This window comes from Acipenser ruthenus, chromosome 54, assembly GCF_902713425.1.
Source record: "Acipenser ruthenus chromosome 54, fAciRut3.2 maternal haplotype, whole genome shotgun sequence".
In the NCBI taxonomy this organism is placed as follows: Eukaryota; Metazoa; Chordata; class Actinopteri; order Acipenseriformes; family Acipenseridae; genus Acipenser; species Acipenser ruthenus.
Window position 1 is genome coordinate 4371567 of NC_081242.1, and position 72089 is coordinate 4443655.

Here is a 72089-nt window from a genome sequence, read left to right on the forward strand (position 1 = left end):
CTACAATTACTGCATGGTACTACTATGATCGTTCCACTGTTGAGAACCATTGTTTTAAAACTGAATACAAATGCTTATCGTAAACTGTTTTTTGTGAACGTGCTGTGCAAAAATCCCCCAAGGTAGCAAATCTGCCGTGGGGGTGCATCAAGTACCACAGACAAGAAGGGGGGTGCAGCCCAAAAAGTTTGAGAACCACTGCTCTAATGCACTTGCAAGTTCAGAGGCATGAAACATTTTAAAAAGTAATTGCTCGAACTTACCGGATGAATTTCCGGATCAAAAATGATCTGCAAAATTACCGGTACCATACAGAAAAGACAAAGATCAGATGAAGTGGTGTATTGTTAATTGTCTTTATTTGAGAACATTTACACAAAATAGGTAGCAAAGGCATTCTTTATTAATATAATGTTTATGTATGTGTTATATTGTATGCATACAATACTGTATTACAAAATGAAAGCAATTAAAAATAGAATTCATATAATTATATAGGTATAAAAATCAAACAATAATTTAAATACATCAAACGTAGTCAAGGTATTTAGGAGAAAGAGAGAGTTTTTGCTGGTATAGTTAAGCTCTAACTAGCTTCCACTTGTAAAATAAGTATTTGGCTTGTATATAAGAGTCAGAGTTTGGCTGCTTTCATTCAAAGCTTTAAAATCCATCTGCTTTCCATTTTAGAGAAACTCAGTAAAATCGACACATGTTTTTCAGCTAGTCCCTAATTAAAGTTTACCCCATGACTGGTTATGCTATGCATTTAGTATAGATTACTATGGTTTGCCATGTTTAACAAGCATTACCATACCTTTACAGTGCTTACCTATGCTTTAACCCACATTTTTCTGCTGCAATTCACTGAAAGCGGCAATAGCCAAAACCACTGTCAGAAAAAGTAACTAGACAAAAGAATTGTCAACTTGACTCAGTTTCTGCCCCAAACAGTTTCCTTTAGTTTGGTCTTCCTCCAAGGGTTGTTTCAGGAAATTGTGTCAGATTTTCTCCAATAAATTCATTCACTGTGAAAAACAAATGAAAACCAGTAAATCTACTGCAGTACTAACAATGTTCAGTGCTTGTATCTTTTTTCACTTCTCCCGTGTCTTACTGGTTCTGTTGCATTATTAAATTTGAATCATTTTTTTCTGGATCTAGTTGACTTTATCTGACCACTTACTCAAACGCATTCAATCACAGGGGTCCCTGAGTGTCTCCCCTGGTAAAGGTACTATGGTGTGGTGTGCAGGGGGAGTCATACAGTCAGGGGATCGCAGGGGTCCCAGAGGGTCTTCCCTGGTAAAGGCATGGCTACGTGGTGTGCAGCGGGAGTCATACAATCAGGGGAGCGCAGGGGTCCCCGAGTGTCTCCCCTGGTAAAGGCACTATGGTGTGGTGTGCAGGGGGAGTCACACAGTCAGGGGAGCACAGGGGTCCCCGAGGGTCTCCCCTGGTAAAGGCACGGCCGCGTGGTGTGCAGAGGGAGTCACACAGTTAGGGGAGCGCAGGTTCTTGGCTGTGTGAAGTTATTCACATGGATTCCACAGGGAGGAATGACTCTGGCGCTAGGTTCGGGAGTCATAAACTAGTTAGTGCTACGGCGCTAGATAATAAGGTCCCCACAACAAAATGAGATGGCAACTTGGATTCTGACCCTGAATAGATACTTCTCACCCCAACCCTAACCTTGAACAGAGACTTCTCACCCTAACCCTAACCTGAACAGAGACTTCTCACCCTAACCCTGAACAGATACTTCTCACCCTAACCTTGAACATAGACTTCTCACCCTAACCCTAACCTGAACAGAGACTTCTTTTTTTTTTTATTTATAAATTAGTCGTTGCCAATTATTTTTATTATTTTCTCCCAATTTGGAATCAGCAATTATTTTACTATGCTCAGCTCACCGCTACCACCCCTGCGCTGACTCGGGAGGGCGAAGACGAACACACGCTGTCCTCCGAAGCGTGTGCCATCAGCCGACCGCTTTTTTTCACTGTGGACTCACCATGCAGCCACCGAAGAGCTACAGCGTCGGAGGACAACGCAGCTCTCGGGCAGCATACAGGCAAGCCCGCAGCCGCCCGGCCAGACTACAGGGGTCGCTGGTGCGCGGTGAGCCGAGGACACCCTGGCCGACCTAACCCTCCCTCCCCCCGGGCCAATTGAGCGCCGCCCCTTGGAAGCTCCTGTCCTCGGTCGGCTGTGGAATAGCCTGGACCCGAACTCGCGACGTCCAGACTATAGAGCGCATCCTGCACTCCATGTGGAGCGCCTTTACTGGATGCGCCACTCGGGAGCCCCGAACAGAGACTTCTAACCCTAACCTTGAACAGAGACTTCTCACCCTAACCTTGAACAGAGACTTCTCACCCTGACCCTGAACAGAGACTTCTCAGAACAAAGAAAAATAGAATATTGTAAAAAGAGCCATCATCCAGAAGTAAGGGGACAGTAAAACAAAAACAAAAAAGAAAATGATGTTTGAAGAGACTCAGTTATACTGAGTCTGTTTTTAAATAAAGTTTGTTACAACTTGAAGGATTGAAAATTTGGCAGGGATGGGTTAGAAAGGTGTGTGGGGTGTAGGCAGGTGCTACTGGCTTTATTGCTGCTCTATTAGCTCTGGCCACACACTATATAAAGGAGCTGGAAAGCCGGTTCCTTTGCACTCTACAAGCTGGAGCTGAAGGTCTATGGCTCGACTGGGGTCCTTGTTTTAACCAGGGTGAGCTGCATGTTATCATGGTGTGAGACCAGGATCAATTTCAATAGATTTATTTTAGATGATTCTTAACCAGAGTGAGCTAGCTGAGCCAACTGTGTTTTATTCCGCATTTTAGTTTTTCTTTTTGTCACACTTCTGTTTGTATTCCTGCTTGTGTTCTAGACACGTGGTTCCACCAGCTTAACCCTGCCCTAGGATTTACCACTGCTGGTACCGTCATGGCAGCTAAATGGCACTGTCTGTGAACAGCAAACTGTAAAGCTTGTAAATAAACTTGGACTCCTGTGTGGCGTTTTGACCCCAATCCCTTTCTCTCTCTCGGAGCGGATTCCCTCACCCCTGTCACACAGCTGTATCCCACTGTGTATCAGCTCTTACCTTCTTCCAGCGTGATCCCTTGAATGGGAACATTCCTAAAGGGAGGTCCGTATCCTTCGAATCCAGACTTCATCTCCTCTCTCTCCACACTGTATTGCGACCCATCGCCTCCATCCTTACCCTGGTACACGGGAGCCGGGTGAGACTCTGTGTTGAAGCGTGTCTGTTTGGGCAGAGACAGGTCGTCCGAGGGCTTTTCTGAGGGACTGGCTAACCCTGCGGAGGAATATGAGGGATATGGCGGGAGGTGTGGTTCCTGAGCCTCGGAGCGATACTCGGGAAACGAATCGTTGATCCGGAAATTCATCCGATGCAGAGCACATGGCGGCACCTGATCCATGGCATATCCCATCTGCAGGGGGAGTCCTTCGAAGCTCTCCGACGGGTAACCGAGATTGGGCCCGCAGAGCATCGATTGGGGAGAGCTGGAGACGGGACTGTTCTGCGCATAGGGGCTCAGGGAGGAGGGAGACGATGATTGATAGGGGGAGTCCAGCCACGCAAGGTTCGGAGTCGAGTCAGGCTTCTGCAAGTGAGGCAGCAGAAGCCCGTTGACCCCTGGCTCTGCCTCGTAGTCGAGATGATCCAGAAAATTGGCCGCCATGTTTTCTAATTCTTCCCGGAACGGGAAATGCCTGGGAGCAGGGCTCAGGAAGCTGTGGGGATAGTCAGGCTGGTTCGAGGTCTTCTCTCTTCTTTGGTAGCAAGGATGGTGGTCCGCTGGGTACTGTCCACCTCCTGGGTCGAGTGACTGGCAAGGCCGTGCCACTCTGGAATTACTGGGATCTGCCACTAGAGAGCACTGCAGATTACTCATTAGGATTGGTGGAGGTTCTTCTTTGAACATCACTGGGAAATAAAAGAGAATTGGACAAACTGAACTCTGCTACCTACGACGGGGTCCTATAGACCCATGTATGCTTGAGTTTTCATCTCAAATTAAAGGTAAAGAAAGGTACATTGCTATACAAGAGTGCAAGTTAAAATGGACCTCTGCTGCTGATGGAAATGAACGCGTCTGATGTCAAACCGCTTTCCAGTCAATCCCAGTGGCTGATGGGAAAGGGGCTTGTGAGAAATAGTTTTTAAAGTCTTGGCTGTCCTGCCTTTGAATGTCATTTTGAAGCAATTATAACATTTCTCCACCATTCATATTCAATGATTACATTGGTCTCAAAAATTCAGTTTGATAAGAAATGCATGTTTTAGTAAACATCCGGCTTTACACTAGGTTAAATAAATCACTGTTTGCAAGTCATGCTTTTAGTCTTGCACTTCCTGGGTCACCTGGAGGGTGAAATTGTCCCACCCCTTCACTAGTTTCTTTTCTGTCATTAACCAATCAGCTGCTTCCCCTATTGACTGACTCGCTTTCAGCCAGTCACGCAGAAGATACTGCTGAGGTGAAAGGACCTAAGTGTGTGGGACCAATGTGTGCTACAGCATTGTTTCTTTGAAAACTGCACATTTGAGACCTATGTGCAAAATGGAATTATTGTGTTCGCTAGAATCCCTTTCACAGATTCTCGTACTATTGTATGGTATTTAAAATCATTCTCAGTGGTTCTGGGTTCTCTTTGAATTATTTAAAAGAATGTCTCTAAATCTACCTGGCTTTAAGCTTGTCTGGAGAATCCTAAATACTGGAACTGAAAGCCTCCCTCATTCCACTCACTTTCAAATCTGCCAGGCAAATGTATAAATTGGATTTAAATTCCATTAGAATCTGGTAAGACTTGAGTTGGGAATGTGGTTACCTGGCAGGTATTTGAAGCACTGTGTTGAACTGCGCTTCCTCTTCCCATTGGAAACGTAGAAATAAACCTGGACTGGCCGGCTTGCAGTCTCATTGCAGTACCCAGGGACCTCCACACACAGCTCACACTGCAGGGAGAGACAACAGGCAGGGAACCTTACTGTGAAACCCAGTGTCATCAAATGCAAAGTGGTACACGCATACTAACATGGGAGATCCAGGCACCCAATGGGTGGTACAGAACTAGAACAGATTCACTAAGAGAAAGACCTTAGCTTCACACAGCTGCCAGACTGCTTTCTCACACTCGTCTTTCTCAACATATTACTCCAGTGCTAGGGTCCTTACATTGGTTACCAGTGAGTTACCATATTGATTTTAAAGTTGCTGTAATAACTTATAAGTAGGGATCTACCTAAATCGCGATTTCGCGGAAATCGTGAAATTGAGGGGTCACTGCGAAATTCAGCTCTTAGGGGCCAATGCATACAAACAAGTACGGAGAGGAAAAAAAAAGAAAACTTGTTTAAATGAACTACTGCACAACGCAAGTGATGCAAACTACGTATCTTCCTTCTGTAGATAGCCCTTTTTATTCCTTCGTCGTCCTGTGTGCATTGCACTTAAGCAAAAAACAAACAAACAAAAAATGTCCACAAGTAACATTTACAAAATAAATTCTCCAAAGCAGTTAATGTTCTCGTTTACTATTCAAATGACAAAGTTTTAATCAGCCTATCAGTGCGTCTTTACTGCTTTTATGTGACCTGTACTGTGCAGGAGGGGGCGGGACAAAGTTGGTGCTGCATTGTTTTGATTTAGGTTGATAAAATCAAGTTTTCAGCATTGGAGGTAAAATAGTAGAAATGGACGACAAAGAAAGCAAAGTATATTTCGGCTGATGATCTTTTCAAGATATTTCCCAAAGAAACTAGACTGGGGTAATTGTTTTCCATATCTTAATGTGTATTTGGAGAAAATACGATCGATCGCTATTTAGCTTCAGAATCATACATTAAACAAAAGGCTACTACAGAGGCTACTGAACAGAATGTAAAATAAACAGCTTTCAGAAACCAAACTGGAAAGTCAGCCCAGACAAAAAGTATTCCTGTCTGCAAGTTAAATCAGTACTAAAACGATCCAGCACAGCCACCTCGCTTCAGCCTGCTGCTACAGTTGGAATTTTAGACCCGAATAGCCACGTCTTCTTTGTTTTGACTCGGTACTAATAAAATAAATTATTGGATGGGATAAATAACATGACAACGAACATGCTGCATACATTGGCTTTATTAAAGTATGCCAGATGCCCTTGTGTAACCGAGATTTTGGGCTGTTTCTAATCAATTTCCACATTTGTATAACTTGGCAAAGCTTTGCCTTAACTTCCAACCAATTCAGTGGATGCAGAACGTGCAGTCTCAATGTATGGACAAGTCAACTGCAGGGGGATGCTGCATGCTCACCTTTAACAAACCACAGCACTCTGTTTTAGTAAGGAAGCTAGTACCACTATTTTTAGGCTTTATAGTGTTCTGAAATACTGTCTACTTAGGTTTATTTAATGTTTAAACAGGTCAGCGAAATCCTAATTTTATTCCGCAACATACCCGTGAAAAATACGTAAATTTACTGCGATTTAAGTAGACCCCTACTTATAAGGTCCTTCATGGATTGTGCCACCCTATCTCTAAGAACTACTAACTCTGTATATTCTTATTCATTCCTCGAGATCAGAAAATGCAGAATGTTTAGTTTTTCAACTGGAGATTGTTGCTGTTGTGTTCCTCGTTTGTGGAACTCTATTCTGGTTGGCATTAGGCATGCTGAAACATTGGATTCTTTTAAGTCTAAATTGGAAACATACTTTAATGTGCATTTATATAATTGGTTGTAGTTGGAGTGTATTGTACATACATATAACCAAAAGTGTAGAGAACAAATCCAAGGAGGTTATGATGAGGTTGTATAATGCACTGGTGAGACCTCACTGGGAATACTGTGTCCAGTTCTGGTCACCACAGCATCAAAGGGACATTGTGGCCCTGGAGACAGTACAACAAAGAGCAACCAGACTAATCCCAGGACTTAAAGGACTGAACTACGAAGACTGGCTGAAAGAACTGAATTTATTTAGCCTTGAACAAAGAAGAATCAGGGGGGACTGAAGTCTTTATAATCATAAGTTAATATAGTTAACCCGAACCAATATTTTAAGCACAGACAAGCTTAGATGGGCCAAATGGCCTCCTCTCGTTTGTAAATGTTCAAATATGATCATTTAATTGGGGGGGAGAGAATTATTTACAACCATCAAAAAGCCTCAGACATTAATTTCAGCAAGAGGAGGCTGTTCAGGCCAGCATTGATCGTCCGGTTCCTATTAACTGTTTGATCTCAAAATGTTGTTAGATCTTAAAATATCCCAGTGATTCAGCATCAGCAGCATGGCTTAGTAACTCTAGGTAACCCATTCCATACTCCCACTACTCTCTGTGTGAAGTAATCTCCTTCCCTCTGTACTAAGTCCGTCTCCTTTATTTTTTGTGTCTGTTAGTAACATCTATTATGGCTGGGACGATGGTGTTTTTTTTGGGGCACAAAGTGAATAAACTGGGCAGCAGTGTGGAGTAGTGGTTAGGGCTCTGGACTCTTGACCGGAGGGTTGTGGGTTCAATCCCAGGTGGGGACACTGCTGCTGTATCCTTGAGCAAGGTACTTTACCTAGATTGCTCCAGTAAAAACCCAACTGTATAAATGGGTAATTGTATGTAAAAAGAAAAAATGTAATTGTATGTAAAAATAATGTGATATCTTGTATTAATTGTAAGTCGCCCTGGATAAGGGCGTCTGCTACGAAATAAATAATAATAATGCATTGTTTTCATAAAGACCCGCTGCATCGTTTTTTCATAACGCAAAAGAAACGTGTAAATAATAAGTACATATATTTACATCAAATCTAATCATGAAAATTAAATGTTTCTCCAGTTGAACTTGAAACTACACATTTCTAATTATTTAGAAATAATAATAAATTCTACTGTCGGCGAGGTTCCCCACAAAATGTTAATAAAACATTAAAAATATTACTGTCTTACCTTAAGATGACAGCAACCGGATTAGAGGGAAAAAAACTCCAACTGGGAACACAAGAATAACTATTTACAAGTCTAACGTAACAGTCTGCACTCTCTCCAGAGCTTATTTTCTGTTTTTATTCCGAAATATTATGGCATCCACATTCTCCGGTTTCAAAGAAGAATGGAGTTTGTTCACAAGCATCCTTGCTTTGCTGAACACATGCTCGCTTGGGACCGATGTTACAGGGATACTTAACATGCTCTTTGCCAAGGCTGCTAGGTTGGGAAATCGTGTCTGGTTATTTTTCCACCAAATCAGGGGATCTTCGCTGATGTTTAATGGAGTTTCAGAAGCATAAATCGTTATCTCTTGTTGGATTAAGGTTTCCTTGGAAGTAGTGTGTGTTTGTTGCCGTCCACAAAGTAACAATTCCATTTCTTGTTCGGTCTTTGTTTTCTTTTTAACAGGCAAGTCCTCTGTGCTGCACTCACTTGTACAAGCACAATTTCCATCATTTTCGAGGTTGTCCTCCACCAGCCTCACAGTGCTTCAGACATGCGGGCTTTGGCCTGAAATCGTGAGGTCAAGAAATGACACAAAAAGCAGCGACATAACCTCATTACTTGGGTCATTCAGCTGATGTAAACAAAATCGCTATGCCAAATTATGCACTAGTTTATTTCTCAAACTCTGTTTAACTGGAATTAGCAAATCAGTTGAATTTGAAGAAGACGGTGTCTCCTCTTTCAGGAACTTCAGTCCGACTATGTGTTTATCTGATTGATTGATCGCTTCTGCTAAATTCACAGCTGTGTGTCTCTCGTGTAATTTTCGCGTCGCTAATACTTTTGACTCGAGTTCCCAGTTTTGCTTAATGTAATGTTCGTGACTGTTCGTGACCCAGAGTAATGAATTTGGAGCAAGATTCGCAATCAGATTTTTAAACGCAGCTCCCTCTACTATACTAATAGGTCTGATATCTTGTGTGACAACATCCACTATCAGGCCTGTTATTTCTTTTGCTCTGACACTTTTTGAATCAACTTTCTTTCCAAAATAAGCTGTCACTGAAGCTGTTGCTTCCTTCAGTTTTTTTCTTGCGTTCCCGCTGTCGTATTTTGTCGGGTGCTGTCTTACTAAATGATCCCGAAGGGGGGTGGTATTGCCACAGAAGCTCATTAAAACTCCACAAACAGCGCATTTTACCTTTCCATTTTGTCCTTTTGTAAAAAACTGACGGCATTATTTAAAATTACATTAAATTGACAATTTAACTAGCAAAATCTGATCCTGAAATGCAGCATACCTCTAGTCTTTTCTCTAAGTTTTTTTTTTTTTTGCCACACTTACTCTGAAAACGTACGTGCTGCGTAGCTGGTGGGGAGGTTATTTTATTATTATTATTTAAAAGAACCAAAGGAAAATCAAGTAATAAGAGTGTAGATTTACATTTTGCCGGTCCTAATAAAAAACGGTTCTATTAATTAACTGATAGATGCGTTTTTTTTTTCAACCATCGATGGTTATTACAACGATTCGATGCATCGATGCATTGTACCAGCCCTAATTATATATATATATATATATATATATATATATATATATATATATATATATATATATATATATATATACACAAATACTACAAGAAACGTAATACATTCAATAAGAACATAAGAAAGTTTACAAACGCGAGGAGGCCATTCGGCCCATTTTGCTCGTTTGCTTCTTAGTAGCTTATTGATCCCAGAATCTCATCAAGCAGCTTCTTGAAGGACCCCAGGGTGTCAGCTTCAACAACATTACTGGAGAGTTGGTTCCAGACCCTCACAATTCTCTGTCTAAAAAAGTGCATCCTATTTTCTGTTCTGAATGCCCCTTTATCAATTCTCCATTTGTGACCTCTGGTCCTTGTTTATTTTTTCAGGTCGAAAAAGTCAACACCTTTCAGAATTTTGAATGTTTGAATCAGATCGCCGCGTAGTCTTCGTTGTTCAAGACTGAATAGATTCAATTCTTTGAGCCTGTCACATATGATATTTATAATGCACATTTTTATTGCCTGCGTGCAGTACCTATGAAAGTGTTTTCAATGCTGACTTCTAGTCAAAACGTTAGTCATTGAATTTATTATGTTTTTCTTAGTATTTCAATTTAAGACATTTAGAAAGACTTCTAATCAAAATGTTTGTCATTGAATTGAAGACGCTGAGAAAGACTTCTAGTGGAAACATTTGTCATTGAATTTCAGAAGTTTCCTTTGTTCATAAAAAGGCTTTATGTAAACCACGAATAAGACGACTGTTCTTCTCATCTGTCCACCTGTGTCAACAGTGTGGTGAGGATGTCATGATGATGCCCATGCCATGGGCAGCAGTGTGGAGTAGTGGTTAGGGCTCTGGACTCTTGACCGGAGGGTCGTGGGTGTACCCTTGAGCAAGGTACTTTACCTAGATTGCTCCTGTAAAAACTCAACTGTATAAATGGGTAATTGTATGTAAAAATAATGTGTAAAAAATAATGTAATTTTATGTAAAAAATAATGTGAAATCTTGTAACAATTGTAAGTCGCCCTGGATAAGGGTGTCTGCTAAGAAATAAATAATAATAATGATTACCTCACTGCTTTTGTCCCGGTCCACCTGGGCCTCACTCTCCCATTGGAGTTTACCATCTGTCAATCAAACAGAAGAAACAGTGAGTACATGGAGCTATCACAACATCACACTTTCCTCTATGAAAGATACACTCATTATGGTGAAGCAGTGTTACATTCTTAATGGTATTTTTTCCAATGCTATTTAATACCTTTTCAACCACCAAGGCTGCTTCTGAAAAGACAGACAGACAGACAGACAGACAGACAGACAGCTCTTTACCTGGCCCCTTCTCAATGAAGATGACCTTTGACTCTGGCAGGAAGTTGGAGCCGGTCAGCACAAGCTCCTCCCCCCCCTCCATGGAGCAGGAAGTGATGTTACAACTCTCCACAGAGGGCAACTCCTGAGCCGAGCGCTGAGCTGGAACCAATCGATCAATAATCAATAGTCAATAAACCATAGGAGCAAACATCAACAACTGCAGATCAATAAACAGTGTTGGGAAGTAACGCATTAAATGTTTGAAGACACAGAAAGAATTTGAGTGGAAACTTGTGTCATTGAATTGAAGACACTGAGAAAGACTTCTAGTGGAAACGTACGTCATTGAATGGAAAACCACTTCTAATAGTTTGTTACTGGATTTTCTTTTAGCATTTCTGGATTCAGCCCATACTCACAGCACTCTATAGGCACGGATGCAGTCTGTATGGACACCACTTTGCCCCCTCCCTGTGGGATTTGCACCCTGAAGACCAGCCTCACTCTGGTGTTCTTACGCCCGATGTCTGTCTCTCCCTTTCGAAGCTCGATGTCAGAATTCCGCAGCTTTAGAATCCCGGCACAGTCAATACTGCATCCGAACAGAAAGGAGGACAACAGATTCATAATAAACTCTGAAACTTCACTCCAGTTCATCTTATTCTGTGTTGTGCACAGTAGACTCCAAACTCCAAAAAGCCTCACATTATATTGGTTTATTTTTTTAAAAAGAATACAGTACCCCTTTAAAGGTTTACCACAGTATTTTTTCCAGTTTTCCCCCATGGCTATACTCTGCATTTACCATAGTATACCATGGTTTGTTTTTTTAAATATGCTTTACCATACCTCTGGCCTTACAATGCTTACCTATGCTTTACTGTGTTTTCACTATGCTTTATTAGACTTCATCATGCTTTTACTTAGGGTAACTTTTTTAAGCTTTGCGGTCTTATACCAAAGTGTGAATTTTAAATGTGAATCTTGTTTTAATTAAAAAAAGAATGGTTTAAGAGACAGGATGAACTGCACATATTATCTCATATCACACACACACACAGACACACACAGACACACACATCTGTGGCGTAGTCAGAAATTATTTTTGGTGGAGATATATGCAGCGACTTTGAATTGACACAGATAATATGATGGAAATTTAAATTGCACAGAATTTTTATGTTTTCTTCACACAGAGTGTGAGGGTATGGAATGGGATCCTTTAAGACCCGACCTGACAAAGATTTTGGATCAATCAGCTACTAGGAACCGGACAAGCACTGATGGGATGATTGGCCTCCTCTCATTTGTAAATGTTCTGAAGGTCTTAATATAATGTTTGATATCGAGTGTGTACAAATTGAGTGTGCACACATTCGAGTCCTGGAACCCAAACCATACCGATAGAGACAGCTCCACAGACAGACTCACCTGGCGCTCATGCCGTTCTCGGGGTTCAGTGGGATCTCCAGGATCTTGGTCCCTCCCAGTACGAGCTCCTGACTGGCTGTGCTCACCATTTTGCCAGTGATGCGGTGGACCTGGTAGAAGGCGTGAGGGCGCAAGGATCGCTCGTCAGCCGTGCCGATGAACATCTGGAGGGACAGCGGCTTCTCGCTGAACCCCAATAGCTGGAAAGAACATTCGCAATCGTCAAACCAGAGGGTCCTCAAATTAACAATCGCAAAGTACCTGAAAGGTTAAAAATATCCGTATACAATCGAGGCTAGTGTCTGATAAGTTTGGGCAGAATCCATTTATGGTTTTCAACACACATAACAGACCAGTGATCAGTGCATGAGCCTATTTCTCGAATGACAACCCCAAAAAAGCTGCTTGAAGTATTAAACATCTTTGGAATTTGTACAATATCATAGAAAATACAGTCAATTGTCCTTAAAATGAACGCTGATTAAACTCATTTCCTGTATAGTAATTATTTGGAATTATTGTATTATTGTACAGTGCACTGTCCCGGATGATTTGAATCTTATAACCAGTTGATTCTTAAAAGCAGACCGATATGATTACTGTGGTGAAGTGCTGCAGAATCAGTATCTTAGTTTGAGAATGAAAGCTTTGTTCCTTGCAGTGTAATGGGTTGACCACTAGATGTCATGAGTTCCCACATGTATGCACAAGGACCACACAAAGTATTTAGTTAGTGCTCCAACTGAAAGCAAGGTTTATTTTGTTTGTTTGTTTTATTAGCGGTTTTAAACACCGGTTTTAAACTGTAAATCAAGACTCCAGCCTGATTATTTACACTGCCCTTGGCCACGTCACTTTAGCAAAAGCTCCTCCAAGCGACAGCAGTTTAAATACAGTTTACAAATGTCAATGGTGTTCAATCACTGAGGACAATACATCCTCGTGGGTAAGCAACATGTTACATGATCACGATTAAGTTTACTCAAGGCTGCAGAATCCTACTTCATTATAGTATACTTGAGAAGCAATCATCTTGTGAAGGTGCCTAGTTTAACTGCCCCGCGGTGTTACGTGTAATGGCCTTTGAATTAAAATTACATTACAGTATAGTATTTTACTGTCAGGACTATTACTGCATTTAAACATCTGTGGCTTACTTATTTTCTGTTTCGATGCAAAGCTCTACAATCCCCCCCACCCTGCCTCCTCCTCTTCCTCACCAGTCCGCAATCCCCCTTCCTCTACATTCATATTACACAATAACACAGCTGTACTCAGTATATATTCAATGAATGTGTATTCACTTTATTGAAACATATTTTCACTATCAATCAACACAAAAAAACATGTGTGGTCCCTTGGGTCGACATTGTCAATACCTTTTAGAATTTTGAATACTTGAATCAGATCACCACGTAGTCTTCTTTGTTCAAGACTGAATAGATTCAATTCTTTAAGCCTGTCTGCATATGACATGCCTTTTAAACCCGGAATAATTCTGGTCGCTCTTCTTTGCACTCTTTCTACAGCAGCAATATCCTTTTTGTAGCGAGGTGAGCAGAACTGAACACAATATGCTAGGTGAGGTCTTACTAATGCATTGTAAAGTTTTAACATTACTTCCCTTGATTTAAACACAACACTTTTCACTATATATCTGAGCATATTGTTGGCCTTTTTTATAGCTTCCCCACATTGTCTAGATGAAGACATTTCTGAGACAACATAAACTCCTAGGTCTTTGCCATGTGTCTGCCCAGTTCTGAATGCTGTCTAGATCATTTTGAATGACCTTTGCTGCAGCAACAGTGTTTGCCACTCCTGCTATTTTTGTGTCGTCTGCAAATTTAACAAGTTTGCTTACTATACCAGAATTTAAGTCATTAATGTAGATTAGGAATAGCAGAGGACCTAATAATGATCCCTGTGGTACACCACTGGTTACCTCGCTCCATTTTGAGGTTTCTCCTCTAATCAGTACTTTCTGTTTTCTAAATGTTAACCACTCCCTAATCCATGTGCATGCATTTCCTTGAATCCCTACTGTGTTCAGTTTGAGAATTAATCTTTTATGTGGAACTTTGTCAAAAGCTTTCTGGAAATCTAATTAAACCATGTCATATGCTTTGCAGTTATCCATTGTCGATGTGGACGAGGCTTTACAAGAGACAGGGTCAACTGGACATCCTTATACAACAGAAGCTAAATGAACTAGCAGAGTATTTGCCTCACTGAACATTACTAATGAGCCAGGCTCATGCCTTTAGAATTGGCTTGCTAAAAAGGCATAGCAGACAGTGTCCTGTGCTACCACTGTGCAGAACGGGGTTCATGTCTGTGTCAGGAATATGTTATTTTGAAATGTATTTATTTAATGATTAGAAGTTACATTTGATCTTTTTTTGCTAACTTCGTTAGATTAAAAGCAGAGCTAAAGCAACAGCAGTATTTATATTTGGTTTACTGTATCACAGAACACCCTGCAAAGTTTACAAAAAACACATTAAGTTCCCTTTGCTGTGTCCTGTGTTGTCTGTATCACAGCGTTATATTTTTAAACTCATCGATGACTCTTGAAATTTGTAATTGCACATAAATCAACCGGGAGAATTTCTCTTCTAAGGATTGCAGTGTATCCAGATCATGCTCCCTCCTCCAACACTACTGTTTTTTTTGTTCCCATGACACCCCACTCATTTCAATCACCAGCACTGTTGCAGGAGGGAGAGTGATCTGGATACACTGTGATGTTTTAGAAGAAAAAAAATCTTTTTCTCCTGCTAATCATTCTTGAATAAAAGCATGACATGTAAATATAAAACAATCAGGATTATGTTGAAAACAAATTGCTGCGTTATAGAAAAAGATACAGAACTATTTTTTTTGTAAACACTACAGGGGGTTCTGGAACACTTTAAAACGAACCAAAATTGGGTCTACATGGGATTTGATACACATGGAAATAATAACAACAGACAAGCTCTGCAAATTCACACCCAAGGTAGTTACAGTAAAGCTGAAACAGCTTCCATAGTAAATAGTTCATTTTTTGACTGTTACTTGCAGATATAAGTCCCCTCTTTTTGACCCTTGGACTCGTAACATTTGTAGTTGTTTCACCCACTACCACTGCTCCTCTGCTTCCTTGTTTTCACTCTCTAAATATCTTGGGATCCCTGAGTAGCTATTTGACTCACACAGACACACGCTCTGACCCACATCCTGTCATCTCAACCCTAGAATAGCTCAGTGTATGTGGGGGCAGGGAGGGGGTAGTGTGGGAAAAAGAAGATCCCTCCCTCCCTCTCTCTCTCTGCCTCCCTCCTGCACTCCGTCACTTCATTCCTCTCTCAACTCCAATCCCCTCCTCCTCTCATTCTCTTAAGTAATCACTGTTTATAGTTGGTATTCTGACTGGTACTGGGTTCTGTTGCTCCTGTATCGATTTCTTACCATTTGAATTCTGCCTTCACCTGGCTGCTTTGATCTTGTCTGCAGAATCCTACATGCCAGGCACTGAACAGCCTTCCACATTCGTTTCAAATCAGAGTTGAAAGGTTGTCACATTATTTTAATAGAATGAGGAAGGCAGCAGTGCCTGGATTCTCCAGCCAAGCTCAAAGCAGCTCAAAACCAGGTAGGCAGATTTAGAGAAACTCTCATTGGAGAAACAGAACCCAGAAACACTCAGAATGAATGCCAACACCATACAGTAGTATGGGGGAAGCAATGTAAAGTTATATTTGAAGTTACTTGCAAATGGTGCACATGGTGCAGCTATTTTTTAAAAATATTTGAACGTGTTTGAATATATTAAATGACACATCTTGAGGTGCTCTAATAAATTTGTACACTACTGTATATTTTTGCATATATCTGGACAACTGTCATGAAACTTGCTAATTCTTATTCTATTCTGTACATACTGTTAATATGAGCCATGGTCATAAACTTTTTGGATGTTACTAAAAAAATATATACTGTATATTTAGTGTGTCCAATTATTATTTTACCCCCGGTTTTCTCCCAATTTGGAATGTCCAATTATTTTTTTCCCCTCACCGCAGCGAGTCCCCACACAACTCTGGAGAACTGAAGGTTCAGTAGGTGTCCTCCGATTCCACGAACGAGCCAGCTTCCTCTTTTACACCCAGGAACTCGACTGCAGATGTCAGCGAGCCACTAGCCTGCCCTAGAGGTGTCTGCTCTGAGCTCACTAGGCGCCTGTCCAGCAGGGTCTGCTGTAGCGTGATGAGGAGAAACAGTCCCTGCCGGTTTTACCTCCCTAACCCAGAGAAGCGCCAGAGCCAATGCGACGCTCTCTTCGGAATCCCCAGCGCAGACCGATGACTTGGCACAGCCAGGAGCGAACCTGCGCTGTATGACTCATGCTGCGCACCACGCATCAGTGCTTCTACCATGGGAGACTCTCTGCAACCCCCGACAGGCTTTTTTAAACAATATATTAAAAATCAGTTGTCCATATTGGCTCAATGCCAGTGACAATGCAGGTTATGATACGATATCAGGATGCTTGAGATGGTCCAGATGGGCTACTTGTATGATGCATAACAAGATCAAATGATCATTTAATGAAGGACTGTTTTAAAAGACAAAAATGAAACAACAGGGAGGGTATGTGTTCATAACAACTACACAACACACTTCCAGAAAAACTTGGTGTACTGCAGTGAGCAATGCTGTGGTCTTGTATCACAATACAGACGATACAGACCTCTATTACACTATATTATGTAAAGAAAGCAACACGATTCATCAATACACAATTGTTTCACCCCTCCTTTATAACTAGGATTAAATCCTAATTCAGCCTCAGGTACATTATTTATTCTTAATCAAATGTGTACAATAATATTTACACAGTAACAGTGATTCATAATTCTGCAGCATCGTGAAAACTGGAGGGTACGTGGAGGATGACACGCAAAGGAAGAATGTCTGTGAGAGACACTGTGACGCTCCGTTGGGCCACCAGAGGGCTGTTCAATAATGGTGAGTAGTAACAATACAAAGTAACAATATTGCGAGAATTATTAATCACTCTGTATATGGGGTACAGTATTCGGTTTATACCGTACAACAAGTACAATGTATGGAGAGTATGTTTAAACATAAATAGGGAGAGAGAAAAGGAGAGGGAAAGGAAGATGGAGAGGGGACAGGTGAGAGAGAAGGAGGGGATAGAGAGGAGGGGAGGAGAAAAAAAAGAGAAAAATACAATGACAGGGAAAAAAGAGGAGAAAGGGAGAGAGTACGAAAGAGAGGAAGAGGGATAGAGAGACAGAGAAAGTGGTGGGAAAGAGAATAAAGAGAGAGAAAAAGAGAATGGGAGCGGGAGGGAGAGAGGGAGTGGGAGGGAGAGAGGGAGAGGGAGAGAGAGGGATAGAGGGAGGGAGAGGGTGGGATAGAGGGAGGAAGAGGGAGAAGAAGAGAGGGAGAGGGAGAGGGAGAAGGAGAGAGGGAGAGGGAGGGGGATAGAGAGAGGGAGAGGGAGGGGGAGAGACTGTACAGCTGGTAGTAATCTTAAACAGCTAACAGACAGACACGCAAACCCAGTCTCTAGTGAGATTCAGCGTTTTAAACAGCTGCCGGCTCTGAGCCAAACTCCTTGTAAACACTGAAACACACAGGAGCAAGACGTGTCTTTCCAGAACAACCCTGACAACGCTTTCACAATCCCAAACAACTCAGAGGGAAGGTATGGAAACAAACTGGACAGCCATCCGCTCGCCTTTCTGTCTGAAATGATGAAGAAGGCAGTAAACTAAGAGCCCAAGAGGGAATTATACTGTCAAACTGAACAGGACTGTAAGACACTGTCTGTGTGTCTGTCTGTCTGCAGCTTTAATGAAACTCTAATCTGGAAGACTGTAGAAAACTAGCACCAAGAAGAAATTATATTGTATAGTCAAACTGAACAGGACTGTGGGGTGCTGTCTGTCTGTCTGTACCTAAACTCTGGAAGAATGTATAAAACTAACACAGACACCAAGAAGAAGGAATTGTGTCTTCCTCAGAAGAGTCAGAGCCACCTAGTGATCTGCTAATTTGGATCAAGTTTGTTTTGCTGGCAATACACTAGCTGTGCACTAGATGGCACTGTCACTTACTAATATAAAGACACTTTGGCTGACATATATGTTAGTCTATGGCAGGTAACCAGAACTGAAGAGCACCTCCTGAACTCAAAGTCAAAGCACAATCACAGACTTAACATAAAACACTGTATTTGAGTAATTGCTATAAGAAACCCTTACTGAAACCTCATGAAAGCTGTTCATTGTGCACTGGGTTGCAGGGACTTTGCTACTCAATGCCATCATTTTCAGTTTATTCTTTGCTTCTGACCAGAGGTTTCCAAGCTGAGGAAAATCCAATGAAACCTTGTGGGGTCTGAGCCATATCAGGCTGTGATCAGGGCCCTCACAGTGACCCCACCCGATATTAGGGACAGGTCCTAATAAGGTGGCCAAGCAACCTAACTAATAAATGCTTATGTATAACTGAAAGTGAGCCCAGTTTTTTGGTGCAGTTCTGACACAGTGTAACAGTAGAAATGTTTGCACGTGCATGTCAGTGAGTGTGTGTGTGTCACAGTGTACAAAGAAGACTACGTGGCGATCTGATTCAAGCATTCAAAATTCTAAAAGTTATTGACTATGTCGACCCAAGGGACTTTTTCGACCTGAAAAAAGAAACAAGGTCCAGGGGTCACAAATAGAGATAAGATAAGGGGGCATTCAGAACAGAAAATAGGAGGCACTTTTTTACGCAGAGAATTGTGAGGGTCTGGAACCAACTCCCCAGTAATGTTGTTGAAGCTGACACCCTGGGATCCTTCAAGAAGCTGCTTGATGAGATTCTGGGATCAATAAGCTACTAACAACCAAACGAGCAAGATGGGCTGAATGGCCTCCTCTCATTTGTAAACTTTCTTATGTTCTTATGTTCTTAAATGTTTGCACGTGCTTGTCAGTGTGAGTGTGTCACAGTGTAACAGTAGAAATGTTTGCACGTGCGTGTCAGTGACTGTGTGTCACAGTGTAAACAGCAGAAATGTTTGCACGTGCATGTCAGTGACTGTGTGTCACAGTGTAAATAGCACAATCTTTGCATGTGCGTGTCAGTGACTGTGCGTCACAGTGTAAATAGCAGAAATGTTTGCACGTGCGTGTCAGTGAGTGTGTGTTGACCACAGTACTGCTACACTCCAATGCACACTTGGAATCTGTCCGGTTTCCTGTCTTAATTAACAGCATGCTTGACTTCATCATAGACTGGAAACACAGAACAAACCCACAATCTACTTATTGTCAACAAAGGGTTTTTTTTGGTTTTATTTTGCCTGACTGGAAGCTGGTCTAAAACAGATCTTTTAAATTTCTCATTATAATTACCATCAATTTATTATTTATGTCTCCTTTGACTTTAATTCTGAGTAATTATTTAACATGTTTAAGTTGTTCGGTATTGATTACATGGAATAAAACATGTTAATTACTCCACACAAAACAAAGCTTTCCCTTGTTTGCCCTCATCTACACAATCATTCAGCACCGATCAATAACATTCACAGTGTGATTGAATACAGAACATGATCTAACAAACTAAAACCACTTTACTCTGAGATTATTTGTCTTTCTTTTATACGGTTTTATATAAAACCATTTTAATTTTGCTAGTTTCCTAAGAAAGTAGTCATCCCTGCAGTGCATTGTGGGATTGTAACTATGGACAACAGTACATTTGCATGGAGCTTCCCCATACATGCTTTCCATAGCTTACCATGTTTTTAAAGTCCTTTGCCACTCTGGGCTTTACAAGGCTTTTTTTGCCTGTCAAGCAGGTTCAAGTTTGTGACTGCTACTATTTTCCCTGTTTTAGATTATCGTGATTATATTTACCAGTTTGCTTGTAAGCAGTCTCTATATAAATGAGATGATAAATTCATGCTTCAGATTTTTTTCCAGAGTGCTCCCCTATGACACATCATTGTCACGTGAACTAGGCTGGCTCTCACTTATGAACCAGAGGCTTTTTCATTGGTATTGTTTTGTGTTTAAGGTTTTTAAAGGCTTGGTACCTTCACATTTGAGTGCTCTGGTAGAAAGGACCAGCATTGGTTATAGTTTACACTCCCAGGATTCTGTTTATTTGGCTGTTCCAAGGTTTCGAACACGTATGGGAGAATTATCTTTTGCAGATCAACTCCATCATAGTATGAAGATGGACTCTGATAATCTTTCCATCTCTAGTTTTAAAGGTCACATTTGGGAGTTGCTTGAACCAACTGCCACTTCTTCCTCAGTCCACATTAACAAATAGATGCATGTCCTATTTATTCTGTTCTTAGATCTGTGTGCTGCTGATTAAGTTTGAACCACACATGTTTTTATTGTGTTGCTTGTACATTGTAATTGGTTTTTTTTTATACATTGCAATTGTCTCTTTATTGCTTTCCAGGAGCTCCTTGTAAATGAGACCTTGTCTCAGTGGGTAAATCTCCTGGTTAAATCAATGCGCTTTAATATAGTTTGCTATGCTGTGTGAATCAAAGCTTACTGGTACAGAATAATTTTACGAAATCCTTTTCCATGTCGAAGGTGACACTGCTGGTGGTCTCGTTACCTTGACGATAGGGTGCCCCCCTGGCGATGCCTTGACTGCTCCCCGGCTGCCCTCGGTCTCATAGTGGGCACGGTGGTGTGACCGGGGCTGCACCTCCACCCTCAGCTCATAGGGGTCAAACTGAGAGGGGAGGGGCCAGTCCAGAGGAGGGAGGGCGGTGGACCTGCAGGAGATAATGACACTGTGATCCAGTCTGCCATGGGTCAGCTTCAATAAAACGGCAAATAACTAAATAGATCCATACATCTTCTCTGCCACACACATCCATTCAAATCTCTGTTTGCACAAGCCATGCGTTCAGACTGTTTCACTTCCTGGGTCACCTGGAGGGTAAAACTGTCCCCACCCCTTCACTGTAAAAAAAATAACACCTGTTTCTTTAAATTTCCACTTACTCTAGAAGAAGAGACTTTTGAGGTCCTGAAAGCCAGCGTTTGTATATCATACATTATCAACTCTTCAAATTTATTATTTACCAGACAGCGTCCCACAGTCCTGTTCAGTTTGACACTACAATATAATTCCTTCTTGGTGGCAGAAGTAGATAGTAAAATGATGGATCGCGCTGAGGACAGAGGTAGCATTAAAAATATTTAAATATAAAAATGCAAACACACCCACCCCTCATTATATGGCCCCTCGCTATACTGCGGGTTCGGATATATTGTGGTCCTGGAGTTAGCTCCCCATTTTCTAACTGCTTAGAAAAAGTCTAACTGCGTATGCCTTAGCTGCAATATGCAAAGGCAATTTCACTTAGAATTACTGTTTTGTTTTATTTCGTACTGCACACCACAAACAAAAATATACAAAAATTAAAAACAAAGCATTAATATCGTACTGTTATCATATACACACGCATTGCACAATAACACAAAGCAAATTAAATTAAATATCTACTTGCTGAAGCGGTTTTTATTTTAGTCAACGAGGTGTTCACTTGTGGCAGCAGCAATGCACTAGCAAAAGTCACAAGGCAGTGACGTCAGCTCCCTAGCAACAAGCCTCCTATGTTGGGACTGGGATTCTTTCAATACAGTGGGTTTCTGCATTTGAGAAAGGAGAGGAAGACTAATTAAATTAATTGGAGACTTCTGTTGATGAGAAGCAATTACCAGCCACAGTACCAATTAAAATGGTGTGCTGCTTTTTATACGAAAAATCAGAAAAAGCGGGTTGCGTAGAGGATTTATCCTGGACCCTGACGCCCCCGATAAAACGAGGGAGTGGCTGTACAGTATTTGTTAGCCTATTTGTTTTTCTATGGGTCTCTCGCTATATCGTGGCCCTCGATATATAGTGGATTTATACTGGACCCCGACACCCGCGATCTATCGAGTGGGTGGTGTGTACAAAAAACACGACAAAGGTCTCACCTTGCAAACATATCAGCAAAACATTTTCCTGGACAGGTATTTGAAGAGGGAGGAAAACGTGTAATATTGTGTATGGAATCGCCAGTATTTGTGTGTCTATTTATTCTTTTGTCTCAGGTTGGGTTCAGCATTTAGTTTTATAACAAAGGAATGTCTGGTTCTGTCTTGAGAAAGTGTTGAAAAATTGCTTTCTAATTTCTGTGCTTCATTTATTTAAAATATTTTTATTCTGCTATTCTGTTTTGATATCCGTTATGAAGGAAAGACACTGTATACCTGCACAGTGATTTAAGTATCTTGTTGCATATATTTCTACAGAGATATTGCAAGGACTTATTTTTAAATTGTCATTTTAATTGTTCTATTTCTATAAAACTGTTTTTTCATCTAGACTTTCAAAGTTTACAATTAAAAGCACATTTTGTATATCTTTTTTTAGATTTCAGTTTTATCAAATTCTGTGTTATGATTGTTTTCCATTGAATGGTTTAATTTGTGTGTGTGTGTATGTGTCAAGTGCTTTGGGATCATTGTGATGAAAGGCGCTATAGAAATGTGAATTGTTGTTGAATTGGTCACTTATTGATGTTACCTTGTGAAAGCAATAACACATTAAGCCAATCCCCCTCCACAGACATAACTTACCTAAAAATGGGGCTGTGTCCACTCATCCTAGCTTTAGACCAAGTGAGAGGAGAAGGGACTGATAGATAATCCATGCCGGAGGGTAGACCGAGAGCACTGCGATAGCTATCCTTCCCCTGCACGTATCCCTCCTCGGCATCAATAACCTGATAACCATTATTACTACTCTCAGCCGGATCTTCTTTCCTGGCACCCTGTTCCAAAGAAGTTTTCCGGGCCTTTTGCGGGATGTTATCCGGCTCTAGAGGGACGCTTAATCCTGAGAAAGTTGGGAAACCAAATTCCGGGACTTCGGATGAGGAATCCGGAGATAAGGGGTCCTCTGAAAAACTGCCTCTTCTTGAAATGGAGGGTGAGGGGAGAGGGGAATACGAGTCCAGGCATCCCGAATGTCTTCTCTTGCCTCCTGGAGAAGCAGGTCTGGAACTGGGGGAGGCAGGCGACGAGAGGAGAGGGCCCAGTCTGGGGGACGTTGGCCTCGTTCCCAGGTTGAATCGAGAAGTTGCTTCATTTAGTTCTTCTTCATCACCGAGTAGTAAAGAATCACTTGACGCATCCGATACCCAACTTCTAGAAGAGAGGCTGCTGGCAGAGCTGGGGCTTAAAGAACCTCCGTCTCGGTAGCTGAAAGGATCCAGGGGAAGGTACAAATGATCCCTAGAAGTTCTCTCCCAAGGACAATAGTAGGTCTCTTCCTGGCTATCCTGAGGCGATATGGTGGTGATCTGGATGCTGGGACATTCTAAAATCCGAGAGCTGTCTAGTTGAATGTACCGAGCCGGCTGGCTTTCATACGTCCCAAAGAAATCTTTGTCGACTGTCGGTCTGGGGGGAGGAGAATGCATTCCGGCACGGTTATTGGTGGAGGGAAGCAAAGGTCCACCTCCCGGTCGATTTTGGGAGATCCGGATTGGCTGGTTGGCGGACAGTGAGGGGCGTTGTGTTGAAGGGGTGGGGCTTCCCTCTTGGTCGGCATCTGAGAGGGGCAGAGATTTAGAACAAAATTAATGATGGAGACCATTCAGTCAGTTCTAAGTAGCTGATTGATCACAAAACAGGTCCTCAAGGATCCCAATGATTGAGTATCAATAACATGGGACCCATTCCACACCCTTACAACTCTCTGTGTTAAGAAATCCAAAATCTATCTCCACTTAATTTCCAACTGTGTTGTCTGCTATTGGTTTCTGTATTGCACTTAGAAAGTATTTGTTAGGTTTAGCCCCCACTCCTCCCCTCTCCCTCCCAATCTTCACTCTCCTTTCTTCTCTTTTTCTCCCCCACTCTCTGCCCTTCATATCCCTTTCCACCCTCTCCCTCAATATCACCCTTCTCCCCTCCCTCTATCCCCTTCCCTCTCCCCACTCCCTTTACTTCCCTCCCATCCTCTCCATTTTCCCTCATCCTCACTCCGTCTGCCCCCTCCATTTTCCTGCTACCCCCTCCCTCTCCTCACTCCCTCCCCCACTCCCTCTCACCCATGTATGTTCCTCTCCCTCACTGTCTCCACTACCTCTCATCTGCCCTCCCCATCTCTTGCTCCCGCTTCCCTTTGTCCTCTCACCCCCTCTCCCTAGCTCTCTCCATCTCCCTTCTCCCCAGTTCCCAGTGTTTAGAGATGTTTGGATGGAGTGATCCCAGCTGGGCTGTCCATTCTCACAGAATACAGTGTTTGACGAGACACAGACACACATACACACATCTTAACAAGGACATTGCATTGCCTACCATTAGTAATAACTTATTATTCCAACCTTTTGCTCCTCTGCACTTCTTATAAGTGAATACATAAAGAAAGAGAGAACACAATGTGATATTTATCCAAGGAAATTATATAGTAGTGTAAAATTGACCATGATTGTGGAAACATTCTGCAGCAAGAACCAATGTTTCTATTTAGTGTGAGAAAGACATAAATCATTTTAACAAGCATCCTTAAAGGATGCTTGTTAAAATGATAATTTTGACTGAAAGTCCTGTGGCAAAACCAATCTTTTGGCTGTGGATCTGGCGCTGCCTAGGCCCCCAGAAGCTCTGGGGAGTACGTGCTCTCAGATGCTTTCCGTGCCATTTTAGACCACTTTCAGAAGCAAATTTGAACTTGACTTTGCGGAAAAAGAAATTCAGAAATTACTTCACTTACAACTTGTCATTTTACCAGATGGATCAACCTGATAAATCACACATGAGCCTAATTAACAAACATAGTTTTTGAAATGTTACTCATCAAACCTTTTACATGTATGCCCAATTCACATTAATTTTATAAAACCTCAGCCGCAAAAAATCATATACAATCTCTGCTTAATGCAATCAGATATCGTAAATACAGGGTTCATACAGTTTTTCTGATACAAATTTCAAGGACTTCAAAATCTAAATTATACTCACTTTTTGAGTACAGATAAGCTCTGGACCTGTAAACTTTCTCATTCCATAACACTGAGTCAGTTTTGGTTCCTTTAGGTGAGTGTTTCTTTTTAAAAGCAGTACAACAATTCAGTCTTTTAATCCATGTCAGAAGCAATGGTACAATAATTTTGTGTCTCAATCATAGGTGCCTAACTTTGTTAAAAAGTGGGGGGCAAACTGAAGGACTAACTGCTGAGCGTAGAGAGGCAAATGTATTTTTTTTTTTTTTTTTAAATTACAATCAAGAAGCTCTAAGAAACCAAGCAAACCTTGCTGTTGTGATGTTACAGTTTTAGTAATTGCAAACTGACACAATTGGGCAGTTTCAGCTTAAAATGTTCAATATGTGCTCACTGAGCATGCATTAAAATTACAAATATAAGTAAGCAGCACCAAATGGCACAACCAGTACCAATGGCATCTCTGCACCTAGAATTCCCACATGCAGCTTGTTAAAGGAAAGTGTTAAACAAACAAAGAAAAGCAAGTACTGTTCTTTAGAAGTTAAGCATGCCCTAAGTAAGGCAGAAGAAGTTAAGTTGCCCTAAGTAAGGCAGTTCAAAATACTTGCCATGTCTGAAGCACTGGGTTACTATTAAAAAAAGACTTCATTCTGAAGCAAATGCAAATCATATATATATAATATATCTGGAAGCAACTCCCCAGTAATGTTGTTGAAGCTGACACCCTGGGATCATTCAAGAGGCTGCTTGATGAGATTCTGGGATCAATAAGCTACTAACAACCAAACGAGCAAGATGGGCTGAATGGCCTCCTCTCGTTTGGAAACTTTCTTATGTTCTTATGTTCTTTTATATATATAACATAAGAACATACACACACATATATACAGACGTGCTCAAATTTGTTGGTACCCTTACAGCTCATTGAAATAATGCTTCATTCCTCCTGAAAAGTGATGAAATTAAAAGCTATTTTATCATGTATACTTGCATGCCTTTGGTATGTCATAGAATAAAGCAAAGAAGCTGTGAAAAGAGATGAATTATTGCTTATTCTACAAAGATATTCTAAAATGGCCTGGACACATTTGTTGGTACCCCTTAGAAAAGATAATAAATAATTGGATTATAGTGATATTTCAAACTAATTAGTTTCTTTAATTAGTATTGCACATGTCTCCAATCTTGTAATCAGTCATTCAGCCTATTTAAATGGAGAAAAGTAGTCACTGTGCTGTTTGGTATCATTGTGTGCACCACACTGAACATGGACCAGAGAAAGCAAAGGAGAGAGTTGTCTGAGGAGATCAGAAAGAAAATAATAGACAAGCATGGTAAAGGTAAAGGCTACAAGACCATCTCCAAGCAGCTTGATGTTCCTGTGACAACAGTTGCAAATATTATTAAGAAGTTTAAGGTCCATGGAACTGTAGCCAACTTCCCTGGGCGCGGCCGCAAGAGGAAAATCGACCCCAGATTGAACAGAAGGATAGTGCGAATGGTAGAAAAAGAACCAAGGATAACTGCCAAAGAGATACAAGCTGAACTCCAAGGTGGAGGTACGTCAGTTTCTGATCGCACCATCCGTCGCTTTTTGAGCGAAAGTGGGCTCCATGGAAGAAGACCCAGGAGGACTCCACTGAAAGAAAAACATAAAAAAGCCAGACTGGAATTTGCTAAAATGCATATTGACAAGCCACAATCCTTCTGGGAGAATGTCCTTTGGACAGATGAGTCAAAACTGGAGCTTTTTGGCAAGTCACATCAGCTCTATGTTCACAAACGAAAAAATGAAGCTTTCAAAGAACACCATACCTACAGTGAAACATGGAGGAGGCTCGGTTATGTTTTGGGGCTGCTTTGCTGCGCCTGGCACAGGGTGCCTTGAATCTGTGCAGGGCACAATGAAATCTCAAGACTATCAAGGCATTCTGGAGCGAAACGTACTGCCCAGTGTCAGAAAGCTCTGTCTCAGTCGCAGGTCATGGGTCCTCCAATAGGATAATGACCCAAAACACACAGCTAAAAGCACCCAAGAATGGATAAGAACAAAACATCGGACTATTCTGAAGTGGCCTTCTATGAGTCCTGATCTGAATCCTATCGAACATCTGTGGAAAGAGCTGAAACTTGCAGTCTGGAGAAGGCACCCATCAAACCTGAGACAGCTGGAGCAGTTTGCTCAGGAAGAGTGGGCCAAACTACCTGTTAACAGGTGCAGAAGTCTCATTGAGAGCTACAGAAAACGTTTGATTGCAGTGATTGCCTCTAAAGGTTGTGCAACAAAATCTTAGGTTAGCGGTCCCATCATTTTTGTCCATGCCATTTTCATTTGTTTTATTATTTACAATATTATGTTGAATAAAAAATCAAAAGCAAAGTCTGATTTCTATTAAATATGGAATAAACAATGGTGGATGCCAATTACTTTTGTCAGTTTCAAGTTATTTCAGAGAAAATTGTGCATTCTTTGTTTTTTGTGGAGGGGTACCAACAAATTTGAGCACGTCTGTACCTATAAATAGTAAAACCAGAGAAACTGATAATTTTGCAGTGGTCTCTTATTTTTTTCCAGAGCTGTATATGTATATGCTTTGGTTGTTCAGATGTTTATGTGACGTACTCAATAAAAAAAAAAACTAATTACATCCGACTGTTTCTCCTTTTGTTATACTATTTATAGTGTTTTGAATACAGCCGTCAGAAAGACGGCTGCAGCGCTTCTAGGTATGAGTATATCTCCGGTCCTTCTCGTGTTAAGCAGTGGCATTTCAAAATAAAAGAAGCCTGTTTTTGCTTTAGTGAAGTAAGCTAGATTTTTTTTTTCATTAAAAGCTTGTCATTGTGAAGTCTGTGAAAGAGCTCTCACTCGAGTTTTTCTGGAGTTCCCCTGCAATTTTATTGCTGGAATTCGGCTTGCCACTTACCCAGAATCAGAAACTCGGCTTCTGAAGACTGCGCTATAAACGCTGCGCAACTGCGCTCTGCCGCGCCCGCTGTTGAGTTAACTACGCTGGATTGGCTTGGCCCCCCCACTGTGTGTGTGGCCCCAAAAAAAAAAAACCCTACCACTTCAGCATCTGCTGTGTGTGTGTGTGTGTGTGTGTTTTCCACTGCCTTTGCAGTTTAAAAATAAATAAATAAATAAATAAAACGTGCTTCCTCCAATGGGTCTGGTTCTACCTTGCCCCACTGTCGAGTAGACTCCACGGATACATCGACCCACCCACCTCAGTGTCTGTCTTTTTTCTTACAGTCTGTAGGCTGTGGTCCACTCCGCTGTAAGCTATGCACTGCCTCAGTTGTGTGACTGCACGCGGCCCAGACTAGAACTGTCTGTAGGCAACAGACTTAGCCTGCCCCGTCATTAGTTAGGGAACCATCTGTTTAGTTAGGACCCGAGACCGGGTTAGGTTTTGTTTCCTTTATTTTCTTTTCAGTGTTTAAAAATAATAAACACACGCTACAGCGTTTTCTTGCACCTGGTTGTCAAGTGTCTGTTTGAGGAAAAACCTGTGACAAGAAGGCAAATCATCTATATATATATATATATATATATACAGCCACCTCTCGTTATATCGCCCCTCTCTATATTGCGGATTCGGATATATCACAGTCCTGGAGTTGACTCCCCATTTTTACAGTCTAACTGCATATGCCTTAGCTGCAATATACATAGGCACTTAGAATTACTGTTTGTTTTACTTCATACTGCACATCACAAAGAACAATACACAAAACAATTAAAAAGCAAAGCATTGATATCGTACTGTTATCATATACACACGCATTGCACAATAACACAAAGCAAATTAAATATCTACTTGCTGAAGCGTTTTTTATTTTAGCCAGCTGTCACGTGTGGCAGCAATGCACTAGTAAAAGCCACAAGGCAGTGATGTCAGCTCCCTAGCAACAAGCCTCCTATGTTGGGAATGGATTCTTTCAATGCAGCGGGTTTGTGCATTTGAGAAAGGAGAGGAAGACTCATGAAATTAATTGGAGACTGAAGTTGATGAGAAGCAATTACCCTCTGCAGTACGAATTAAAACGGTGTGCTGCTTTTTATACAAAAAATGAGAAAAAGCGGGTTGCATAGAGGATTTATCCTGGACCCTGACGCCCCTGATAAAACGAGGGAGTGGCTGTACAGTATTTGTTAGCCTGTTTGTTTTTCTATGGGTATCTTGCTATATTGCAGCCCTCGATATGTAGCAGATTTACACTGGACCCTGACACCCGTGATGTATACACCACCTTATCCAGGGCGATTTACAATTGTTACAAGATATCACATTATTTTTACATACAATTACCCATCTATACAGTTGGGTTTTTACTGGAGCAATCTAGGTAAAGTACCTTGCTCAAGGATACAGCAGCAGTGTCCCCCACCAAGGCTTGAACCCACGACCCTCCAGTCAAGAGTCCAGAGCCCTAACCACTACTCCACACTGCTGCCCTATATAATTTATTTATATATATATATATATATATATATATATACTGCTCCTACTGTGCCCCCACTGCTCCTACTGTGCCTTTTGTCTTGCTTGTCCTGCTATGACTGTCTCTCACATCCCTGTTCTGTCCTCCCGTCCTTGTCCTCTGCCCTCCCTCCGCTGTTGCTCCTCCAACCCCTCTAACCTCATTTCTCTGCCTCTCCCCCCCTCCCGCACACTCTCTGGTGCACTCTGGAACTGTCACTCTTCTGCTAACAAAGCTGATTTCATCTCTGCCTTTGCCTCCCACCTCTCGCTCGATTTCCTTGCTCTCACTGAAACCTGGCTGTCCCCTGATAACACTGTTACTCCTGCTGCCCTGTCCTCTCTCTACGTCCTGTCCCATACCCCGCGTCTCACCGGACGGGGAGGTGGGACGGGTCTTCTCCTCTCTCCCTCCTTACTCTTTTCTGTCCCCTCTGATCTCACCTCCCTCTCTGTCACTACCTTTGAATTTCATGCAGTCCAACTAACCTCTCCCTGTCAACTCCTGCTCATTGTTTTGTACCGCCCCCCTGGGCCTCTCACTCACTTTCTGGATGAACTCGACTATCTACTCTCCTCCCTCCCCTCTCTGTCTACCCCGACTGTCCTGTTGGGTGACTTCAACATCCATCTCTCCAACCCCAGCCACTCTGCTGGATTCCTCCCTCTCCTTCACTCCTTCGACTTCTGTCTCTCTCCGTCTCCTCCTACCCACAAAGCTGGCCGTCAACTGGACCTCACCTTCTCCAGGGCCTGCTGCCCCTCCAACCTCTCTGTCACCCCCCTGGACCTCTCTGATCACTATTTCATCTCTTTTTCTCTGTCTCTCCCCCCTCTCCCTGCTCCTCCTACCCCCACTGTCGCCTCTCGCCGTAACCTCCGCTCTCTCTCCCCCTCTGTCCTTGCCTCCACTGCTCTCTCTCACCTCCCTCCTATCGACTCCTTTTCACAACTCTCCGTAGACTCTGCTACCTCCACCCTCTTCTCCTCACTCACCTCCTCCCTCGACTCCCTCTGTCCCCTCACCTCCCGACCCGCTCGCCCCTCCCCTCCCCATCCCTGGCTCTCCTCTGTGCTCCGCTCGGCAAGAATCACACTGCGATCTGCTGAAAAGAAATGGAAGAGAACCAAACTCCCTGCTGCCCTAGACCTTTACCGCACTCTTCTCTCCTCCTTCTCCTCTACTCTCTCCTCTGCTAAATGTGCTTATTTCCAATCTGTAATCCAAGCCTCCACTAACAACCCACGTAAACTATTCTCTACCTTCTCCTCCCTCCTAAACCCTCCCCCCCCTCCTCCTCCCTCCTCTATCTCCCCTGACGACTTTGCCTCCTTCTTCTCTTCTAAAATCTCAGATATCCGCAAACTCTTTAACACCTCTCCCTCCCCCGCACCCCCTCCTGCTCCAACCCCTACACCCACTACATCCCCTACTAACTCGCCCTCCCTCTCCACCTTCTTGCCCCTCTCAGACTCTGACCTCTCCTCCCTGCTCCAGGGTCACAAACCCACCACGTGTGCCTTGGACCCCCTCCCCACTCACCTCTTTCAAGCTGCTGCTCCTGCTCTACTCCCCTTCATCTCCTCCCTCCTCAACACCTCTCTACTTTCTGGCATCTTCCCCTCTGCCTTCAAAAAAGCCTCGATCACTCCCCTCCTCAAAAAACCTACCCTCGACCCCACCTCCCTCCAGAGCTACCGTCCTGTCTCCCTCCTACCCTTCCTCTCCAAAACCCTCGAGCGGACTGTACACCGCCAGCTCTCTGCTTTCCTGTCCAACCACTCTCTGCTTGACCCTCTCCAATCTGGCTTCCGCTCTGCTCACTCCACTGAAACCGCCCTTCTGTCTGTCACCAACTCACTTAAGTGTGCCCGAGCTGCCTCTCTCTCCTCTGTCCTAATTCTCCTCGACCTCTCTGCTGCCTTTGACACTGTTGATCACTCTATTCTACTATCATCTCTTGCTGACCTGGGGATCTCTGGCACTGCTCTGGCCTGGTTCTCCTCCTACCTCTCCAACCGCACTTACCAGGTAACCTGGCGTGGAGCAACCTCCACACCTCACCCTCTCTTGACTGGAGTCCCCCAAGGGTCAGTCTTGGGTCCTCTCCTGTTCTCTCTCTACACCCGCTCCCTGGGCCCCCTCATCGCATCCTATGGTTTCTCATACCATTTCTATGCTGATGATGCTCAGATTTTCCTCTCCTTCCCCACCTCTGACTCCACCATCTCCTCCCGTATCTCTACCTGTCTGTCTGCTATTTCCTCCTGGATGCACTCGCATCACCTCAAACTCAACCTCTCTAAATCTGACCTCCTTTTCTTTCCCTCCTCCTCCCCCTCCTCTGATCTCTCTATCTCTGTTCCTCTGGAATCTACCACACTCTCTCCCTCTTCCTCAGCTAAGAACCTTGGAGTCACCCTGGACCCCTGCCTCTCTTATTCCCAGCACATCTCCACTCTGGCACGCACTTGCAGATTCTTCCTGAGCAACATCCGAAGAATCCGACCCTTCCTCACCAACTATGCTACCCAGCTCCTGGTCCAGGCCCTGGTACTCTCCCGCCTAGACTACTGCAACTCCCTCCTGGCTGGCCTCCCTGCGTCCGCCACCCGTCCGCTCCAGCTCATCCAGAACTCTGCTGCTCGCCTGGTGTTCTCTCTACCTCGCTTCGCCCACGCTACTCCACTACTCCGCTCGCTCCACTGGCTCCCGATCACCGCTCGCATCCAGTTCAAGACTCTTGTACTAGCCTACAGATGCCTTGATCAGACTGCACCCAGCTACCTCCAGACCCTCATCTCTCCCTACACCCCCACTCGACCTCTCCGCTCCGCCTGCACTAGAAGACTGGCTCTACCTCCGCTACGCTCCCCTGCCTCCCGAGCCCGCTCCTTCTCCACCCTTGCTCCGCAGTGGTGGAACGACCTTCCTACAGATGTCAGGACTGCCCAGTCCCTGACCACATTCCGGCGCCTCCTTAAGACTCACCTCTTCAAACAGCACCTGTAGAACTCCTCTGTTGTATCCTGGGACACTATCACCCTTCATTTAAATATGCTTTATTTTGCTCTTATCTGCCCCCTATTTTACTGCATTTAATCCTGTACCTCAGAATATTGTAATCTGCCAAGTGTTTAATCTGTAGTATTTTGTACTTAATCATATCCTGATGTAACTATCACTACTTAATCATATCCTGATGTAACTTTCACTATTATCTGCTGTATTATTGAATTGTGGTTTGTCACACTTGAGAATTATTGTATTTCTTGTTCTTATTGTATGACTTATATTGTAACACTTGAATGTATTTGTATTTGCTTGCGATTGTAAGTCGCCCTGGATAAGGGCGTCTGCTAAGAAATAAATAATAATATATATATATATACACGGACGTGCTCAAATTTGTTGGTACCCCTCCAGAAAAACGAAGAATGCACAATTTTCTCTGAAATAACTTGAAACTGACAAAAGTAATTGGCATCCACCATTGTTTATTCCATATTTAATAGAAATCAGACTTTGCTTTTGATTTTTTATTCAACATAATATTGTAAATAATAAAACAAATGAAAATGGCATGGACAAAAATGATGGGACCCCTAACCTAATATTTTGTTGCACAACCTTTAGAGGCAATCACTGCAATCAAATGTTTTCTGTAGCTCTCAATGAGACTTCTGCACCTGTTAACAGGTAGTTTGGCCCACTCTTCCTGAGCAAACTGCTCTAGCTGTCTCAGGTTTGATGGGTGCCTTCTCCAGACTGCAAGTTTCAGCTCTTTCCACAGATGTTCGATAGGATTCAGATCAGGACTCATAGAAGGCCACTTCAAAATAGTCCAATGTTTTGTTCTTATCCATTCTTGGGTGCTTTTAGCTGTGTGTTTTGGGTCATTATCCTATTGGAGGACCCATGACCTGCGACTGAGACAGAGCTTTCTGACACTGGGCAGTACGTTTCGCTCCAGAATGCCTTGATAGTCTTGAGATTTCATTGTGCCCTGCACAGATTCAAGGCACCCTGTGCCAGGCGCAGCAAAGCAGCCCCAAAACATAACCGAGCCTCCTCCATGTTTCACTGTAGGTATGGTGTTCTTTTCTTTGAAAGCTTCATTTTTTCGTTTGTGAACATAGAGCTGATGTGACTTGCCAAAAAGCTCCAGTTTTGACTCATCTGTCCAAAGGACATTCTCCCAGAAGGATTGTGGCTTGTCAATATGCATTTTAGCAAATTTCAGTCTGGCTTTTTTATTTTTTTCTTTCAAAAGTGGAGTCCTCCTGGGTCTTCTTCCATGGAGCCCACTTTCGCTCAAAAAGCGACGGATGGTGCGATCAGAAACTGACATACCTCCACCTTGGAGTTCAGCTTGTATCTCTTTGGCAGTTATCCTTGGTTTTTTTTCTACCATTCGCACTATCCTTCTGTTCAATCTGGGGTCGATTTTCCTCTTGCGGCCGCGCCCAGGGAGGTTGGCTACAGTTCCATGGACCTTAAACTTAATATTATTTGCAACTGTTGTCACAGGAACATCAAGCTGCTTGGAGATGGTCTTGTAGCCTTTACCTTTACCATGCTTGTCTATTATTTTCTTTCTGATCTCCTCAGACAACTCTCTCCTTTGCTTCCTCTGGTCCATGTTCAGTGTGGTGCACACAAAAACAGCACAGTGACTACTTTTCTCCATTTAAATAGGCTGAATGACTGATTACAAGATAGGAGACATGTGCGATACTAATTAAAGAAACTAATTAGTTTGAAATATCACTATAATCCAATTATTTATTATCTTTTCTAAGGGGTACCAACAAATGTGTCCAGGCCATTTTAGAATATCTTTGTAGAATAAGCAATAATTCATCTCTTTTCACAGCTTCTTTGCTTTATTCTATGGCATACCAAAGGCATGCAAGTATACATGATAAAATAGCTTTTAATTTCATCACTTTTCAGGAGGAATGAAGCATTATTTCAATGAGCTGTAAGGGTACCAACAAATTTGAGCACGTCTGTATGTGTTTGGGAAAAATGAACATTTTAGTTTTATTCTATAAACTACTGACAACATTTCTCCCAAATTCCAAATAAAAATATTGTCATTTAGAGCATTTATTTGCAGAAAATGACAACTGGTCAAAATAATAAAAAAGATGCAGTGTTGTCAGACCTCGAATAATGCAAAGAAAATAAGTTCATATTCATTTTTAAACAACACAATACTAATGTTTTAACTTAGGAGGAGTTCAGAAATCAACATTTGGTGGAATAACCCTGATTTTCAACCACAGCTTTCATGCGTCTTAGCATGCTCTCCACCAGTCTTTCACATTGATGTTGGGTGACTTTATGCCACTCCTGGTGCAAAAATTCAAGCAGCTCATCTTTGTTTGATGGCTTGTGACCATCCATCTTCCTCTTGATCACATTCCAGAGGTTTTCAATGGGGTTCAGGTCTGGAGATTGGGCTGGCCATGACAGGGTCTTGATCTGGTGGTCCTCCATCCACACCTTGATTGACCTGGCTGTGTGGCATGGAGCATTGTCCTGCTGGAAAAACCAATCCTCAGAGTTGGGGAACATTGTCAGAGCAGAAGGAAGCAAGTTTTCTTCCAGGTCAACCTTGTACTTGGCTTGATTCATGCCAAAGCTGCCCAATTCCAGCCTTGCTGAAGCACCCCCAGATCATCACCGATCCTCCACCACATTTCACAGTGGGTGCGAGACACTGTGGCTTGTAGGCCTCTCCAGGTCTCCGTCTAACCATTAGACGACCAGTGTTGGGCAAAGCTGAAAATTGGACTCATCTGGGGGTGCTTCAGCAAGGCTGGAATCGGGCAGATTTGTCTTTGTGAAGGACGCATGAATCAAGCCAAGTACAAGGTTGTCCTGAAAGAAAACTTGCTTCTTTCTGCAAATAAATGCTCTAAATGACAATATTTTTATTTGGAATTTGGGAGAAATGTTGTCAGTAGTTTATAGAATAAAACAAAAATGTTCATTTTACCCAAACACATACCTATAAATAGTAAAACCAGAGAAACTGATAAACTGATATATATATATATATATATATATATATATATATATATATATATATATATATATATATATATATATATATATATGAACATTTATTTTACAAATCAAAACAAGAAAATGTAAATAAATAAACATCTGAACGGACATTGGTTTACAACATACATATTTATAAAACTGTTACGATAGCAATACATTTTTTACTTTTCAACAGCAATCTGTTTATTATGAGATGAGCAAAAGCAACTGAACAACGCAAATAAATAAACATTTTACAGAAGCGCACAGCACAAAAAAAGTCTAATTTATTTTTCTTTTTTTGACAAAAGGGTATTCCTTTACCTTGAGTCTAAGGCTGTTCACAATCAACACAGATAATGCGCTTCTCCACGCCGCCTTTCTGCACAGGGCATAGCTGTCTGAAGTTAGATTTTTATTGCACTTGCCAACCTGGCATTAGCGTCTCTTGCGGCTCTCAGTGGGGTTGCCAGCTTCAGCTGTGGGTACACGCTTGGCAGTCTCCCTCTGTTCCAAATGCTTCTTGTGAAGTTCCTGTGCTAACTGTAAAATATATTCTCTCCTTGGTAAATTCTTCTCTGTGCATTCTTTGTAAAGTACCCAGGAGTTGATGGCTGCTAGGTCCAATACATTGTAAAACACCTGAACAGACCACCGTCGGGAGCCAGCTTTCACAGAATACTTCCGTGCCATCTGATCCAAAACATCAACTCCATGTTTAGTTGTGCTGTAAAACTCCAATCTGGCATTTATTATTTATTATTTATTATCCCTCTCTGGTGTTTATTTTCACTAGTCCCGATGCTAATTGATTGACCAAAGCAGTGCAGCTGGCAAGCAGGCACCAGCCTTCAAAAAGCCATTCACACAGGCAGAGAGTAGAGACTAATCTGATTACAGCTAAACACATTGCAGGCTGGTAAATAAAAATAATAAAGTAGAATACCATTCTGTATAATCAAAATACAACTGTTTTCTGTGTGGCTGTCAATGTGACTGCTCCCGGGGCTTTTAGGTATAATTTAATATATCTCCTTTATTTCTGCACTCCCGTGTTTCATGCTTTGTGAGAATATTTAATATATATGGACAGAAAGTTACATGAACGCACAGCCCCATATGTGTTACACAACTGGAGAAAATTACATTTTAAAACCAAAAACCACCAAAATGACTGCCACGGGGCTTCTAGTGTTGGAGGTGGTGTTGAATTTAAACCCATTCATGGCCCCACAGCAAAATTAGCCTACTAACTTCCTATTTAAAAATAAATAAATAAATAAATAAATAAATACATACATACATACCCGTCTGGTTCTCTCTTGCCTATTTTTCAATGGATATAATTTAATTAATAGAGAATAAAACAAACTAAACTAACAACTATCAAACCTATATTTAATAAATAATTTTTTGTAGTCTCCACAAAACTGCCCAGCATCTCACACCACGCAGTCACACCACGTAGCGCGGACTATGGGTCAAACCACTGTTCGTGTCGGGTGTATTGTATCAGTGTTGGACTTCTGGCGTCTTCTGAATGACTTTCCGTTTTTTCAATGACATTTTAAGCTGTTTAAAGGCAAAACCACAACAAAACATAGAATAATAGTGTATACACAGAACAAAAAAGTAGAGGGGCAAAATATAGAGTTTGTCTCCCCTGTGCACTGGGTTAGGTGGCTATGGTTTCAATCAAGTGACAGTTGAACATAAGAAAAAAAACAAACTCCGAAAGGTCATAAAAATGAAGTAGTCTATGGCGTATCCAACTGCGTGGGACCAGAGTCAGGGAGGATATGGAAAAAGTCGGATAAATTAATCCCGTTTTAAATACCTTTATACACAGCGGTAACAATTACTATATTCACACAATTATTGTTTTGAGATTCAGCTTTTATTAGGGAGCTCCACTAAATCCCTTGTTTAGAAAGATCCAGGGTATTAATTCTTGTAACAGGGTAGCTGTCTTCCAGACTGAGACAGAGGTTTAGTTTATTATTATTATTATTATTATTATTATTATTATTTATTTCTTAGCCGACGCCCTTATCCAGGGTGACCTACAATTGTTACAAGATATCACATTATTTTTACATACAATTACCCATTTATACAGTTGGGTTTTTACTGGAGCAATCTAGGTAAAGTACCTTGCTCAAGGGGTACAGCAGCAGTGTCCCCCACCTGGGACTGAACCCACAACCCTCCAGTGAAGAGTCCAGAGCCCTAACCACTACTCCACACTGCTGCCCAGTTTATTCACTTTGTGCCCACAGGGCCAGCACAGGTACATCTCAATAGTGCAGCACTAATACAAAGAGAGACCTAAGTAGACCGGACTCAATAATAAACAAGACAGCAAATATACATCCAAGTAATCGCCAGCTCTGGTTCTGGTTCTCTCTCACTCACTGACTGTGCTGGATCATGGAAGAGCTGGTTCATAGCAGATAAATGGTTAGGGCGGATATGTGACAGGCAGATACATAACGGGTTACTGTACATACCAACAGCCCCCCCCCCCCCCGCCCCCCGATTTTGTTTTGCATTTCTACACAAATCATTGGAATGGACCTGGGAGAGGCCATTTTGATGGAATTCCATTTACAGACAAAAGAAAGAAAGAAAGAAAGAAAGAAAGAATGAAAGAAAGAAAAGAAAAAAGGAAAGAAAGAAAGAAGAAAAGAAAAAAACAAAGACACTCTCAAAGCAAAATAAAGGTTTCTCTCTTTCTCCAGATGGAAATTGTTAGCCCTCTCCTCACACGCACATGGCTGCCTGGGCTTTATAATTAAAAACACATTGAAGGAAAAAAACAGCTCCATTCCAAGTGAGCTCCTAAACTAAACCAAAGCACAGCCTGGACGTCTCTACACCCTCACTGCAACACATCTACTTCTACTATCTAAGATTTTCTTGTAGCCCTTGTTTTAAAATCTTTTTTTTTTTTTACCTTCTTAACCTTATTCAAGTGGTACTGAACCCCTTTACCTTTGCTGAATCCAATGTAGTCCACACCTTTTTTAAATAGCCCTGATTGTTTTGATATTTTTATTCACGTCATACATGTTGGTAAATCAACTTTCAGTTTTTACTCAGGAACGTTTGCCTGGAGATATTTGTTCTTTTTAACATTGTAGTGTATCAAGTTCATGCTCCCTCTGCAACAGTGCTGGTGATTGAAAAGAGTGGCGTGTTGTGGGAACAGAAAAGCAGCACTGTTGTAAGAGGCAGTGTCATCTGGATACACTGCGATCCTTAGAGGTTTTTTTTTTTTTCTCCTGGCAAAGGTTCCCAAGTAAATGTTGAGAAATGTATTGCCCAGTTGATTTATGATCCATGACGTGAAAATTTCGAAAGCGTTGGCAATATGTTTAAAATATTACACTGTGATATGGACAACACGGCACACAGCAAAGCTAACGCAATGCATTTGTGGCAAACACTGCAGGGCTTCTGTAAACTTGAAGTATCTAAAAAATCCATTCTCTTGTCTTTTCTTACTGTCTTCTTACCTTTTTCTAGTGTTGGGATGAAGATTGATATTTTCATGTTCAAAATTTAAACACATATATACTCTATATATATAAGAACATAAGAAAGTTTACAAACGAGAGGAGGCCATTCAGCCCATCTTGTTTGTTTGGTTGTTAGTAGCTTATTGATCCCAGAATCTCATCAAGCAGCTTCTTGAAGGATCCCAGGGTGTCAGCTTCAACAACATTACTGGGGAGTTGGTTCCATACCCTCACAATTCTCTGTGTTAAAAAGTGTCTCCTATTCTGTTCTGAATGCCCCTTTATCTATTCTACATTTGTGACCCCTGGTCCTTGTTTCTTTTTTCAGGTCAAAAAAGGCCCCTGGGTCAACATTATCTGTACCTTTTAGGATTTTGAATGCTTGAATCAGATCACCGCATAGTCTTCTTTGTTCAAGACTGAATAGATTCAATTATTTTAGCCTGTCTGCATATGACATGCCTTTTAAACCCAGGATAATTCTGGTTGCTCTTCTTTGCACTCTTTCTAGAGCAGCAATATCCGTTTTGTAACGAGGTGACCAGAACTGAACACAATATTCTAGGTGAGGTCTTACTAATGCATTGTAAAGTTTTAACATTACTTCCCTTGATTTAAATTCAACACTTCTCACAATATATCCAAGCATCTTGTTAGCCTTTTTTTATAGCTTCCCCACATTGTCTAGATGAAGACATTTCTGAGTCAACATAAACTCCTAGGTCTTTTTCATAGATTCCTTCTTCAATTTCAGTATCTCCCATATGATATTTATAATGCACATTTTTATTTCCTGCGTGCAGTACTTTACACTTTTCTCTATTAAATGTCATTTGCCATGTGTCTGCCCAGTTCTGAATGCTGTCTAGATCATTTTGAATGACCTTTGCTGCTGCAACAGTGTTTGCCACTCCTCCTATTTTTGTGTCCTCTGCAAATTTAACAAGTTTGCTTACTATACCAGAATCTAAATCATTAATGTAGATTAGGAATAGCAGAGGACCTAATACTGATCCCTGTGGTACACCACTGGTTACCTCACTCCATTTTGAGGTTTCTCCTCTAATCAGTACTTTCTGTTTTCTACATGTTAACCACTCCCTAATACCTAATAAATCCCATGCATTTCCTTGAATCCCTAATACTGATCCCTGATGTCATTATATATATATATATATATATATATATATATATATATATATATATATATATATATATATATATATATAGAGAGAGAGAGAGAGAGAGAGAGAGAGAGAGAGAGAGTAAAATAAACCCAGTACCCCCTTCTACTAATTAAGTAACAATTTTTTTTGTTTTTAAAAAAATCTGAACCAAGTCAAGTTGACAAACATTTTGGCTAGTGCCTTCATCAGTTTCATTCTTTTAACCTTTCCTTATAGCTAGCCAGTCCAAATCTGTGAGAAAATATGCACAAAAAAAGCCTATGGAAATTTTAAGTAGATATCTGCAGAGCATCTTATGTGTTTAGTATTTGTATTAATAATGGCTTCTAAAAATGTAACTCAAGTAAACATAAGAACATAAAAAGAAAGTTTACAAAACGAGAGGAGGCCATTCAGCCCATCTTGCTCGTTTCGTTGTTAGTAGCTTATTGATCCCAGAATCTCATCAAGCAGCTTCTTGAAGGACCCCAGGGTGTCAGCTGGGATCTATATAATAATCATATCAAACAATGTATGGGTTAAGGCTTCCAATTTAATATATCAAGCATTTTTGTCAGTAAAACATCACATCATATCACATGACTTCTCATTGGGCCACATTTGCAAAGCCTCAGCTCCAGTCTTTAAGTAACTCCTATTTTTTGAAGGAGACAAAACATCTGTTAATTTAACTAAACTAGAACCGGACAGCTAAGTTCTATATTTCAGGTCACTTTAGCAGTCTGTTTCTGATCATTGTGATGACGATGTAGCTGCAGAATATGTAGCAGAGAATTCTGCGCTTTCCAAGGAATTCTGTTATCCGTAGATTTAAGAACATAAGAACATAAGAAAGTTTACAAACGAGAGGAGGCCATTCAGCCCATCTTGCTCGTTTGGTTGTTAGTAGCTTATTGATCCCAGAATCTCATCAAGCAGCTTCTTGAAGGATCCCAGGGTGTCAGCTTCAACAACATTACTGGGGAGTTGGTTCCAGACCCTCACAATTCTCTGTGTAAAAAAATGCTTCCTATTTTCTGTTCTGAATGCCCCTTTATCTAATCTCCATTTATGACCCCTGGTCCTTTTTTCTTGTCAAAGAAGTCCCCCGTGTTGACATTGTCTATACCTTTTAGGATTTTGAATGTTTGAATCAGATCGCCACGTAGTCTTCTTTGTTCAAGACTGAATAGATTCAATTCTTTTAGCCTGTCTGCATATGACATGCCTTTTAAACCCGGGATAATTCTGGTCGCTCTTCTTTGCAGTCTTTCTAGAGCAGCAATATCCTTTTTGTAACGAGGTGACCAGAACTGAACACAATATTCTAGGTGAGGTCTTACTAATGCATTGTAGAGTTTTAACATTACTTCCCTTGATTTAAATTCAACACTTCTCACAATATATCCAAGCATCTTGTTAGCCTTTTTTATAGCTTCCCCACATTGTCTAGATGAAGACATTTCTGAGTCAACATAAACTCCTAGGTCTTTTTCATAGCTCCCTTCTTCAATTTCACTATCTCCCATATGATATTTATAATGCACATTTTTATTGCTCGCATGCAATACTTTACACTTTTCTCTATTAAATTTCATTTGCCATGTGTCTGCCCAATTTTGAATGTTGTCTAGATCATTTTGAATGACCTTTGCTGCTTCAACAGTGTCTGCCACTCCTCCTATTTTTGTGTCGTCTGCAAATTTAACGAGTTTGCTTACTATATCAGAGTCTACATCATTAATGTAGATTAGGAACAGCAGAAGACCTAATACTGATCCCTGTGGTACACCACTGGTTACCTCACTCCATTTCGAGGTTTCTCCTCTAATCAGTACTTTCTGTCTTCTACCTGTTAACCACTCCCTAATCCATGTGCATGCATTTCCTTGAATCCCTACTGCGTAACACTTAGTTTGCTGAGACTGCCTCTACTCATACCACATGTGATTAAGCCTGGTTGCCCATCTCTATTGCACTCCAGAAGGTGCAGAGATTAGGGGGAGATGACTGAAGTTCAGAACAGGAGGCAGGAAGCACTTAACACAGAAATGCAAGGGATAGCCACCAGGCAGGGGCACAGTCCTGAATCTGAAGGTACCGGAATGCCACTAAAATACACATTTTCTTAAACATGAATTACTATATGAATACATATTTTATTTGTATACTGAACTTCTAGTAACACATATAACAGGTAATGCATTATCTAATTTCTACAAGTATTTCCACAAAGTGTCTTTCTCCTTCTTTCTAACTAATTGAGGCAGCTGAGAATTCTTTTGGAAAAATATGCCGTGTACCAGGGGCAGAGCTAGCTGTTCATGTCAGGGGGCTCAAGCCTTACTCTAGGGGACCATTGTTCAAATAGTTGTCTTATAATTAACTGATGTGGTTGTATATCGAAGCAGATGTAGCAGAAGTGTTCAATTACTGTAAGACTATAACAACGCTAAAATAGAAGTCGACAAACTTTCAAAAACTGTAAAGACATTTAGTTGAAAACACAGATGCAAATATTTGGCAGCAAACTAAGTGTTACTACAGATGCAGCACACAGACATCACACATATTCTCCTATTCAAGACATTTCTCTTTACAACAAAGATGAGGGTAACAAAAATAAATAAACATAAGCTTGTCCCAAGTTTGCATACTACTAAATTGGAGTAAAGCTAGTTAATAGAACAGTGACTCACCATCTGGATGAAGTTCTCCATCTAGTTCTGTAGTTCCTACTACTTGAACTTCTCTGTCACCAGCTTGTAGGCACACACATACTTAATTCCATTTTACTGTCTGAAAATGACTAATGCAGGCAAAGCAAGACTGTATTTCATAAAGGAACATACACAAAACATGTAAGTTGCCTGTTTTTAATGAAAGTCTGCATGTCAAGGGGCGCATCTGGTAAAGCCTCCACTGATCAGCCCAAACTGGGTATAAAGGGGGGAAAATAACTGTAGATTCTATATATATATATATATATATATATATATATATATATATATATATATACACACACACACAAAAGAAAGTCTCCATGTCAACTACAGCTCCATCTTTCGTTTTCAAATTTGTTAATGACATTTCCATTGCGGATCTCTCCATGTCTTCGAAGGCTTTTTCTGAGCGTACATCTTCTATATCTGTAGCACAGGTGTTAATGAACTCAAGGGCTGTATTCAGGTCACTCAATTCTTCTTGAAGATAATGTGATAGAACAAATGTTTTTTTGAAGATAATGTTCCAAAACGTTAACATAAATTTCCAAAACGTTAACATAAATTTGAATTCAAAAGTATCCAATGTAGCTAACAAACCCTGAGCTTCAGCAGCTATTTTTGGTGCGGTGCCCTTGAAAATGTTAATCTTGTCAGAAAGGAGTAGAGCGTTTTTAGAGTTCCGAAAAAAAAGTTTAGCGCTGGTGGATGTAGAGGCTGCATCAATGAGAATCAAATTCAGCAGTGAACATACATTGCCTTTGAGCTGCATGTTTCCTTGACTCTTGCTTGTAGCCCTGAAAGGTGGCCAGACATAGCCCTCCGTCATAAGCTTGGCCATGCATGAAACTTGTTCGTGAGTGTGTGTATCAATAAATCCTAAAACGCCTCAGCATTGCTGCTGCACAGCTCATCAAATTGTTCAACGCTGTGGCCAGTTTTAGTAACATAGCTCAGCGATAAGGAAAATTGGTCCACTCTGATAAATATCAATCGTGGAATCCACAATAACCAAAAATAATTTTTCTAGTTTGACCTCTTCAGTTATTACTTTTAAAGTTTCATAAGTAAGAGACGATATTAACTTGTTCTGCTTGTGATGGCTTAGATTCGTTTGCTTTTGGGTTACAGAGCTTCAAATGCTGGTCCAAGACGTATTTCGACATAAGCTTTAACCGTTCCATAAAATTGCCTTTGTTAGTGCCCGGAACCCCTAATCCAGCTGTGACAGGGTGCAAGCCCTGTTATAGTCCTGGTCTTACAGTTTGGCAGGGATAGGGTTAATACTGTCCCTACCAAATACACGTGCAGACTGCGACTGGGACTTAATGGATTAATTAACAATCAATTAAGCCCAGCCACAGGTGTATAGAAGGAGCAGTCTCTCCACTTGTGGAAGACGAACCCAGGGCAAGGAGCAGAACACAACACAACACAAGGACTACAATTCTCATGTTATTTCCCAGACTAAAAGCAGATAACTATAGAGCAACCAGAGACAATTACCTGCCAGCTCAGCATCTACAGCTCTGCCAGCTTACAAGAATAACCTTGCTCTGCTACACATCGTGTATATAGTCATACCATATTTAAAGACGCAGTACCATTTATTTGATAAACATTTATTTTTGTTTTCTGTAAATAGATATGCACAAGAGTGCTTAAACTGCAATTCTTCCGCCTCTGCCTGCTGTTTGTACAGCCATAAAAAGCTGCACCACAACGCTGCCCTTTCACACCGGCGCATTCTCAGTGGCCTCTAAACGCCAGCCAAACCCTGCTTAGCTAGGAATAGTGTAGCATCTACAAGCCTTTTCAGTATCTTTTCTTCGCTGTATGCTCTCTTTCCGCTTTCACAAGTCCTGCAATTACAGTATGGCAGGGCTCTATAGTGCACCTGTTTTGGGCGCATATGAGACAAAAAATTCTCTGGTGCTCCTAAAAAATGTAATTTAGGAGCATGTGTGCGGCTACCTCAATGTGCTACTTAAAACCGCAAGGCCGAGATGTTTTATTCACGGATGCTCCGTGATATTCCTGTGCCTGAGTCCCGCTGTGTTCTCAAGCACTACCATTGAGTTCTGCTGCAGTTTGCAACACATATTGAAAACAAGACAAAACTAATACTGTAGCAAAATAAAACAGCACATTTGACACCACTGATTTTCTACACTACACTCAGCCTCCGGCGTTGCTCAATACACGAAACCCTTGATTTTGAACACATTTTCATTTTAATTACATGTAAATACTGTTCAGAAACATAAAGCGTTTACGTATAGCGATCTTGATCTACGCAGGCATCAAATCTAAGGGGATACAGAATTCTATGGGGATACAGAAATCTGCGTAACACCTGTTCAACCCCCAATGGTTAAAAGATTTCCCCTGTCACTCATTTGATAAAGAGAAAAAAGCAATGTTTTGTATTGAAGCAGGGGAACATTTGGGAGGGAAGAATTTGTTTGTGTCGGGAAGTCAAAATTTGAAACAAGAGAATGTTGTCAAGGATAATCTCTCCAAACGCCACCTTATGTGTAGAGATGCCCACTCAAGAAAGGTCAGCCAAATCACCCCGGTACCACAGTTTGCTGTCAACAGGCAAGTGGCGCTGTCTACGAAGATGCCAGCAGGCAGTTAAAGGTAAAATTCAACAATGCCTATTTTATCGCAAAAGACTGCCTTTCACGAAAATTTGCCCCACTGATACGACTACATAAGAAAAATTCAGATGACATAAACCCGACCTATGACAATGACGTGCGCTTTACTGAGATGATTGGCAAATCGCAGGACGGTATTAAAAGTGAATTGGCTTGCCGGGTTAGGGCAGCGCATTACCTGTCGACTCTCATTTACTTTCTAATACATTTAGCTTACCTTTTGCTTTGCAAAAAAAAGAGAATACTTATGTTAAATGGTTTGATTTAGTTATTCATCATTTGATGTATATGAAAAATATGTAACTGTTCTTGCCACAGTGGCAAACACTGTGCAGACACATGGCAAATGACATTTAATAGAGAAAAGTGCAAAGTACTGCACGCAGGCAATAAAAATGTGCATTATAAATATCATATGGGAGATACTGAAATTGAAGAAGGAATCTATGAAAAGACCTAAGAGTTTATGTTGACTCAGAAATGTCTTCATCTAGACAATGTGGGGAAGCTATAAAAAAGGCTAACAAGATGCTCGGATATATTGTGAGAAGTGTTGAACTTAAATCAAGGGAAGTGATGTTAAAACTTTACAATGCATTAGTAAGATCTCACCTAGAATATTGTGTTCAGTTCTGGTCACCTCGAGATTCTGGGATCAATAAGCTACTAACAACTAAAAGAGCAAGATGGGCTGAATGGCCTCCCCTCGTTTGTAAACTTTCTTATGTTCTTCTTCTTATGTACTTACATCTTGTGCAAAGTTGAAAAAAAATTCATTGTGTATATTAATATACATAAATATACAAATATACAGTCTAGGTGTTTTCAGTGTGCTCCTAATTTTTTTAAATTTAGGAGCACCTGTGCTCCTACCAAAAAAAAAGTTAGCATAGAGCCCCGTATGGTCTTTAGTAATCCGATATTTAGTCATGAGTAAAAAATAGTTTTTAATTGAAACATCAGTATAAAATCGGGGGGGGGGGGGGGGGGTGAATCTCAGTATACGCACTTTACATGTGAAATATGACGTCTAGCAGTTCTGGTTTCTGATTATGTTTAATGTCCCTGGCATGTATGATGAAGCAGAATCTCTGCAAGTCGAAGCCACATTTTCCCAAGTTAGCTGGTACTTTATGAACGTTTGGGCAATCGCTGTGCTGACGGAAACAGTATCTACAGAAGGTCTGAACATGACATCAGCACAAAATAAGCCAGATTTATTCATCTTGAAATCATAAAAATAAAAGAAAATTGACAGAACTGGGTGGTGCAAGCCATTGGAAGATGTGTCAAAAATCACACTGGACATTTCCATCAATGCGTTCCATGTAAGTTTACCAAGTAAAGCATCACCATTTTCTGTCAAATATTTACGATTAAGATTGTCGGCTTGAGGCAGTGTTTTAGCTGATGGACAGACAGACAGTGTCGCACGAAGTCAGCGATACATACCTCTGCAATAAACAGTGGCTGTCCAGCAAAGCACAACACTTTGACAATCTCATTAACTCAGTCATTCTGCGCTCTCTTTTTATTAAAGTGCATGTAAAAGCCACATAAATGTCTCTTGTCGCTTGTCTCTCAGTTCACTTTCTTGTTTTAGTTTTTTTTTTTTTTTTTCCTAAAAATTTAGTCGTTGCCAATCTGTTTTTATTATTTTCTCCCCAATTTGAAATGCCCAATTATTTTTAGGCTCAGCTCACCGCTACCACTCCGGCGCTGACTCGGGAGGGGCGAAGATGAACAAACGCTGTCCTCCGAAGCGTGTGCTGTCAGCCGCCCGCTTCTTTACACACTGTGAACTCACCGTGCAGCCGCCTCAGAGCTACAGCGTCGGAGGACAACGCAGCTCTGGGCAGCTTACAGGCAAGCCCGCAGGCGCCCGGCCAGACTACCGGGGTCGCTGGTGTGCGGTGAGTTGAGGACACGCTGGCCGACCTAACCCTCCCTCCCCCCGGACGACGCTCGGCCAATTGAGCGCCGCCCCCTGGAAGCTCCCGTCCACGGTCGGCTGTGGAATAGCCTGGAGTCAAACCGGTGACGTCCAGGCTATAGAGCGCATCCTGCACTCTAGCGAGTGCTTTTACTGGATGCGCCACTCGGGAGCCCCCCCTTTCTTGTTTTAGTTTAATGTGTCGCTTATTTTTCAGTATCTTTTATTGTCAGCGCGAATATTACCTGAATAAATGGACCACTAAGGGTTAAGAAACCGGGTAGTCAAGAAATGCGCACCCAGAAATACCGAATCCGCAGAAATAGCTGCTAAATACACCTTCAAGGTGGAAGGTGACCTACCAGCATCAAGCAGTTCTTTCAGAAACTGTAAGATAACTGTCATGTGGCAAGAGACTGGGTCATGACTCCTAGTCAGACACCAATTCTGAAAATAGTTCAACTTATACGCATACAACGACCTAGTGGAATCTGCCATAGCATTCTGCAAAGTACCCACAACAGCATCTGATAGCCCTAGGGCTAACCAGCGGTCCCTTTAAGGGGCCAGACCCATAGCTGGAACCTGCCCAGTGCCTCTTCGAGAAAGGCTGGGAGCAGCGGTATAGGCAGGAACGCGTACAAAAACGCCGAGTGAACCGCCTAAGTGGTGGAGGGAGTACCACAGGGGGCAGTGTGTCATCTCCATCGAGGCAAAGAGCTCAACCTGCGCCTTTCCTAATAATTCCCAAATACGCTCCACCACCTGAGGGTGGAGTCGCCACTCTGATGGAAGAGGACCCTCCCTCGAGAGGAGGTCCGCTGCCCAATTCACCGCTCGAGGAATGTGCGTCACCCCGCAGGGACAGCAAGTTCCTCTGAGCCCACATCAAGAGCCTGAAGGCAATGCGATGCAACCCCGGGGACCCTGGAGACCGGAGATCTGTAGCAGCGTGCTAGACAGGAGGCGTAGTTCAGTGGCCACCGGCTCAGCCAGCAGGGCCTCGCGCAGGACGCCATCCATATAGGCCGTCAGTATACCAACCGTGTTTGCCAGGCGGGTTCCCTTTGCCTCCGCTGCATACGCCCTCTTAAGGTGCAACTCCACCACCCTGCACTGCGGGTTCAGACACACTGGGTCTCTGGCTAATCCTCCCACCAACGGAGCCTTGACCAAGGCCGCGATGGTGGAGTCTACTCGGGGGAACCCTGCTAGCCCCAGCTTTCCCGCTCCTTCTAAGGAGGCAAGTTGTGTGGTCTGTTTCAGCATGCTTGGAGCTGAGGCTGGACGATCCCATGAGGAGCGTACCTCCTCCATGAAGTCCAGGAAGGTGGGGAATTTTTGAGGATGAGAAGCTCGCGTCTGGAATACAGACTGACTCGGCTCTGCCGCTGGCGTTCAGGGGACCTGGAAAAACGCTACAGCGCACCCCATCAGAGCCGATGTTGAGTCCGACAGCAGTGGAGCACTGGCTTCTGAGGCCACCTCGAAGCTAGGTTCCGCCTCAGCAGGGGGTTAAGGCTCCCCTCCTACCTCCATGCTAGAGGAGAAGGAGGCCGCTATAGAGAGTGCATCCTCCTGTGCCAGCTGGGACGCTTCACCCATCTCGCCTGCGTGGATGGGGAGCGACTACAGGAGGCCTGTGCGTCGAGGATGTCCAGCAGGATGTAGCCGTGGAGCACCGTGTGCACCGTGCGTGCCGAGCACCGTGTGCACCGAGAACCGTGAGCACTACGTACACCGTGTGGCATCGTGTCCGTGCACTGGCGCTGTAGCACTGGGCACCGCGTGCCGTGTGCAGTGAGCACTGTGCACACCTAGATACTGAAGTACCAAGGGCTATTGCTGCACCGAGGTACCGAAGCACCGGGGGGCAGCTATGCAACGGTGTCTAACCTAACCGCGTGGTCACACACCTGGTCAGCGCGTAGCATACACCAGGGAGACAAAAGGGCCAAAGCCAAGGGAAATATTCAACTCGAGAAGCTCTTTTCTATCAACACGCTCAGCTAAACACAGAGGTCTGACCGTACCGTCTTGAGAAGGAAAAAGAAAAATGGTTTCCTCAGGATGACGGTTTTAATCTCTCAGTGGGCAGGACCGAGTGCGTCACCCCAGAAAGGTGGCCCGTTCAGCTGCAGAGCCACAAACGATGCTATTAACAAAACTATGATCAAGACTGATACATATTCATCAACATGATGTGGAAATTATGAGTGTCTTCTCTGACGATATTTCAATATATATGGCAATATTTCATACACACCAGGGTTATCCAGTTCCTTTGAAATAGACTCTATCTATATATTATATATTATCTTTCAAATCTGTATCTTTATAATTGTGATGCCCATTGTCATAAAGCTCTGGGAATTTTTTTCAGCGACAAGTATTACTATTTTCTCCGTCATTTTTGATACTGCTTCACCCTGCTGGACCACGTGCATTGAAGCTGTTCTCTGATTTCTCCATGCCCTAGTTGACTCTCAAACAACAAAAAATAGGATTCAATCCTATTTATTTCATGCCGCTCCAGTGCTGACCTGGTGCCGCTCCTGCGTCGCCTGTTGCGTCGCGTGTGAAAGATACTAATCAAAAATATAAGTTCTATTCATTTTTACGCATCGCTGCACAGTTCCGCTTGCCCCATTGCGTCTGGTGGGAAGCAGCCTTTAAGGGAAACTGTGCAGCGATGCGACAAAATGATAAAAATCTTTCACACCACAACAGGTGACGTGGAAGTGGCACTCGAGCGATGCGAAATAAATAGTTTGTTTTCTTTATAATCAGCTGATTCGGGTGCCATTTTAATGTTAATCAAAACCCTTTTCTTAATTAATTTATGAGTTCCCTCGGGACATATTAGTGTCACCAGGCTAACGGTGCAGCTACCCAAGGCAAAACAATGACTGGTACAAGTACCTTTCCATACTTGTACTTGAGTACTTGTTAAAGCACTTGATGCATGCCTGGTTCCGGCTCCACTGCTACCAGGTGAAGTACCTGAAACACTAAAATGATTACATTCTGTTCAAGTAAATGTGATCCCCTCGTCAGGGCAAATGTTGTTCTAATAAGAGAACAGCCTTGAGGGCTGAGCTGCCTCTTCTCCTCCCCAAACACTGCCGGGCACTGGCCAAAACGTTTGTCTACTTGACATAATTTTTTCTAGTTTTATCTTTAAGCTGTGAAAACGGTAGTAGCAAATAAATGGAAGGGTAACTGATTACACCACTTATGCAAAAGAGCACACAAAACTATCTTTTTTTTAAATAAAGGTCATGACTTTGTCAGTTTGATGTATTGATTAATAGAAACGAGACAAGGGCAAACAGAAAAGCAAAGGTTAGCCTGAGGCGATTTTAATGCATATAGTCTGAAACAGAAATAGCTAGACTTGACAGTACTTAGTTTTTTCTACAGTTAAAGAATTGCATTAATACATCCCAAATGAAGAATGTTATGGCCTAGCTAAAAAATCAAATAACTGTTGCCAATTTACCGCACTACTCAAAACGGCTTGTGTCATTATTCAAAGTATCGCTGGCCATGAATAGATAATCACCTGCTCTTCATGCACATGACACTGAAATGAGCAAGCGAGCACATGAGTTCAGCGGCATCCCAAAATGTTCTATACCCAAACAACCCGCCCCTCCAGTTCGTTTTCAGACATTCACGCGTGAATATAGTCAGGTACATTACAAACAGAGTTAGAGATTCAACGTCACTGCTTTTTTTTTTTTTTTTTGTTAACGGATATAAACAAAATTCCATATGGGGTTAGGAATTCTAGTAATTTCACAGTTAAAACATAGGTTGTGTGTTTAATTTTTACAAGAAGAGACCGGGGTGGCCCAGATTTGTGAGCAATTTGGTCTATCTGTATTTGTAGTAAATTCATTTAGTATATTTTCCAAAATAGGTCTTATATTTAAGTTAATATTGTTTTTTTTATGAACGCGTTACTGCCTCCTCGAGTTACTATTTAGTTACAGCAGTTTTGCCACCTTTAGCAGAACCCCAGTTGTTTAATAGTAAAAATAGTCAATGTATATTTCTACAGAGGAGACGATTTTCTATTCAGAGATACCAAGATATTTATTGAGAAAGTAGTCTGACTGAAGTTATTCGGCAACAAACTTCCTATCCCCTTTTGTTGCTTCCCTAGAAAAGGGAAACATTTCGGGGCCCATTCTACTTGTGAGATGTCTTGATCATAAAATATTTAGCATATTTTTTATAAAGAGTAGACGGTTATGTATCCAGAGACTCCACGGTACTTGGTAAGGGGTCTGAGTGATGAAACATGGGCAATACACACACACACACACACACATATATATATATATATATATATATATATATATATGTGTTTGAAAGGGTATAACTGCAGTGTCCAAAAATGCAAAAAATGCTAACATGAAAAGGTTTTTTGGATGTACACAATAGGTTTAAATGAAAAATAATGTATTTCAGGACATTTTGAACAAACAAACAAAAACACAAAACTATTTATGTAAAGCGTTAATGCATCGCTAGTAAAACACACGGTTCGTTTACCGGTAGAGTTTATCAGACTAACCCCGATTATTGTTCACGTCTGCGGGTCTCCCTCTTTCCAGCTCGGCGGCAGTCGGACCCGAACCCGGCAGTGGATCTTCTTCAAATACCAGTTTAAACTCCAGTTCACCATCCTCCCATCCTGGCGCGGCTCCCATTGGGCAAAACAGATTTTAAAAAGAAAAGAAAAGGAAAAACAGAACTCTGAGGACTGACAGAGCACCGAACTAAAAAAATAACTATATTAATAATATGACCAATACTTTTCCTTTAGTTAAGGCTGATTCTAACTACAGTTATATACAATAATAACAATAGAACAACCGAGTTCTATATTATTCTTTCCTTCCTGTTAGAATTTCTTTCTTTCTTTCTTTCTTTCTTTCTTTCTTTCTTTCTTTCACGCACTCTTTCGCCCTTTCCCACTGTACTGTTACTTATTTCCAAAAACGTCTATGCCCTTTTTTCTTTTCCAACTTTGCAAAGTTTTTTTTTCCTTTTCCCCGCGCTCATTGGTCGACGCTTTCTCATTCCTGGCTTATGATTGGATTGCTCTGCACCCCCTCTATTGAAAGAACGAAGGGCTTGCACGCTTTCCCTGTAGTTCATTGGCCGAGACGCATGTTCTCGAGAGAGATGATTGGCTACCTCAAGTGTACGTCAATAAAATCTGATCGATTGTATTTTAAGACGTCTGAGAAAGGGCCGAATGTATTAATACTACTACTAATAATAATAACAATTCACCAATTACCTGAAAAAATAAGAATTCAAACATAGATATGATACAGCTCAACAAATGCACGTTTTCAAATGTTGAAATCAACTGTACTTCAACAGCAATTCACACTAAATATCACAAAGAGGTAAGTTTATTAAAAAGCGGTGCATTTATATTAAATCACTTTTCCTACATGTACCACTTTCGACATAAGGTTTGTAGGATAACTTAAAGCAAATGCTAAATTATACCTAATTTGTTTGCAAACTTAAACTGAAAACAGACTATCAATTTCTCTTAAAACAGATGCAGTGCGATGCGTACCACTATTTAACGCATACCAAAAAATAACACTACACTGGTGTAGGGCCAGAAAGTGGTACATTGTAAGAATGTAGTACGTATACCACAATGTGACCCGTGTAATGTCAGAAAATGGTACACTGTCAAAAAGTGGCATGTTTGTATTTCAAGTCTTTTATGCATGTGCCAGTTTATGTACCAGTTCTTTTTTTCAGTATGTACACTGATAGAGGTATAGCCTACTACTGTACACTGTGAAGCAAAAACGTACAGAATAGGCTACCGATGAATGCTTAATTCATAAATATATACATTTCAGAACCATTAGCTGTGTTCATAAGATGCTACAAACCTTAACATTGCGTTAAAACAATATGCAGATTTCAGGTAGTGGAATCTACATGATTTTCAAATATGTACATGTGATTGTGTCCCTCATTTAAACAGATGGTTAGAATATATAATAATTGTATTAAATAAAGTGTATATGCATGCTGCCTGTGTGTACTGTATACCAAGGACAATCGTGATCTTAGTATAGCTCCATACATTTAAAGCCTATTGTACTTAAAATACACATCTCTTTCAGATCTGTATCTTTATAATTATGATGCCCGTTGTCATAAAGCTCTTGATATTTTTTTAACGACAAGTAGTATTGTTTTCTCCGTCATTCTGGAGGCTGCTTCACCCTGCTGGACCACGTGCATTGAAGCTGTTCTCTGATCGCTCAATGCCCACGCATGACGCGCGTCAAACCGCAAAAAAATAAGATTCAATCCTGTTTATTTCGCACCGCTCCAGTGTCGCCCAGTAAGTTTATAGCACAGTAATGTATTATTCAAAAATAGTAATTATTATTCTGTTTAACTTCTTGGATTTTTTTTTTAATTACACGAATTCATTCATTCATTCATTCATTCATTCATTCATTCATTCATTCATTTTTTATCTTGGAAGTGCCACCAGCCAAGCTAGCTTTTAAGTGAGTCCCTATTGTATTTTGATTAACATATATATATATATATATATATATATATATATATATATATATATATATATATATATATATATATATACACACACACACACACACAATGTTTAAATTTATAAGTGATGATTGTGTTATATTATATACTTATTTTAACTGCGTCAGAGTTGCTGCAGCTTCAGTGAACTGAAGAAGAAAAAAAAGAAATCTGGTAACCCGAAGCATAAACAAATACACGTTTTATTTGTTGTTTTGGTGGCCAGAGTTTCATTTCAACCCACTCGTGCTGTTCCGTTACCACGGGAGACAGCTGTACGGCCAATTCTTATAAACTACTGAACCGTCTCGAGTTTATTATTTTCAAGAATAAACACATTTGAATTGACGCCTGAGGGTTATCCAGCAATACACCTACATACACAGTTATTGGACACATTTGTTCTTTCAGGAGCCTCGATGGTATTAGAACATAGGTCACACTGAAAAGGACCTGAACCTTTCTTCCTTCACGCCTTTAAAACTGTTGTCCTGTAGACCAACACTAACGCGTTTTGTGATGTACAAAAGCATTACGTGGCGCTGACATCCTTTTCATAAAGACCTGCTGCAAAATGTAATATCAGGCTATAGTATATGATGTATTTGTTTATTTATTTAACTCAAATCATCATGGAGTTGTATTAATATTGGCTACACTCTCTGGCCACTTTATTAGGACATGTCTGTCTGTCTCCGCGATTGGGTTTGGCATCGCCCTGGTGTGGGGCATCTTCTCCTGGTATACCCCGGGACCCTTGATTACTCTGGGAGGCTGAATGAATAGTTTAAGCATCGCTGCGGACCCCCCAGCAATGCTGACCCCTGACTTTCAGTACGATAATGCACCCGTCCAGCAGAACTGGTTTGAGGAGCATGACAGAGACTTCTTTCATGGCCATCCCCCGGATCTCAATCCAACTGTTTGAACGATTCGTCATTCCCATCCTCTGCCTGCCTAAATATTAATGAGTGAATGGATCACTCGAGACACCTTCCAACACCTTGTGGAGTCTGTGCCATGTCAAGCTGTGATCAGGACAAACGGTGACCCGACCCGATATTTGGTGCAGGTTCTCATAGTGGCCAGGAAATAGATACAAAATAGATATAGTAGAAACAAACAGATATAGTGGAAAAGAGAGACAGATATAAATACAGATTGATAGACCGACAGACAGGCAGATAGACAGATAGCCTAAATAGATAGATGGTCGTAGTATATACAAATATGACATGTAAATAGATCCATACGCAATAAGTTAGATAATGACAATTGGACGGAGAAGAAAGAAAGGGAGAGACGGGGAGGAGGATTGGGAGGAGAAAGAGAGAATGAGATACCGAGACAGATAGAGGTGACATTAAATGCTGAGTTACATGGAGCACGAAAGGGAGTAGGCTAATCCGTCAGTCATATTTATAGTGTATACTGTAGCTACACGCGTTAGACTTTAATTTTTACATTGATGCTCTGGAACAAAATAGCTTAAAGAAAATAATTGATAAAGACTTGCAGAACTAGAGGGACAACTCTGAACATTTTTTTAAGACCAGGTAACATGATTTATTTATTCATTCATTTATTTATTTATTTATTTCGTATAGACTTCAGTACGGAAACAACTGAATATAAAACGTTGGATCGACCAAGCATTTGGAAAACGGTCTCAAACGTCTTAAAATATATTTATAGTTATATTATTTTTTGTTGTTGTTGTATTTATCTATGTGAAATATATTATCAGTGACTTAAAATTGGACGGTGCGTGTGTGTGTGTGTAACTGTAATTATCAAAATATTTAATTTAAACGTTTCTGTTGAAATTTAACGAAACGTTTCATTTATAAGAAATGTCTTAGTGGATCATTTATGCGGTTTCTTACTGTTATCTGAAATACTTGTAATAATTGTAGCTGTAATCGTGCGAATGTGGCCTTTGTATATAACTTGGAAAATATATACGTGTAAATAAGTAAACGTGATATTGTGGAGGTATCTCTATGCGTTACCTGAAATAAACTAAACCGTCTGCCAGCTTCCTAAATGCAGATAGTGCGTCAATAGGCAACGTTTGCTGTATTTATTTTTAAGTGATACAAAATATATTCTTTCAGTAATGGGAATTTCTCCTGGGAACAACATATTACACGGCAATGGGTACATTTCCAGGAAATCGTTAAATCTGTGATAACCTTGAAACAAATGCAACCTTACTCATAGCCAAAGCACCTAAACACAAAATGAGAATAACAAAATGAGCAAAAAGAGTGACTCAAATACCATAATAGGTCAGGAAACAATCTATCTATCTATCTATCTATCTATCTATCTATCTATCTATCTATCTATCTATCTATCTATCTATCTATCTATCTATCTATATATATATATATATATATATATATATATATATATATATATATATAAATAAAAATCTGTTTCTTTGTTTGTTTTGTAGTGGATGAAAATCCAAGAATACTTTCCTTAGACAGAGTTCTAGAAGAATCTCCAGGTTTTGTAGGATATGGATTTGTTCATTCCAGTCAGAGTGATTGACCCTCTTTGGATGAACAGTTCTTCAATGCCAGACGATACTGGCAGCCAGTATCTGGATTTTGCAAATCATTCCTTGCTGAACGACACCAACCTACATTTAAATTCAAGCCTCCTTCCAACTTTTCAGCAGCTCAACAATACCAGCACTCAGCTTCTGGGGACGTGGAGCGCAGATCAGACCTGGCCCGAGGGCCCGCAAGTCCTCATCGTCCCTCTGATATTCTTCTTGGTGTTTGTTTTTGGCGTGGTCGGAAACACTCTGGTCATTGCAGTCCTGATCCTTAACAAAAGAGGCAAGAACGGCTCCACCACCAACATCCTGATTCTGAACTTAAGCGTTGCGGACCTGGCTTTCCTCCTGTTCTGCGTCCCATTCCAAGCAACCATATACTCCCTCCCGCAGTGGATCTTTGGACCTCTTCTTTGCAAGTTCGTGCATTATTTTGTCACCGTCACCATGCTCGTTAGCATCTTCACCCTGGCTGCCATGTCTATTGACCGTTACATTGCAGTTGTGCACCATGCCAAGATCTCCCCTGGGTTTCGCAGCAGAAGGAATGCCATGTGGGGAATGGGGGTAGTCTGGGCTTTGTCACTATCTGTGGCCGCTCCAGTAGCCCACCATCAGACCTATGTTACTGGATATTACGAGGCTCCCAATAGCACATTCTGCTGGAATCTGTGGGAAGACCAGGCACAGAAACAGACCTACACAGCTGCCATTCTCGTTCTAGGATACCTGCTGCCATTGATTCTGATATCGTGTTGCTATGTTCAAGTAAGCACTAATTTATTAAAGTACAGATCGTTTTTAATTTAAATGTTACCCAATATGAGTTACTGTCAATTGGTAGGTTTCACGTTTTCTTATACAACTTTGTAAAACCTCAGTAAACCATTATTTTTTGCAAGGTTATAAGTTAATAGTACTGTATCAGCATGAGACCCATACTTGCAATTCAGATAACAATAGGGTCTTTACATTTGGTACACAGCTGTATTCTATGATTCTCTCAGTAAAGTTCCATTACAGGTGATGTCCAGTTGAAAGCATTTCAATGCCACATTGTTTTAACATCACCAGTGTTACAAATAATGCCTACAGGAATGCTGTGCTTTTTATCTATAGTTATTTGTATTTAATGATACTAATTTCTCTGCTGTTGTATGCACAATTGTACACTTGTAAAAATGTTCTCATCTTCTTGCTTCAGGTTCTGAATCATCTTCACAAGAATATTCGGGTCATGTCCAAGAAATCGGAGCGCTCAAAACGAAAGGTACATTATTTATTTTTAGACAATACTAAACAGGAAGCATTGTCCTGATAACAGTACTGTTCATTAATACAATCCCTTTTCATTCCAGTGTGAACACAACATTATTATTATTCAACATAAGAAAGCTGTACTCATACACCTTGTGGCATTCTGTTTTAATTATTTTTATTATCATTTTTCAAAAACACAATTTATGATTGAGTACAACAAAGTAAGTAACAATAATAACAAAAAGCAATAACAATAACAACAATAACAAATAATGGAAATAATTTGACGTATGATTTAAATAATTGACATAGGATAAGAAAGTTTAAAAACGGAATATAAAACATTGTGACATTCTGTATACTTTATTCAGTGTTGGAGGAAGATACTTTTTTGTAATCCATTCCAGTCACAAGTTACTTGAACAAAATATACTCAAGCAGACAAACAGCTAATGCCATCATCAGTGTAATGTGTGTGTGAGAGGTATTGGAAGTATCTGTTTCTTCTCCTGTTTGTTGAGTGGATCTTGTGATATTATAAGTCGTTTATCCAGAACTTCAAACACTCTGCACTGGTAATGAAACTAGAATAAACTAGCGTTTCAGCTCTAATGCCTTCATCAGGGTAATGTGTGGAAGTATCTGCTTCTCGTTTGTTTGTTTGTTTGTTTGTTTGTTTGTTTGTTGAGTGGATCTTGTGATATGATAGATCATTCATCCAGTACTTCACTTGGTCAGAAACACAAGTAAAAACTGGAAGAAATTAAGAAAGTCAAGCAGACAACGGTTTGGCTACTGCCTTGTTTAACCACAGCAAATCAATTCTCTTGTTATTTCTTCAGACCACTCAGACAGTGCTGGCGGTGGTGGCCCTGTTTTCTTTCTGCTGGCTCCCCCATCACGTGGTCTCCATGTGGGCAGACTTTGGTTATTTCCCCCTGACAGACGCCTCCTTTGCCCTGCGCATCTCTGCGCACTGCCTGGCCTACGCTAACTCCTGCTTCAACCCCCTCATCTATGCCTTCCTGTCTGAGAACTTCCGGCAGGCCTACAGGGAGGTCATCCACTGCCCCAGGCCCAGACCCAAGCGCTCAGTGGAGGATGTGAGCTGCGCCCTGGTCTCTGGGAGATCCGAGAATACCTTGAACACCACACACTCCAGCACTAACATGTGATCTTGGGAACTGACCACCACACACTCCACCACTAACATGTGACTGACCACCACACACTCCAGCATTAATATGTAAACTGACCACTAATATAATAACTTATTGTGAACTGACCACTACACAATTCATCATTAATATGTAAACTGACCACTAAACAATTCATCAATAATATGTAAACTGACCACTAAACAATTCATCATTAATATGTGAACTGACCACTACACAATATAGCATTATTTTGTGAACTGACCATTAATATAAGATCTTATTGTGAATGGACCGGTACACAAGCCAGCAGTAATATGTGAACTGACCACTAATACAATGTCTTATTGGGAACTGACCACTACAAAACTGCACCATTAATATGTGACCTGACCACTAATATGTAAACTTTTTGTGAACTGACCATTGCACAATATATCAGTATTTGAACTGACCACTTATATTTGAATTGACCACTACACACTCCAGCACTAAAATGTAAACTGATAGCTTACTGGGGAACGTTTTGTAAACTTACCACCAATATATGACATTTTAATGAATTCAACAGATGTTAAAAATATGTGAATTATCCACATTTTAACCGCAGACAGAGAATTACCCTGAAGACACCCTGGCTTGCAGAACCATGAGCAGACCACAGCATTACCAGATACTTCACAATGCACTGGAAACAGAATAGATATGCTAGCCACTGTCAGTCTGTCTGTCTGTGTCTCGTACTAGGTATACTAACAAAACAATTTGCAACAAAATGATATTGGACTTTTGATGAAGTTGTAATTATAGGGAAGAAAACTGATGCTATTTTTAGTAATTTTAAGATCACTAGATTGAATAAGGAATGTGTTTTTCTGTGTGTAGAAATGATCTTGATTTTTTATGAAATTATTATTATTATTATTATTATTATTATTATTATTATTATTATTATTATTATTATTATATACAATTGGAAACATTATTTCTGGCCCCCTTTTTTCTTGAGGGGTTCTTCACTTTTTTTTTTATTAAAAAGTTAATTTCGGATGTGAAAATATAGCTTAACATCCCTTTGGCAGTTATCCTTGGTTCTTTTTCTACCATTCGCACTATCCTTCTGTTCAATCTGGGGTCGATTTTCCTCTTGCGGCCGCGCCCAGGGAGGTTGGCTACAGATCTATGGACCTTAAACTTCTTAATAATATTTGCAACTGTTGTCACAGGAACATCAAGCTGCTTGGAGATGGTCTTGTAGCCTTTACCTTTACCATGCTTGTCTATTATTTTCTTTCTGATCTCCTCAGACAACTCTCTCCTTTGCTTTCTCTGGTCCATGTTCAGTGTGGTGCACACAAAAACAGCACAGTGACTACTTTTCTCCATTTAAATAGGCTGAATGACTGATTACAAGATTGGAGACATGTGCAATACTAATTAAAGAAACTAATTAGTTTGAAATATCACTATAATCCAATTATTTATTATCTTTTCTAAGGGGTACCAACAAATGTGTCCAGGCCATTTTAGAATATCTTTGTAGAATAAGCAATAATTCATCTCTTTTCACAGCTTCTTTGCTTTATTCTATGGCATACCAAAGGCATGCAAGTATACATGATAAAATAGCTTTTAATTTCATCACAGCCAGGGTACAACTCCGCTGCGCGGCTCTTGACGAAGTCGTCCCAACCGTCATCCCAGATCCCATTCTCCATTTTTCTTTTACATAAAACACCCTCACTCCTCTTGAGAAAAAAAAGAAAGAAAAATGAACTACCCCTGCAGTACTGTCTCTGGCCTGCGTCTTGGAGGCGCTGTTATCCCAGGCGCTGGCTGGTGGTGATGTCAGACCCGGAACAGAAACACACAGAGTGGTGAGTGAATTATGAATTGCGCTGTGCGCCGGTTTATTATTAAACAGAAAATAAAAGGTTGAGCAAAACAGGACACACTTAACAAAACAAACGATGCATTGGCAAAATTAAATAGACAAACAAAACACTAATATAAACAAATATCGTGCTAGTTTAAACTACCATGCGTAGCAATTGTTTACTTTTAGCTTTTTAAAGTTTACCTCCTACTTTCTCTCTCCCGTTCTACCCTCTCGAACACATAACCCTGAGTGAGTGAAACGTACACCTATATATACAGCTGTGCTGGGACTCAATTACTAATTAATTATTCACTTGAATTCCAGCATGTGAACTAATTTGTGCACTCCCCGTGCTCACATACTAATTTTTTCTGCATATGAAGTGATTGTGCAATCCCTGTACCTAAATACATACACCCCACCACAAATGTCCACAACCAAGTCCAGTTAATCCAGCTGGGTTGGGAAAATTACCACAGTCTGAACCTTGCATCCCATGCTGCAATTTATAATCCTGTTTTATTTGTACACTTGCCATCCCAGTGAGGCTGGAAATAGCAACTAATCCTCTTCGGTACTCCTCCACCCTTAGGGGGGGAGCAAGGATCCTATGTAAAAGAAAATAAAACAACAGGTATCTGAATTTCACACAAAACCAGTCTCCAGCGATTGTAAACGTTCTTGTAATATCTTTTATCTTCTAATTACTTCAGCAGTACTCAAATTATATTCAGTAGATTTTATAAGTAATGTTTGTAATTTACTAAAACAGTGACACAAAATGGTACTTCCCTTGTTTCTCAAGCGATTTATCCACTTCTGAATGGCAGTTTAAGTCTGGATCCTAGCAAAGTTATGTGTCTGATTGTGCTCAATTAGTAATTTGTGAAATAAACAAAAAAATAAACAACACACACATATATTCAAAAGAGTACAGTAATCAAAATAACTCACAAAGCAAAACACAAACAATATTTTAAATAATAATAACAATTTAAGCAAAAGAACACACACCTGCACACAATAAATTCTAGACATTGGGGAGAAGCAGGTCCCTTCCCTCCTCAAGAACGCGGAGAGGGGGGAAGAGCGGTCAATCACCCTTGACATGACAAAGGAACTTTGGTTGAACTGTCAGTCACGAGCTGTGGGCAAGGCCAAGGAGTGGCCCAGAGATGAAACCAACCAGTGTTTAGGCATGTTGCATGACTTTAAACAACACCCATGAATTCAACGATCCAATCAAGATGGGGTGGGTTTAATTCAAAAGACTGGGACAAGCAAGAAGTTATGCTCTGAAAATGTTCTGAATGGTATATGGAATAGTGTGAAATAGTTTCTGAAATCTGCTCTGAAGTGGGGATAGAATCAGATATGAAAATGGCTAAAATGATGTCCTGAGAAGGCTGAAATCAGCTCTGAAGAGGGCCCTGCTCTCTGCCCTGTGAGAGACTGAACCAGGAAACAGGCCACTGCATTGATCCAAAAACGGGTCTGTGAGGCATGTGAGTATTAATGGAATGTCCAGACAGCAATTTACGTGTAACCAAAATTAGATAGAAAAAGGAGCATTCAGAACAGAAGATAGGAGGCACTTTTTTACACAAAAAATTGTGAGGGTCTGGAACCAACTCCCCAATAATGCTGTTGAAACTGACACCCTGGGATCCTTCAAGAAGCTGCTTGATGAGATTCTGGGATCAATAAGCTACTAACAACCAAACGAGCAAGATGGGCTGAATGGCCTCCTCTCGTTTGTAAACTTTCTTATGTTCTTATGTTCTTAAAATATGTTTATTGTTTTTGTTACACAATAAAAATAAAAGAATGGCGTGAGGGAGGGGGGTGCTGGAACAGATATCCCAAACATGAAAAAGATAAACAAAAGATAGCCGTTATTTGTATTCCAAAACACTGTGACAAGAAACCAAAAACCAAAACAAACTGCATTGTGTCTCTCCCTCAAGCCCAATAACCCCGCCTATGTTTTCAAGGACCAACCCGGTACACAGTAGCGCGTTCCCTTTAGTATGCAAAGCCCCGCCTCTGTGGTCAGTGGAACACCAATCCCAAACTGACAAGTGTCCTTACAACTCACTTGACTCGAGTGACCGGGATTTACATACTCGCAATTCCGCCCCTCACCAAGGTGACGTCCCTCATAAAGATGACTTTTGTCATGGTCACGAGACCTTGGTAAGGGAAGTCCCGAGTTAGCTTGATGCCTTCTACTGTCGGGAGGCTGAATTACAGACCGAAACCCCTTTGACTCATCACATATCCCACCCCTCAGAGTGGAGCCGAAGGAACACTCGGAAACCTCTAACCCCTCCTTTCTCCCTCTCTCCTGGGAAAAATAGTCAGCATTTTGGTGCAACTTACCCGCACGATGCCTTATTTTAAAGGTGAAGGGTTGGAGCGCCAGGTACCACCGCGTAATCCTGGCGTTTGAATCCTTCATTGTGTCTAACCACTTTAAAGGGGCATGATCTGTGATGAGTACAAAGGGTCGTCCCAGGAGATAGTATTTTAAGGACTCTACAGCCCATTTTATTGCCAGGCATTCTTTTCCAATTACTGAATATCTTTGTTCTCTGAGCAGCAATTTCCGACTAATATATAATATTGGGTGTTCTATACCATCTCTTTCCTGGGACAGAACCACCCCCAGACCAGTCTGCGATGCATTGGTCTGAAGGATGAACTCTCGGCTGAAATCCGGGCTTACTAATGCTGGGGCCTGACTCAAATTAGTTTTAATAGATTCAAAAGCCGTCTGACACTCTGCACTCCACTTAATTTTATTTGGAGCGTTCTTTTTAGTGAGATCAGTGAGAGGGGCGGCTATAGTGGAAAAATGTGGAATAAAGCGGCGGTAATAACCAGCCAACCCCAATAATGATCTCACCTGGGCTTTCGTGGTAGGTACCGGTGAATCCAACAGAGCCTGGACTTTGGAAACCTAAATATTTAGTTTCTTCTTTTCCAATAGCGCACTTTGCCATGTTCGCTGTGAGCCCCGCCTTCCTCACTGTAAAACAGCTTCTAATCCATTCAAATGTTCTTTCCAGGAAGAACTATAAATGACTACATCATCGATATATGCAGCTGCATACTCACGATGAGGTTGTAATACCCTGTCCATCAGTCTCTGGAAAGTAGCAGGAGCTCCATGAAGTCCGAACGGCATAGTACAAAATTGAAAAAGACCATCTGGGGTTGAAAATGCCGTTTTCTCACGAGAAGCTTTTGTTAATGGAATCTGCCAGTATCCTTTCGTCAGATCCAGAGTTGAAATAAACCGAGCTCGCCCCAGCTTGTCTAAGAGTTCATCTACCCGAGGCATGGGATATGCATCAAACTTAGAGATAGCATTCACCCTCCTAAAGTCAATACATAACCGTAGTGACCCATCTGGCTTATCTACTGGTACAATTGGGCTACACCACTCGCTTCGGGAAGGTTCAATTACCCCAAGTTTCAACACACACTCCACCTCCGTCCGAACAGAATCTCTCCGACTTTCTGGAATGCGATACGGTCTCTGTCTAACTCTCAGACCTGGCGGAGTGATAATAGCATGTTCAATCAAATGTGTTCTTCCAGGGACATTAGAAAACACATCACTGAACATATTGATTAGCTTGTTTACCTCTTTGCGCTGATCAGGAGTTAATTGTTCCCCTATCGGGACCTCAATTGCTGACACTGGCTCAATTGAGGGTCCAAAGACCTCCCCCTCCTGTGTGGGAGATATAAAATGGACCTCCCGCTCTTTCCACAGTTTGAGGAGATTAACATGATAAATTTGATTTTATTTTCGACGCCCAGGCTGTCGGATCTCATAATTAACCTCAAAGGGACCCTGCCATTTAGCAAATAATTTAGATCCCGATGAGGGATCAACAACAACACTTTGTCTCCAGGTCGAAAGTTCCTAATTCTTGCATTTTTATTGTAGCTTTGCTGCTGCTTCTGCTGTGCCGCTATGAGATTGTCATGCGCCAATCGACCGACTAATTCTAAGCGATCACGTAACTGTAACACATATTTCACTATATTTTTAGACTCTTTTGATTGTTCTTCCCAACCTTCTCTTATGAGATCTAAGATACCCCGCGGCTGCCGACCGTACAAGAGCTCAAACGGAGAAAACCCAGTTGAAGATTGTGGTACCTCACGAACTGCAAAGAGCAAGTAGGGAAGCAGTTTAGCCCAATTGCGTTTTTCTTGATCTACAAAGCGGCGCAGCATACTTTTCAAAGTCTGGTTAAATAGTTCAACAAGCCCATCCGTTTGAGGATGAAAAACTGAGGTTCGAATTGAATGGATTTTCAATAATTTGTACAGTTGCTGAATACAGACAGACATAAAATGAGTGCTCTGATCAGTGAGAATTTCTTTCGGGATTCCCACCCTAGAGAATATTATTACTAATTCATTTGCTACAATCTCTGCATTCATAGAGCGTAAGGGAACAGCTTCTGGATATTGCATTGCGTAATCCACTATTACCAAAATATACCGATATCCTGAATCTGTTCCCTCCAGAGGGCCTACCAAATCTACACCAATCCTTTCAAACGGTACCCCAATAATTGGCAGTGGGACCAGAGGTGCAGGGCGAACTGACTTAGGGGCAGCTAACTGACATTCAGGACACACAGATACATACTTCCGCACAAGACCATAAATCCCTGGCCAATAAATCCGGGCCAGAATTCGTTCCTGGGTCTTTTCGGTTCCTAAATGACCTGAAAATGGGACATCATGAGCTAATCTCCGACTGAAAAGGCCCAGGAACCAATAACTGTTTTACGAGCTGTCCCGTCCCGGAAGCCCGGGTTATTCTATATAATAAGTGTCCAGATACAAAAAAAATGCGGAACACCTGGGGCTCTATTCTCAAAAGTTCGAGAGGGACATTCGAGGAAAATGTATGCGATTGTATTCTACTATTAGTTATTCTAAAGAAGGGGGATTTGGGTATTCGAGGTTATTCTAACAAAGATTCGCCTGTTTCTGTTTTAAATTCCACTAGGAGAATACGCTCTAATCTCGAATGCTTCATTTTCTGTGCATACCAATACACCCCTTTTTGAATTCCCATGTGTGATTCTCATTGTCAACATTTCAGTTATTACTCCTAATTTTAGTCGAATGTGTTCACCTGACAGGAGGTGTTCAATTCATTCTCCTGATTTTATAAAGGATTCTGAATGGTGCTTTTTGTATCTATCCGAGATGGAGGTTTTTCCACTGTTTCTGGAAGCTAATGCAGCACTCATGCAGAACAGACGAGGCAAACGAGTCACAGTCGAAACAGAAAGAATGTACCGTCCCAGAGTCAACTTTCCTGATTTAGCGGACGAGCGTGTTAGGATTAGGTTCAGACTAGACAAGGCTGCGATTGTGGGAGAGACAGGGTGGGCATTAGTCAAGCCTCCATGTCCTGTACTATTAATGAAGTAACTACTGCATTGGTGAAGAGGACACAGGATTATATTGTGTTCTCTCAAAACCAAAAGGAGTTAGATAAGGTTAAAACAGATTATTTTTTTTTGATATAGCAGGATTTCCATCTGTCCTGGGGGCTATAGATTGCAAACACATTGCTTTGCAGAATCATACAGGGAAACAGCCATGTTTGTTGTCAATAGGGATCTTGCCATGATTCATTTATACTGCAAAATTCCAATTTAGGGCGATTGTTATATATAGCCAGATAATAGATTGGAGTTACCCCCTTGTATTCATGATAAAATATAATGATTATTAAAAGAAATTATATATATATATATATATATATATATATATATATATATATATATATATATATATATATATATATATATGTGACAGGATGGACCGAGGTTTGAGACTCAGAGACAGTTTTAAAGTTCCCGCCTCTGCTGGCGGAGGCGGGAACGGCAGCTCGTCTCCCTCTGCTGGCAGAGGCGGGAACGGCAGCTCGTCTCCCTCTGCTGGCAGAGGCGGGAACGGCAGCTCGTCTCCCTCTGCTGGCAGAGGCGGGAACGGCAGCTCGTCTCCCTCTGCTGGCGGAGGCGGAAACAGCAGCTCATCTCCCTCTGCTGGCGGAGGCGGGAACAGCAGCTCGTCTCCCTCTGCTGGCGGAGGCAGGAACAGCCTGTATTCTTCCCCTACAGGTCCCTTCAGCCCTAGGCCTGTGGGCTTCCCCTTCTCGGGCCGTGGACGCACCAACTCCTCCCGCTCGGGCCGTGGACGCACCGACTCCTCCCTCTCGGGCCGTGGACGCACCGACTCCTCCCGCTCGGGCTCCTCCCCCTCGGGCTGTGGACGTTCGGGCTCCTCCCTCTCGGGCTATGGACGTTCGGGCTCCTCCCTCTCGGGCTGTGGACGTTCGGGCTCCTCCCTCTTGGGCTGTGGACATTTGGGCTCCTCCCTCTTGGGCTGTGGACGTTCGGGCTCCTCCCTCTTGGGCTGTGGACGTTCGGGCTCCTCCCTCTCGGGCTGTGGACGTTCGGGCTCCTCCCTCTTGGGCTGTGGACGTTCGGGCTCCTCCCTCTCGGGCTGTGGACATTCGGGCTCCCCCTCTCTGGGCGACGGCAGCGGCTCCCCCTCTCTGGGCGACGGCAGCGGCCCCCATTCTGGCTCTCGGGACGGCGGCTCCTCCCCTTCTGGCTCTCGGGACGACGGCTCACCCCTCTCTGGCTCTCGGGACGGCAGCTCCTCCCCTTCTGGCTCTCAGGACGGCAGCTCCTCCCCTTCTGGCTCTCGGGACGGCAGCTCCTCCCCTTCTGGCTCTCGGGACGGCGGCTCACCCCTCTCTGGCTCTCGGGAGGACGGCTCCTTCCCTTCTGGCTCTCGGGACAGCGGCTCCTCCCCTTCTGGCTCTCGGGACAGCGGCTCCTCCCCTTCTGGCTCTCGGGACAGCGGCTCACCCCTCTCTGGCTCTCGGGACAGCAGCTCACCCCTCTCTGGCAGAGGCGGGAACGGCAGCTCGTCTCCCTCTGCTGGCAGAGGCGGGAACGGCAGCTCGTCTCCCTCTGCTGGCAGAGGCGGGAACGGCAGCTCGTCTCCCTCTGCTGGCGGAGGCGGAAACAGCAGCTCATCTCCCTCTGCTGGCGGAGGCGGGAACAGCAGCTCGTCTCCCTCTGCTGGCGGAGGCAGGAACAGCCTGTATTCTTCCCCTACAGGTCCCTTCAGCCCTAGGCCTGTGGGCTTCCCCTTCTCGGGCCGTGGACGCACCGACTCCTCCCGCTCGGGCCGTGGACGCACCGACTCCTCCCTCTCGGGCCGTGGACGCACCGACTCCTCCCGCTCGGGCTCCTCCCCCTCGGGCTGTGGACGTTCGGGCTCCTCCCTCTTGGGCTATGGACGTTCGGGCTCCTCCCTCTCGGGCTGTGGACGTTCGGGCTCCTCCCTCTTGGGCTGTGGACATTTGGGCTCCTCCCTCTTGGGCTGTGGACGTTCGGGCTCCTCCCTCTTGGGCTGTGGACGTTCGGGCTCCTCCCTCTCGGGCTGTGGACGTTCGGGCTCCTCCCTCTCGGGCTGTGGACGTTCGGGCTCCTCCCTCTCGGGCTGTGGACATTCGGGCTCCCCCTCTCTGGGCGACGGCAGCGGCTCCCCCTCTCTGGGCGACGGCAGCGGCCCCCATTCTGGCTCTCGGGACGGCGGCTCCTCCCCTTCTGGCTCTCGGGACGACGGCTCACCCCTCTCTGGCTCTCGGGACGGCAGCTCCTCCCCTTCTGGCTCTCAGGACGGCAGCTCCTCCCCTTCTGGCTCTCGGGACGGCAGCTCCTCCCCTTCTGGCTCTCGGGACGGCGGCTCACCCCTCTCTGGCTCTCGGGAGGACGGCTCCATTCCTTCTGGCTCTCGGGACGCCGGCTCCTTCCCTTCTGGCTCTCGGGACAGCGGCTCCTCCCCTTCTGGCTCTCGGGACAGCGGCTCCTCCCCTTCTGGCTCTCGGGACAGCGGCTCACCCCTCTCTGGCTCTCGGGACAGCAGCTCACCCCTCTCTGGCTCTCGGGACAACAACGCACCCCTCTCTGGGTCTCGGGACGACAGCTCACCCCTCTCTGGGTCTCGGGACGACAGCTCACCCCTCTCTGGCTCTCGGGACGACAGCTCCACCTTCTTTATTGGAATGACTGGGGCATCTCCCATATCTACCGCCAGGTAATTAACGACCATCAAGGCCAGCTCTGCGAAGGACGCCGGGTGATGCTGTTCCTCCCACTTTTCCCACCTCCCCCCATCTCGACGCCACAGCGTGTTGATAACTATGGGGAGGTCATGGAAGAGGTCCGCCTCAGGGTGCATCAACCAGTCCCATATTTCCTGGGATGGTGGTGAAGGCGGTGATGTAGGAAGTGGTGGGGTGGCTGCTGAGGACGGGGTTTGCAGCTGCTCCTGGTCCCGATTGTGGGGGCATCCTGCCCAGTTGTGGCCATCCACCTCACAGCGCCCACACCAGTCAGCTGGTGGCCCATCTGGACAGGACCTCCACCGGTGATCCACCTTCCCGCACCAAGAGCACCAGGGGAAAAGACTGGCTGGGTCCTCCAGCTGGGGTGGCTGTTGTTGCAGCAGCCTACATTTCTTCGGCTGATGCTTCTCCTGCCTTTGCCGCTGTCTGCTCTTCCCCATTTTCCAAAAAAAAACAAAAAACCTCCCAAAATTCAAGAGAAAAAAAAAATTACTGCTCTGAGCCTCCAGGTGGCGCTCTCCCGTTTCTGACACCAAATGTGACAGGATGGACCGAGGTTTGAGACTCAGAGACAGTTTTAAAGTTCAAAAATAAAGTTTTTTAATAAACAAAAATACAAAATAAACCAGCACAAGGGCCAAACAAAGAGATTTAAACACAAAATACAAACACAAAACAAAAACTTACAAAATAAAGTTTCCAGGCTGGGCGTTGCCTTCACTGGAACCAAAAACTTACAAAGACACAGCACAAACAAAACACTCTTCTGGAACTCTCTTTCTCCTACTCTCTCCCCCAGCCAGGGCCTCTCCCCTGGCTTTTATTCCCTGTGGCTGGAGCCCAATTATTCAATAATTACTGATTAGTCAATTAGGGCTCCAGCCACATTCTCACATGTTTTTCTGGCAGGGAGGAATTTTAACCCCCTCCCTGCCAGTCCCAACATTGATCATAAAGACGGGGCAGTACCCCGTCACAATATATATATATATATTGTAATATAGCGGGTTGTGAGAGATGGCAGGGAGGGGGTTAAAACCTCCCTGCAAAGAAAATCTTGTGAAAATGCACCTTTTTGTTTGATTTGTATTGCTTTATTGTTTCACTTAATTTGCTAATTGATTTGCTTATTGTTTAGTTGAATTGTTTTATTGTTAATTATCATCCGCACCTGGGCGTTATTAAAAATTAGGTCCAGGTGCGGGAGTTTAAAAGGAGAGCAAGCAGTCTGCTCGAGGCTGCTGAGTAGAAGGAGGCAGAAGAGGTGCTCTGTCTCCGAGTAGCCAGAGAAAAAGTAAGTGCGGTGTCAAACCAGTGTGTGTTTAAGTTTGAGGTTTTTTTTGAAAAGTCGGGAAAACAGCTTAGCTGTCCCGTGTTAGGAAGGGTGTTCCTGTGTGTTAGTTAGTGCTCGTACAGAGCTAGGTGTTTATTTTGTGTATTTGTTTTATTTTTGTCTTTATTAAAAAATTAGCGCAACCGCGCAAGAAAATCCATTTCTGTGTGCTGGGTCGTATTTTTAAAGGGGCACGAACCCGAGTGAGTGCGAATCGTGTTACAATATATATATATATATATATATATATATATATATATATATATATATATTATCTGGCTATATATTATTTACCAATTAATATTCCTTCTGGTCTCCTTGGCGACTTAACTGCGGAGCCTTTTTTTAAAGCCTATTTGCAGATATTATAAAAGCTCTTTTGAACTTGAACATTTACAGAAGTGGCTATGATATCCCATATTTTCTTTTTCTCTTTGGGACCCGTCTGTCTGTCTGTTTAAAAACAGGTTTTATTTTGCAGGACCAGCTCTATTGTGGTTGCTTCCTTCTCCCTTTGATAACTTTGGGCTGTACATTTGGGGTATTAGCAAGCGGTGAAGTTTCGAGACATCCATTTGATTCAGCCATGTCTTCCCAGGAGAACAACTTTTTTTTTCAAAACATCTTTAATACAGCTAATGTATTCTGCAGCACTGAAAGGCCCCCTTGTGACTAAGGACTTGAAATAATGTAATTCAAGCGAAGCGTCCTATTGAAGAGCAAGCAGATGCCATCTATTAAAAACACTTCTAGTAATTGATCTTGATAAGACTTTTTTAAATTGCAAATCTCTATCGCCTGAATGCAGGATTGCAGCTGCAGTTAATGTTTTCCATTTCAAAGGCATGTCTTTTGTTTGTGTTTCATTCAAATTCTGTTTAAAATAATTTTAAAAAGCCCATGCATCTTCAGGTGGTTATCTGCAATATAAAATCGGAGACAGCAGAGAAGTAAACACTGGCGATCGTTTTTTCAAGCTCATCAGCGTGGGTGTAGATAATGAAAGCGAGAATGCTAATTTGCGCAAGTTTTTTTTTTTTTTTTTACTTCAATGGTTGGACTGTAATTATGTTTCTAATTAATCTTGGGCCTGGCCTTTGACGACAGAATAAAAAGAAAGAAAGAAAAAAAACTGAGTTAACTGTGTTTGGTTAAACAGTAATGCATTTTTTTTTACGTGAAGGTTCTGGTCGCCCTATAATTAAGTCAGAAGTTGTGAAAGGTGAACGTATTGACATT

At 42.1% G+C, this 72089-nt stretch overlaps 2 protein-coding genes across 3 annotated transcripts; one reads left to right on the plus strand and one right to left on the minus strand.

Annotated features, from left to right (window-relative positions):
• Positions 1 to 243: 243 nt before the first annotated feature.
• Positions 244 to 52922, minus strand: LOC117398127 (nuclear factor of activated T-cells, cytoplasmic 4-like). Of its 2 annotated transcripts, none has more exons than XM_033997111.3 (10): positions 52432 to 52922; positions 22921 to 23896; positions 20900 to 21062; positions 12251 to 12450; positions 11239 to 11411; positions 10838 to 10978; positions 10577 to 10632; positions 4873 to 4999; positions 3116 to 3964; positions 244 to 1028 (listed from the first exon to the last, which is right to left on the minus strand). In XM_033997111.3, exons 1-10 carry the CDS (start codon positions 52565 to 52567, stop codon positions 961 to 963), a joined length of 2889 nt encoding a protein of 962 aa, XP_033853002.3. In that variant the 5' UTR covers positions 52568 to 52922; the 3' UTR covers positions 244 to 960. The 2 variants fall into 2 exon arrangements, with proteins under 2 accessions (XP_033853002.3, XP_058872787.1); XM_059016804.1 differs by having other exon boundaries at positions 52410 to 52513.
• A 4037-nt stretch (positions 52923 to 56959) lies between these two features.
• Positions 56960 to 60249, plus strand: LOC117398062 (galanin receptor type 1-like). The gene is made up of 3 exons (XM_033997055.3): positions 56960 to 57798; positions 58235 to 58300; positions 59133 to 60249. Exons 1-3 carry the CDS (start codon positions 56989 to 56991, stop codon positions 59463 to 59465), a joined length of 1209 nt encoding a protein of 402 aa, XP_033852946.2. The 5' UTR covers positions 56960 to 56988; the 3' UTR covers positions 59466 to 60249.
• Positions 60250 to 72089: the final 11840 nt, after the last annotated feature.

Excerpts from the sequence above, each read along its gene's own strand:
- LOC117398127 (XM_033997111.3), bottom strand. The coding sequence starts at position 52,567 with ATGGGAGCCGCGCCAGGATGGGAGGATGGTGAACTGGAGTTTAAACTG. Across the intron at positions 10,979-11,238 it reads ATCCGTGCCTATAGAGTGCT|CTCAGCGCTCGGCTCAGGAG; the intron begins GTGAGTATGGGC and ends GATTGGTTCCAG. Across the intron at positions 3,965-4,872 it reads GTGCTTCAAATACCTGCCAG|TGATGTTCAAAGAAGAACCT; the intron begins GTAACCACATTC and ends TTTATTTCCCAG.
- LOC117398062 (XM_033997055.3), top strand. The coding sequence starts at position 56,989 with ATGGATTTGTTCATTCCAGTCAGAGTGATTGACCCTCTTTGGATGAAC. Across the intron at positions 57,799-58,234 it reads TATCGTGTTGCTATGTTCAA|GTTCTGAATCATCTTCACAA; the intron begins GTAAGCACTAAT and ends TTCTTGCTTCAG. Across the intron at positions 58,301-59,132 it reads CGGAGCGCTCAAAACGAAAG|ACCACTCAGACAGTGCTGGC; the intron begins GTACATTATTTA and ends TTATTTCTTCAG.